The 72089-nt window shown below is 45.4% G+C and overlaps 1 protein-coding gene across 2 annotated transcripts; it reads right to left on the reverse strand.

The window, feature by feature from the left end:
* Positions 1-9918: 9918 nt before the first annotated feature.
* Positions 9919-54663, reverse strand: LOC122934735 (oocyte zinc finger protein XlCOF6-like). Of its 2 annotated transcripts, XM_044290406.1 has the most exons (7): positions 54628-54663; positions 31858-32002; positions 29605-29772; positions 29398-29521; positions 29184-29281; positions 28072-28129; positions 9919-12009 (listed from the first exon to the last, which is right to left on the reverse strand). In XM_044290406.1, exons 2-7 carry the CDS (start codon positions 31963-31965, stop codon positions 9935-9937), a joined length of 2631 nt encoding a protein of 876 aa, XP_044146341.1. In that variant the 5' UTR covers positions 31966-32002; positions 54628-54663; the 3' UTR covers positions 9919-9934. The 2 variants fall into 2 exon arrangements, with proteins under 2 accessions (XP_044146341.1, XP_044146340.1); XM_044290405.1 differs by lacking the exons at positions 31858-32002; positions 54628-54663 and adding an exon at positions 31342-31488.
* Between the last annotated feature and the right edge of the window lie 17426 nt (positions 54664-72089).

A 72089-nucleotide genomic window follows, 5' to 3' on the forward strand; every position in this document is an offset into this window, starting at 1 on the left:
TGTACGGATATAAGCCACTAAAGGCTTTTCAACATAGCACTTGCATCCCAAGAACAAATTGCTGGAATTACAGAGCTGTATAATGGCTATTTGTATCCCCCGTCAGTGCAGCAAGGTGTAATAGGATTGTTGCTATTACTCAGGCTGTAACTTCCCCTACTGAACTCTGTTCTACAAAAATGCTGCGGGATGATTCCTCCCTATCCTTTCACTGCACATCTAAATAGTTTTTTCATATTTTTTTTTTACAATGTTGTTTTTCCTATCACTGTCCCTAGCGCCTGAAGACATCTCTCCCTGCAGTAAGAACTCTGGAAAATGGCAGAATCCAAGATGGCTGAGGCAATTTATAGGGCTATAATATCACAGGGCTGTCTGACTGCTGATTGGCTGCATGCATAGCATTATGGGTCATCCCGCCTTCCCAGAGTTCCTTGCCCCATATCCTCAGACGTGTAGCAGCCATTTTAGGAAGAAATGCGACTCATTACCACTAGGCGCAAGGAAATTTGCATTCGGTACTAAATTCCACTTCGTCAGCTTCGATTACTATTATAAGGCCTCAATATTATCCTGATTCTTAACACAATTGAGACAAATTTCCTTTATCTCATTTCCAGTATAAATGTTTAGATATTTAATTGTTAACACAAATAATGAAATATGTTATTATCCTACAATATATCTGATAAGTCATTCTAAGTAATATGACCTTTTAACTACATATTGTTTATTCATTTCTAACTGAAATATTATATGCTCGGTCGTAGAATAGCATTCGCCTATTCTTAGACAAAAGATCACAATTGTCATCATGTGCTCCTGTCCTCACGCTTTCTCACCATGGCTAAAGACAGTAAGAACCATGCTTCATGCACAATATAAGTAAGTTACCTCTTTATTCTCTTACATTTAGTGTTAATCTGTTAGTCAAGCATTGTTACATGTGACGGTTTGATTACTAGATATTGCAAGCAATTCTGAAAGTTATTTAGTAATGTGGAGAAAATTGTTATGGAAGGAAAATTTAGATTTCGGTTAAATGCTGCTTCTCAAGAAAATTTCTACTGGAGAAAATATAAAAATAGAAAACAGCATTAGATACAACAGAAACATATTTCCAAATAACATTATCTGTATAAAGAATATACAAAAATCATATTCTCCTATAATTATAGCTTCTGTTTTCTAAACCCATCTGGTTTTGAATGTCTTTACCTTTGATCTCTAGACTAGTATCTACCTTAGAAATCTGACCATATTTTCCCCCTGTAGATCCTGCTCTGGAGTCAGTCTATTTGTAGATTGCTGACACTGAGAGTTATGTGGATTTGTGTGTGTGACCGATTTTTGTTGGAGATACAACAACTTACAGCTTAGTTTACGTCTAGATTGACTGCAGTTCATAGTTATGACACTAGATGTCGCTGTTACTAATGCTCACTTTAGTCTCTATGCATTTCTATGATGTGTTGTATTTCCTGTACTTTGGGGTGAACTCACTGATTTCTTCTTCCTGTCTGTGCCATTCACCATGTAAAGGTGACCTTCTGTTATTACATGCATGTTCCAATAAATCCAGTTCCTGTTACTCCACAACGTCTGATCTGAATTGACTCCGCTGCACCCAGCAATCCTACTCTGCAACAGGTTATGGGCCCAGTGACCGGATAAAGCCCAGTGACCAGGCGCGGCCCGAACAGGAGACAGTGTGGCTGATGCAGAGATCGACATAAGGAAGCTTTCCAGAGATATCTCCTCTAGACAAGTAAGACTGTTCATATATAAAGGAGGGAGAATGGCCAGAAACGCAGAGGCTAAACTCTCAGTGGCCAAGCTGAACAATGACCATTATCAGCTATGGAAGTTTAAAGTGGAAATGCTATTATCCAGAGATGATTTGTGGGACGTCACCACCACAGAGAGGCCACAGGACAATGATCAGGACTGGGACAAGAAAGACAGACAGGCACGGGCCACCATAAGCTACCAGTGGAGGATGATCAGCTCATTCACATATGCCATGAGGGCACAGCGAAAGGTAGGTGGGACGTACTGAAAAAACTGCATGAAAGATCCAGTTTAAAAACCAGGTTGTTTCTACTGCGGAAACTTTACAAAATGAGGCTTAGCAGCGAAGAGGACATGCAGGAGCATATAAACGCCATGCTGGAAGTGATTGCACGACTCAGATCAATCGGGGAAAATATAACAGAGTCACCCCGCAGCCATGTTGTTGTGCAGTTTACGGGATACATATACCGCACTGATCACTGCGCTGCAGACATGGCCTGAGACAGATCTTACACTAGCATTTGTAAAAAAAACAGGCTCATCGATGAGTATCAGGGAAGAAAGGAATTAGTGCATAACTCCACAGAAACCAACACCAGAACCGCTCTTAAAGCTACAGACGCAAGGTTACACAGGAAGGAGACCAGGGTGCGTTTTAGATGCCACAAACAGGGACATATAAAGAAAGACTATACTATTTGGAAAGCAGAGCAAATGAGACAGCGTCCCTCTTACACTAAACAAAAGGTCAAAGCCACAATCTCTGATCCATGGGAAGGAAACCAGAATGCCACATTTAAAGTGACAGGCAACCATAAATGTCAAGGCTGGTGCATGGACTCGGGGGCAACAAGTCACATGATTAGTGATAGAAGTTTTTTTCACCGAACTTGATCTGAATAACAAATAAACAATTTACCTTGCAGATGGAAGTAAAATACATGCAGAAGGATATGGGCATAAAACCCTTGTATGCCCTGATGATAGAGGACACAATTTAGCCATACCAGTGAAAGATGTGCTTTATGTTCCTGATCTTATCTGTGAAGCGTCTAACAGCCAGAGGACTCACTGTAAAACTCCAAGGTGACAAGTGTTCTATGCTGGACGGCAAGCAGACAATAGCGAGGGCCAAGCTGGATGATCATCTGTATCCCCTCAACACAGTGAAGGAAAAGGTGAGACTATGTACACACAAGCACAACATGTGGCACAGTCGTCTAAGTCACAGACACCCAGAATGCATACAGGAACTACTGTATCTGACAAAGGATCTAACAGTATCCCCTTGTCCAGTTATTGTTAAGTGTGAATGTTGCATAAAATCCAAAGCTACACGAGCAACACTTCCAAAAGTCAGTCAGAAGAGAGCTTTAAGACCACTTGACCTAGTTCACAGTGATGTATGTGGTCCCCTAAACCCACCTACATCTGGAGGCAACAGGTACATAGTGACTTTCATAGAGGACTATTCAAGATACACAGTCACCTACCTAATGCAACACAAGACCAGTATGTAGTAAAGACCAGTAACAAGTTTCAGAGGAAGCCTCTAATACTTCAGAGTGACAATGGAGGTGAATTCACAGGACATAAGATACAAGAGTAAAAACACAAAATGCAATCGCACACTGCAACCAGCACTCTGCCCTGCCTTTATGCTGGATGTTGAATGAGGCATTGGTGTATATTTTGGCCAAAGCGTAATAAGCCACTCACCACGTCAAGGTCGCCTTAATGAGTGGTCCCTAACACTAGTTCCTACCTTTTATGGGCCATGACAGCCACACAAAGTCCAGGGAGCGCAGGTACAGCATGCACGCCAAGCACACTCTGCCCCCAACCCCGTCCGGTGCCACCACAGCCTTCATCGGATCCAGGGATGCAAGTACCAACATGCATGCTGAGCCCACCATATACTTCTCCTGGAGCCTAATGGCTACTGGTAGGTGCTATGTAAGCAGACTCAGTTTTATACTGACTTTAAAACCAGCCTCCAGGGCAGACTAACAGGTCAGGTGTGCATGACTGCTTGGAGATCGCCAATAAGATACAAGAGTACTTAAATCAGAAAAGAACATCAAAAGACAGTCCCATACACACCAGAGTAAAATGGGGTAGCCGAATGAAAGAACAAAACACTGAAATGATCAGATGTATGCTGGCATACTCTGGACTACCACAAAAATACTGGGGTGAGGTGGCAATGACAGACACATATTTGCAGAACAGACTTCTTTCTAGAACAGTGGCGAAAACTCCATATGAACCATGGCGCAATGAGAAACCAAGTGTAAAACACCTAAGAGTTTTTGTATGCAAAGCGTTCATCTACCTTCCAGAAGAAAAATGAACCAAACTCCAAAACAGAGCATATGAAGGTGTCTTTGTTGGATACAGTGACAATGTTAAGGGTTACAGAATCATAAATCCCAAAACAGACAAGGTCACCATTAGCAACAGCATGACTTTTGTTAAAGATCTGAGAGACAATGTAATGACAACAGAAGAAGCAAGAACAGAAAAGAAAACTGACACTGACCAGCTCACCTCTGTAACTTCTGAACAAACAGTTCAAGTGAGTGCAGACTCTACCAGTACTGAAGAGCAGACACAAGAAGGCTCAGAACCGAGACGCTCAACGAGAGAAAACAAAGGTAAACCAACTGTACGTCTCTCATACAAGGCAAGCACTGCCGGTGCCAATAAACCTGCAACCTGGGAAGACATACCTCAGCTTTCAGAACAGGAAGCCAGTAAATGGATAAAAGCTGCTAAAAAAAAAGACAAAGGAAAAACAGAACTTATCAGCAAAAAAATTGAGTGTTAGTCACAAAGGACCTTCCCTGGAGATCCCCGAAGAAGGTTTGAGGACAAACAAGCAGGGCACCTACAGGGAGGAGAAAATAGTTGAAAGTTTCTACAGAGGGATGTGTTCGAGGGTCGGCTACCTATTACGGCTATGTGAGTAGGTAAAACTACTACAAGATTGAATAGGAGGGCAAAAAAAGTGAAAAAGCCATTGAAAACGGCGCCAAGTCTCTTGTTGATTAATGTGTGCAAGCTATTTAATCCAATAAAGACTGAATAATGGTAATGAAGGTAGGATAAATGAACTCAATGTGAGACACCCAATAGACGCAACCTCCCCTGCCTGGATAGCTCGTAGTGTGACAGATCAGATGTTGTGGTCGAATCGGTTGAAATAGACAGAAATAAATACAATAAAAACAATAAAATCAAATGGAATAAAGTGACTCACTTCACTGAGGAGGAGGTCTATGGGATAAACTCAAGATACCCAATAGATGCCACCTCCCTCGCACCAGGATCGCTCGTAGTGTGACAGGAAAAAACACGGCAGTGTCCAAGATGTACTTTAGGTGGTTTCCTTTAATTTGAATCTCAGGTGGGCTCAACGCGTTTCTGAGGCTCCAAAGTACCCCCTTCTTCAGGAGCAGTCAAGTACAAAATAACAGAACAAAATGCTATAATAAAATCACTTACTAATAGGCATTATATATTGTGTGTCATGTGGTCACCTAAACATGTGGTGGGGATAGAGGGAGGAGGGATGAACATCATTTCCAGTGTGCACCAGAAGGGATGCGTTCCAGTGTGGAACGAATATCTAAACAGTTAATTTATTGGAAAAAACAGTTGGTGGGATAGTTCAGTATCATTGGTGGTGTTAGTGGGTGTCTGAAGTTCACCTACAACCCTGAAGGAGGGTGAGATGAAGATAGATCTAGCCTGTGAGCGGGATGGATGGGCACTTCCGGTCCCGTTTGCAGTGGAACGCATCGGTGGAAAGCAGATCACTTCCAGTGCGGTGGAAGGCATGGAAGAGGCTGTGCCAGAGGCGCTCACATTGTCAAATGGATGGCGTGTGTATTATTCGTTCAATAGATAGGGGAAATATAGGCATATTTGCATACATTTTAAAATACATATCTATACATTTATGTTTGCGGGGCAGGTGCTCTGTATCACTGTTAGGTAGAGACCAATAGCCCCCATCCTAAACAATTTTAGGGTGTACATATACGGGGGAGTTAGAATAATGTCCCCAGAGGATTTTCCACAGTGATACAGGGCTTGCTGCTTCTACTTCTATTTTTACCGTCTTCATAGCAAAGGACTAGTCCTGGGCAAACATAAATGGGTATATGCACTTCAGGATCCGGTAAGATTATTCCATTTATATACCTGCAATTTCCTGTGACTAGGTTCATCTATTATTGCTATGTTTATATAGTCACAATTCACCGCACTATTTGAGCACCAATTTCGTTAATTTCAATTTTATTCATAACAAGTAAAGGTTAAATTTTAGTATACTATGCCGAGCTCTCCTTGGCAAGCTCCCAGAAACGCAGGTCACTCTGGATGTCTAAGGTTATCAGGCCATCCAGAAACATGAAAATGTCTCGACCCGCCAGTTCATCTTTAATTTGTCTAGAAATACCATCCCAGAAGGCCACAACCAACACTTTTCCATTTCAAACCATCTCTGAGGCCAAGGTTCGGAACTGTATAATGTACTGGTTGACTGTGAGAGCCTTGGTGAAGGCCAAATAGTGCAGAGGCCACAGAAGAATAATGTCTTCGTTTTTCAAACAGCTTCCGAAATTAGTTTAAATGAGAGTTTCAAATCTCTTGTGATTGATCCACTTCTCTCCCATATAGGATCTGCCCAGGCTAGGGTGTCTTCAGTCAAATGAGAAATAATAACACTTTAGCTGGATCAGATAACAACTGATGAGACAATAATTCAAAATGGATGATTTAAGAAGCCATGGCATAACTTTGGGTCTCCATCATAATGTGGAGGAGATAGTCTGGGACCAGAACATCTAGTAGATGTAGCTTGTGGAGTAGGAGCAGGAACTAACGCTGTAGCAGGTGACAGTGGTACCGCAGTGACTTTGAAATAACTTCCGGGCGAGTGGAGACATCATATAGAAATGATTGGATCGGTCTTTTTGCTGTGACAGTTGGAAGAGTTCTGGTAGTCCTATCTGGCGTGGCTCAGCAGGATGTATTGCCTCAGATTACTATAATATACACTGAGTGTGGACCCACTGTGCCAACTAACCGATTTGGCTACGGGTTAAACTGAAAGGATGTTGTCCTGGTGGCACCCTGGTATTCACCATTTAACCCCTATACAGAGATCTTGACTTTGCAGGAATATTCCTGTATGCTGTTTGTGGCAGCTGACTGACGGCGATCAGAGACACAAGTGCAAAGCACTTAAGAAACAGGCAATATGCGTAAGCAGGGCAGGGCAGGCAGTATGCTAGTGTATACAAGAAAGCAATCCAAAGTTAGGGCAGGCAACATTGGTACGTATCCAAGAAAGAAATCTGAAGTCAGGGCAGGCAGTGAAGAATCAGAGTGGAGAAAAAGGTGGGATTTGTATACAGGATGACAGACAAAAACAGTACACATTCCAATTTTGCCCAGATCCACACTTTGTCTAAGGCCTCTTGCACACATCCGTTGTGGTTTCTTTCTGTGCATTGGAAACCGCAATTTGCTTCAGTGGGGTTCCGTTCCACGCTGAACCTCCGAATTTGCGGACCCATTTAAGTGAGTTGGTCCGCATCCATGATGCGGAATGTACACGGCCGGTGCCCCGTGTGTTGCGGAACTGCCATATGTGACCCGCAATACGGCCACTGTAGCAAAACGGCCGTGTGCAAGAGGCTTAAAGGGATTCTGTCACCAGGTTTCACCCCTGTCAGATAAAAATATGCTTATGTTCAGGGTGTCTTCACGATTCCTAATGTGGGCTTATAAATGTCATCTGTAGGCTCATTTTGCTAAAAAACGGCTATTACTAACCTGTCAGTCAAAAAAATAAGGTGCCCAAGGGGATGTAAATGGATGCAAGGTGCCGGCCGCACCCGCCGCCGTTCGTGCCCAGCGCCGCCTTTCCAGACCTCAGCGCCGCCTCTTAATCCTCTGCGGCCGGCACCTTGCATCCATTTACATCCCCTTGGGCGCCTTATTTTTTTGACTGACAGGTTAGTAAAAGCCGTTTTTTTAGCAAAATGAGCCTACAGATGACATTTATAAGCCCACATTAGGAATCGTGAAGACACCCTGAACATAAGCATATTTTTATCTGACAGGGGTGAAACCTGGTGACAGAATCCCTTTAAAACTGGCCTTGCCTTATGTATTTTGTCCAGAGAAGTTCAGATCCTTGTATACAGGTTAAGTAATGAATACTAGATATTTCCTTTTATTTGACACCCTGTTTTAACCAGCGCTAATTGGATTGCAGCTCGGAGTGCCCACTGCTAGGATTAGCTAAAGCTTTTCGGACCACCTACTACAGTTTCATAGGACATATGTCCCTCCTGGACTTTACCTAGACCCGCTCTTACAGATGCTAAATTGACAAAAAAAAATCTTTATAATTTTTGGGATTCATCCTGTGTTGTCATGTATGATGACAAACTGCAGGTCCTTAGCATCTCTATGGACTTTTCCTTCTATGGACATATCTGGCTGGTCAGTTTTCTACTATATTTGATGTTTCACACAATTACTACTACAATTTAATCACAGTTATATGGAAATGTATTTTTTATATTTTCTTTAAGAAACCTGACAACAAAATATACATTACATTTAATAACTAGAAATATAATGGAACAATAAGGAATAATCAGTCTTAATATCTTATGACATGATTATCCCATAGGAAGTAAACAGAATGATCATTACAGAGGGGAACTCAAGTCAACATTGTGAGTACCTTCAACCCCAAAGAAGGAACCTTCATCATGGACACCAAAATACTTTTGTTCATATAATCTGTTCTGCGAACTGGAAATTAGGGATTGAGTTATATTAAGAGACAGAATTAAAAAATGTAAATCCTTATAAGAATTGCGAACAATCCACAAAATCAGGCACATTAGCAGGCATACTGGATACTAGAATGTGACGATTCTGTGGTAGAAGGTTGTAAACCAAAAAAGACAAGGTGGCATTAGCAGGAGGTGCTCAAACCCACATGCAGTCGTACATATATATATAGGGGAGCAAATCCTGCACTTGTGGCCCGTTGCTAATGGCGATCCCCAGCAAAATGCATACGGTGGAGGATGCCCGCGGCGAACCACAAGTACCACAATAGACATCTCACACAAGGTAACAAGTGCGGATGTAATAATCAATATAACAATATAACAAAACAACAACAAATACAGGTGCACTCTGCGGTCTCACTAATCCCTCAAACTGATTTTAAAATTGAGAGATTAGTCAACATGTCCTACGGTGTAGAACATGTCTAAGCCCGGGCACCACATCAAGGTTTCTCAAGTAGCCCGGGACCTAACGCTCTCCTACCTGCGCCGTATGGGCGTAGGTAGGAGAGCGTTAGGTCCCGGGCTACTTGAGAAACCTTGACGTGGTGCCCGGGCTTAGACATGTTCTACACCGTAGGACATGTTGACTAATCTCTCAATTTTAAAATCTGTTTGAGGGATTAGTGAGACCGCAGGGTGCACCTGTATTTGTTGTTGTTTTGTTATATTGTTAGAAGGTTGTAACTCAGTAAATGAAATTCCATGTTAAGAAAACTTGAGATATTTAATGACAGATCAGAGATGAAAAATGATCTTTACTACAGCAGTACTTTCCCCCTTTAGTAGAGATTTTCTTATTTTTCTCAGACTAAACACTCTTGAACCATTTGTTTGAAAAATAATATTCTGATAGTAGGGTTCTCCACATCTACAGCTCTATAGATCATATCTGTAATTCAAGTAGCCATTGATAAATCACTTCCAGTATAAGTGGCGGTGATGTGACAGTCACCTGTTATGGCCATGATGACAATACCTTTAGCAGCAATTGACAACACCAGGGAACCCTGACGATCAGCTCAGGTAACCCTTTTGGCTGCTTTCTACGCCAACCGTCTCATTCATCGTTAATATGGCCTAGAAACAGCTCAGTGATATTGAAGTGAATGAGACTAAGTTGCAATACCAAGCACATCCGCTATCCCATGGAAAGCATTGTGCTTTGTAAGCTGCAAGGAGGCCTCCTCCAACAGCTGATCGGTGGGGGTCTCGAGTGTCAAATCTCCCCCTCCTAATCTGATATTGATGACCTATCTTGAAGACAGTTCAGACTTCTCCCCTGTGTGAGATTTCTGATGTCGAATAAGACTTGATTGAAGGATAAAACATATCCCACATTCTGAACATGAAAATTTCTTCTGTCCTAAGTGGATTCTTAGATGTTTCACAAGATATGATTTCTCACTAAAACATTTCCCACATTCTGAGCATGAAAATGGCTTCTCTCCTGTGTGAATTCTTTGATGTACTACAAGCATTGCTTTCATGCGAAAACACTTCCCACATTCAGGACACAGAAAAGGCTTCTCTCCAGTGTGAATTCTCTTATGTTTAACAAGATCAGATTTATGACTAAAACACTTTCCACATTCATTACATAAGAATGGCTTCTCACCAGTGTGAGTTCTCTGATGAAGAATAAAACTTGATTGACGGGTAAAACATTTTCCACATTCTGAACAAGAAAATGGCTTCTCCCCTCTGTGAGTTTTCTGATGTCTCACAAGAACAGATTTCTGACTAAAACATTTCTGACATTCTGAACATGAAAATGGCTTCTCCCCTAAGTGGATTTTTAGATGTTTCAAAAGATTTGATTTCTCATTAAAACATTTCCCACATTCAGGACATGAAAATGGCTTCTCCCCTGTGTGAGTTTTCCGATGCCGAATAAAACTTGATTGACGGGTAAAACATTTTCCACATTCTGAACATGAAAATGGCTTCTCCCCTGTGTGTGTTCTCTCATGTTTCTTTTGAGAGCATTTCCACATAAAACATTTCCCACATTCTGAACATGAATATGGCTTCTCCCCTGTGTGACTTCTCTGATGTCCAACAAGGTGTGATTTCAGACTAAAACATTTACCACATTCAGGACATGAAAATGGCTTCTCCCCTGTATGAAGTCTTAAATGCGTCACAAGACCAGATTTATGACTAAAACATTTTAGACATTCTGAACATGAAAATGGCCTCTCCCCTGTATGAATTCTTAAATGCTTCACAAGATTAGATTTCTGACTAAAACATTTCTGACATTCTGAACATGAAAATGGCTTTGCTTTTGTGTGTGTTCTCTCATGTTTCTTTTGAGAGCATTTCCACATAAAACATTTTCCACATTCTGAACATGAATATGGCTTCTCCCCTGTGTGACTTCTCTGATGTCCAACAAGCTGTGATTTCAGACTAAAACATTTCCCACATTCTGAACATGAAAATGTCTTCTGTCCTAAGTGGATTCTTAGATGTTTCAAAAGACCAGATTTCTCACAAAAACATTTCCCACATTCTGAGCATGTAAATGGCTTCTCTCCTGTGTGAATTCTTTGATGTTTAACAAGATCTGATTTATGTCTAAAACACTTTCCACATTCAGGACACAGAAACGGCTTCTCTCCTGTGTGAATTCTCTGATGTTTAACAAGATCTGATTTATGTCTAAAACACTTTCCACATTCAATACATGAGAATGGCTTCTCACCAGTGTGAGTTCCCTGATGCCGAATAAAACTTGATTGACGGGTAAAACATTTTCCACATTCTGAACATGAAAATGGCTTCTCCCCTGTATGAATTCTTAAATGTGTCACAAGACCAGATTTATGACTATAACATTTCTGACATTCTGAACATGAAAATGGCTTCGCTCTTGTGTGAGTTCTCTGATGTTTCTTTCGAGAGCATTTCCACATAAAACATTTGCCACATTCTGAACATGAATACCTCTTCTCCCCTGTGTGATTTCTTTGATGTCCAACTAGAATAACTTTCCTGGTAAAAGATTTTCCACATTCAGAGCATGAAAATAACTTTTTATCTCTGCAATTTCTCTCATATAAAGAAAGATTAGATTTCTTCTCAAAAAGTTTCCCATGTGAAAATATTTTTCCACTCTTGTGTTTAGTTCTTGTTTTGCCAGTCAGTAATTTATTAGATGAAGGTTTCTTGTGACCAGCAGTATCGGTGGATAGATCTCCACTGTAAAGGACTAAGGGTACATTAGGAGTTATTGAATTAGCTTGTGTGGTATTGTTATCTTCTGCTTTATCATAGGAAGATAAATGAAGATTCTTGTGGTATACTCTCTTCCCGTTTTCACCTAGAAAATTAAATTAATTTTGTATTATTATTAATCAATCTAGATTTTTAGAAACAATAGTAAGGCATAAAAAATTAAATAAATAAGAAATGAGAGATAACAGTATAGTGTACAGTTTCAGCAAAGTAGATTTAAAGGAGCCAGTAGATTTAAAGGAGCCAATAATCGTCTTGATTATCAGGAACGACAGTTCCTGCGAGCGATCTTCCCGGTAATCTCGCCATCTAAATGTGCCGCTGATCACCTGATGAACGAGCAAAACGATTGTTCATCAGGTGATCCTGCTGTTCATGCAGGCACCACCGATCATTGTTTCTGGACAGCAGGTTGTGTGGTCTAAACAGCGATCTGCTGCCCAGAAACAATGATTCTGTATGGGGATAAGAGATCTCTATAGCAATCCCTCATCCTCATACTGTGAAAGAGTTCGCTGATTGAAAATGCAGCGTTCTTCTTCACTGAGCGAGCAGCCAGCTGTCCGAAAGGAACACTTCCTCCCTGACAACCAGCCGATCTATCAGCCTGTCTAATCTCGTCTTGAGTTTTTAGGAGTTTTTTGCTGTCCAAGAATATATTCCCTTGTAGAGATGGTGACAGGTGTTTCTATCCAGACCATACAGTCCAATAAATCCAAATGTCAACAGAAAACAAAGGTTCCAGAAATTCAAAAGATACCACCAAAAATGTATATAATAGATATCATTAGTGGAATGAAATTAAGCATGAACATGTACACACCACCTGTGTATACGCTTAATGTATGGCCCTATTATCTGCTTTACAAAACCATATCTCACCCAAGTGCTTAATGAGCCTCGAGGAAAATTATCATAACTAGAGCAGGTGGCCACCATTCAGATTCCTATACTATAATAGGACAACCTTTGGAAAATTAAATAAGTGATTTGATTGGTTGTCATGGGCAACAACTCCATTTTCCTTTCAACAAGCTCTGATACATCTTCTCCTCCTTTTGTTTTGATCGCTGTTGTGCCCTATTTGTGCTTTACATATTATGGCAACTTTCTTCTTTATTTTTCTTACTCCTTTCCTTTTTCCATTCTCAGCCTTTGTATCCCCCTTAACCCCTTTTTTCCTGTTGTTCCATTGCTGCATTCTATATTTACTTGCAATTTTAGGGCACATACAACTTAATGATTTATTTTCGTTAACTCTTTTTGGGGGGGAATGTGAAAAAGCAACAGCAATTCCACCACTGATTTTTGCATTTTACAATGTTTACCAAGTGGCATAAAAAATATGTTTGCTTCATTCTGCAGATCAGTATGACTGCTCGAATACACTTGAATAGGAAGGAGCCGTCCCATAGAAGTGAATGGGATGGCTTCTTGTAATTACACTGCTGACTGTTGCGATGTCGATGGCAAGCAGGTAAACAATGAAAGGAAGGCAGCACTCGCAGGAAGCGCGGCCTTCTCTTTATTCAACTGATTGGTGGGGTTGCCAGGTGTCTAACCCCTGCCAATATGATATTGATGACCTAACCTGAGGATAGGTCATCAATATTAAAATCCTGGAAACCCCCTTTAAGCTCCCGAACCCTGATCATGACGGTTGGATGGCGAAACATGTAGGGGAACTTTAAGTTTGGTCTTTGTTTTAACGTAAATTCAAAAGACTTGAGAATAAATAAGCTTATGTAGAATAAGTGAATAAATATATTTACTAAATGTGATAAAAAAATATAAGGACTTCCAGGAGCGGGGCATCCAGTATGGGCGCATTTTAACAACGCTCGCCACCATCGGCGTCCAAAAGGGCGACCAACGTGACACTAAAGAGGGGACAAGTCCCCTGTGGTAGCGCAGCTTGAAGGGCGCAAGTCATCACTGCCCCGGAGTCCGCGGCAGTGAGCCACAGAGCATTTGTGTAGGCCGCTAGTCCGCGCAGCCTCGGCTTGCACTCCCTCCCTGATGCCGGGCCTCTTCAATCTTGGCTATCTTGGCCAACAATGGAGCCGGTGCCCGCATTACAATATTAAACAGGTGATTTCCTGAGGAGGGGAGGACGCCCGAGGGCCACAAACACACCATCAAGGCCCTGAAGAACACCCTCACCACCGAGGCCTGCATCCTCCCCACCCCCACTGTACAACACTAGCTGCTGGGATATACCGAACCGGCCAGGGAGACCAGCGATCCTACACAGACCCTCATCCTGGAGTGAAGAAGGTTCCATACCTGCAGTACAAAGGACTTGTGAGTAATTTCAAGATTCCCTCTTCATGCTGAAAATTCCCTCACTTATCTTCACACAGTCACTTTTGAGCCAATAGTGACACCTTGTGGCCTATTACGGAATAACATCATCTATTACTAGCACTGATGCTTCTACAACTCTTTATGGTCAAATTTTGCTTTGTCTTCCTAATAGTATAAATATCTTAAAAGGATTACCCTCCCAAATACCTAACACAATTCAAACATCAGTTACACAGGCTTAAACCTAACAGAGATTATGGACAAATTTGTGGCCAAAACTCTACTAAAACAATACGTACCACCTCTCAGACGCAATCTGCCAAAGCTGCCACTGATACCTAAACTAAAATGTCCAAATCTGCGGGCAAATTGCCCAAAAAAAAAAACACCCAGGAATACTCAAGGCTCCTCTCAATCAGTCTCGGATATGCCCTTCTCATCTGAACTTATTACAGATGGTTACATCACGCCGCCTAACCTCTCCCCTAGATATGACACTTCGAACTCCACGGTGGACGGTTGTAATCATACTTCTACTGTGGCGCAAGAAGTCTCCAGGGTTCTCCTACCTCTCTTTGACAAAAGACTGGAGGTACTCCATTCCTCTATTAACTCTGCCTTGCAATTAATTACCACAAACTCTCAAAAAATCTAATACCTAGACAATAAACACGCAGCTCAGGAGATCCATCTCCAACTTGGAACGCACCGTACAACATTGTAGAGAGGCCGAGTCGGCTTTAAAGGGGTATTCTCATCTTGCTACTTCATTCTCAATTGCTGCCAGCTAGCTGGTAACTTCCTGCTTTTCTGCAGATAAGGCTGGGCGGGCTTAGGCAGCTAGAGTGAAGGCCGGCCACACCTCCTTATGACATCACACTGAGAGCTGAGTCCTGCATGCTAGTTCATGTGAATAGTATGACTCATCAGTCTGGCAGCCTGCAGTGTCTGAGGGGAATGGTCACTCAGAGCCATGTGAAGTGAGCTCAGTGCACAGTTTTACACATAAAATATCTGTCTGATCTTTTACAAACCCATTCTGTGCATCAAAGACTATAATTCCATATTATTGACCGACCCCCCCCCCCCCCACCCACCAGCACTGATGCAGATTGGTTTCCATTACAGCTGTGCTCCAGTTGTGTATAAACCTCACACTATGTATCTTTATAGATGCATATACAGCTCAGCTACATGTGTCTTCTCCAGTGTCTGAAAAGCTTCATATACAGCTCTGCTACATCTGTCTGTTTCTCTCTTCAAACAGCACTGTATCAGAACGGCAGCATATTCAGCTCTACTACATCTGTTTCTCTCTTCAAACAGCACTGTATCAGAACAGCTGCATATTCAGCTCTACTACATCTGTTTCTCTCTTCAAACAGCACTGTATCAGAACAGCCGCATATTCAGCTCTACTACATCTGTTTTTCTTTCACCAGCATTGATGCTGACCTGTCACATATACAGCTCTGCTACATCTGTTTTTCTATTCAACCAGCACTGTGTCAGAACATCCGCATATTCAGCTCTGCTTCATCTGTTTCTCTTTCACCAGCATTGATTCTAAACCGCCACATACACATCTCTGCTAAATCCGTCTATTTCCTTCACCATTAGTACTGTGACTGAACAGCGCTTATTCAGCTCTGCTACATCTGATTCTATCTTTCACCCGCATTGATTCTAAACCGCCACATACACATCTCTGCATATCTGCCCCCATATGTGCCTCCCATCCATTTCATATAGTTGCCCCCAGTGTCCATACATAGCATACAGTTGCCCCCAGTGTCCATAAAATAAATAGTTGCCCCCAGTGTCCATACATAGCATACAGTTGCCCCCAGTGTCCATACATAGCATACAGTTGCCCCCAGTGTCCATAAAATACATAGAGTTGCCCCAGTGTCCATACATAGCATACAGTTGCCCCCAGTGTCCATAGATATCGAGTTGCCCCCAGTGTCTATAAAATACATAGTTGCCCCCAGTGTCCATACATAGCATACAGTTGCCCCCAGTGTCCATAAAATACATAGAGTTGCCCCAGTGTCCATACATAGCATACAGTTGCCCCCAGTGTCCATAGATATCGAGTTGCCCCCAGTGTCTATAAAATACATAGTTGCCCCCAGTGTCCATACATAGCATACAGTTGCCCCCAGTGTCCATAAAATACATAGAGTTGCCCCAGTGTCCATACATAGCATACAGTTGCCCCCAGTGTCCATACATAGCATACAGTTGCCCCCAGTGTCCATAAAATACATAGAGTTGCCCCCAGTGTCCATACATAGCATACAGTTGCCCCCAGTGTCCATAGATATCGAGTTGCCCCCAGTGTCTATAAAATACATAGTTGCCCCCCAGTGTCCATACATAGCATACAGTTGCCCCCAGTGTCCATAGATATCGAGTTGCCCCCTGTGTCCATAAAATACATGGAGTTGCCCCCAGTGTCCATACATAGCATACAGTTGCCCCCAGTGTCCATAGAATTCATAGAGTTGCCCCAAGTGTACATAAAAATGCCCCCATTGAATTCACGATGAACCCCCTTTATTGCCCAATATTCAATAATCGTTGGTGGATTAGTGGGCCAGTAGATATTATACTTACCTTTTAGGAAATAGTATCCCGTTCCTCCGACGTCCGTCCGCTCACTCCGCTGACTCGCCCGAACTGCGAGTGGATATACTGCGCATGCGCGGACGTGCGCGTTCTCGTATTACTGGAGAGGCTGGCCGATGAATGTCTTCGGCTGTGGTGCGCAGGCGCGGCACATGGATGCGGCCGGCGAGATGAGGCCGTATTCATGGGAGACAAGAGTAAACAAAGGGTTCTCATAGAACCTTTTTTAGGACGAATGGTAACTTTTTGTAAATTACATATATAAGAAGATATGTTCAGTGGGGGGAAATGAATTAGTTAAAACCTATTTAATGAAGTGGGACAACCCCTTTAACTAGAGGACCTGGAGAATCGGGATCGCCGCAACAACCTCAGATTTATAGGCATCCCGGAGAGTGTTACTGGGGACGACCTACTCACATATCTTTCCATGAATATGCCTGCGGTGTTGGGCCTGGAGATGTCGACTGATAAATGTCATGTTGAACGTGTATACAGAATTGGACCACCTAAACCGTCTGGAATGGACAACCCAAGACCCCGTCCGGTCATCGCAGAGTACTGGAATTGGACGATTAAAGAACAGATCCTTCCTTTGAGAGGGATTTTCCTTTCCAATGGCATGACTCCCACATTACATATTTAGGCATCAAAGTGACAAGGGACCCCAACCAACTATTTCACCAGAACTACCCCCCATTTCTATCAGATATCAAACAACAATTGGCTGATATCAAAATTCCCTTTTTCTCCTGGATAGGGAGAAAAAATCTGCTTAAAACTTATATCTTGCCTAAACTATTATACACTGCCTATACCTCTCCCCCAATCTTTCTTAGCACGGGTCCGCAGCCTTTTCTCCTCCTTTGTATGGGGTAATTGTAGAGCTAGGTTGGCATACAAAATCTTAGCTAAACCCATATTTAGGGGAGGTTTTGGACTTCCTGACGCGGCCACCTACTATAGGGCAATTTCAGAGATTGCACTCTGAAATTAGCAGCCTTACGACAAATAGGTTAGGCCCCTTTCACACGGGCGTTGCGGGAAAATGTGCGGGTGCTTTGCGGGAACACCCGCGATTTTTCCGCGCGAGTGCAAAATATTGTAATGCGTTTTGCACTCGCGTGAGAAAAATCGCGCGTGTTTGGTACCCAAACCCGAACTTCTTCACAGAAGTTCGGGCTTGGGATCGGTGTTCTGTAGATTGTATTATTTTCCCTTAAAACATGGTTATAAAGGGAAAATAATAGCATTCTGAATACAGAATGCATAGTAAAATAGCGCTGGAGGGGTTAAAAATAAATAAAAAATAATTTAACTCACCTTAGTTCACTTGCTCGCGTAGCCGGCATCTCCTTCTGTCTTCATCTTAGCTTTGTGTAGCAACAAGGACCTGTGGTGACATCACTCCGGTCATCACATGATCCATCACCATGGTAAAAGATCATGTGACGGATCATGTGATGACCGTGACATCACCAAAAGGTCCTTGTTGCTACACAAAGCTAAGAAGAAGACAGAAGGAGATGCCGGCTACGCGAGCAAGTGGACTAAGGTGAGTTAAATTTTTATTTTATTTTTTAACCCCTTTAGCGCTATTTTACTATGCATTCTGTGTTCAGAATGCTATTATTTTTCCTTATAACCATGTTATAAGGGAAAATAATAATGATCGGGTCTCCATCCCGACAGTCTCCTAGCAACCGTGCGAGAAAATCACACTGCATCCGCACTTGCTTGCTTTCACGCAACCCCATTCACTTCTATGGGGCCTGCGTTGCGTGGATTATCGCACCGCAACGCACAAAGAGGAGCATGCTGCGATTTTCACGCAACGCATAAGTAATGCGTGAAAATCACCGCTCATGTGAACAGCCCCATGGAAATAAATGGGTCGGTATTCAGTGCGGGTGCAATGCGTTCAACTCATACATCGCATCCGTGCGGAATACTCGCCCGTGTGAAAAGGGCCTTAGGATGCAAAATAGCCAGGCATTTATTGGGCCCTGGTGGCTTGGCGGGTTTATGGGATCTCAAATTAGCAGTGAGGTGTAGCAATAGCCGGGATAACCTTGACCCTCTCAGGGGAGTCTTGGCCGTATGGTCTAAGAGGTCAGTACTCATTCGCCCCTCTCCTTGCTTGTCACCTTTTACACCCATATGTTATATACCTTACTTAGTAGTGAAAGGTTTTCAGGATGACTTGGGACTATGGACGGCACTAGGCACTGAGGCAATAGGAGACATACTACACCAACTAACGGTCCCTCCCATTCACAGCCTTCAGTCAAGGTTCCCACACATACCATGGTCACCCCTGCATTATTCACAATTTCGAAAAATACACTCACCTAAAGAATTATTAGGAACACCATACTAATACGGTGTTGGACCCCCTTTTGCCTTCAGAACTGCCTTAATTCTACGTGGCATTGATTCAACAAGGTGCTGATAGCATTCTTTAGAAATGTTGGCCCATATTGATAGGATAGCATCTTGCAGTTGATGGAGATTTGAGGGATGCACATCCAGGGCACGAAGCTCCCGTTCCACCACATCCCAAAGATGCTCTATTGGGTTGAGATCTGGTGACTGTGGGGGCCATTTTAGAACAGTGAACTCATTGTCATGTTCAAGAAACCAATTTGAAATGATTCGAGCTTTGTGACATGGTGCATTATCCTGCTGGAAGTAGCCATCAGATGATGGGTACATGGTGGTCATGAAGGGATGGACATGGTCAGAAACAATGCTCAGGTAGCCCGTGGCATTTAAACGATGGCCAATTGGCACTAAGGGGCCTAAAGTGTGCCCAGAAAACATTCCCCACACCATTACACCACCACCACCAGCCTGCACAGTGGTAACAAGGCACGATGGATACATGTTCTCATTCTGTTTACGCCAAATTCGTACTCTACCATTTGAATGTCTCAACAGAAATCGAGACTCATCAGACCAGGCAACATTTTTCCAGTCTTCAACAGTCCAATTTTGGTGAGCTTGTGCAAATTGTAGCCTCTTTTTCCTATTTGTAGTGGAGATGAGTGGTACCCGGTGGGGTCTTCTGCTGTTGTAGCCCATCCGCCTCAAGGTTGTGCGTGTTGTGGCTTCACAAATGCTTTGCTGCAGACCTCGGTTGTAATGAGTGGTTATTTCAGTCAACGTTGCTCTTCTATCAGCTTGAATCAGTCGGCCCATTCTCCTCTGACCTCCAGCATAAACAAGGCATTTTTGCCCACAGGACGGCCGCATACTGGATGTTTTTCCCTTTTCACACCATTCTTTGTAAACCCTAGAAATGTTTGTGCGTGAAAATCCCAGTAACTGAGCAGATTGTGAAATACTCAGACCGGCCCGTCTGGCACCAACAACCATGCCACGCTCAAAATTGCTTAAATCACCTTTCTTTCCCATTCTGACATTCAGTTTGGAGTTCAGGAGATTGTCTTGACCAGGACCACAACCCTACATGCATTGAAACTACCATGTGATTGGTGGACTAGATAATCGCATTAATGAGAAATAGAACAGGTTTTCCTAATAATTCTTTAGGTGAGTGTATATAACCAGTACATAGCCTGCACACCTGATCGTCTTGATCCCTCTTGGTATGACACGATCTTGTTTCAGCAGACGAACAAAAAAGGGATCATTTCTAAGATATACAATAAGATACTAGATAGTGAACATCTCTCTAGACCCCTATTTATCTCCCAATGGGAAAAGGATTTGAATGTCACTTTTGATTCTAGCACGGTAGATAGGATCCTGTGTCATTCTCACGGGTACTCTAGATGTATCCGGATTCAGGAGAATGCCTACAAACTGGTTACCAGGTGGTACAATACACCGGTCAAACTTCATGCCATGGACTCCTCCCATTCGGATAGGTGTTGGAGGTGTAAAGAAGCAAAAGGAACTTTACTACACATCTGGTGGGACTGCCCCTTGATCTCCCTGTTCTGGGATATGATCTCTAGACACATACAAGAGATTAGCCCTTCCTCCTCCCTTCTTACCCCTACGGGGGTCTTACTCAACTTGCCTGATGCCAAATTCATATTAACAAAACACTCCCTGCTGGCCTCATTAGTCGCAGCGGCGAAACTTTTAATCCCTATGTATTGGCTCACCAACAAACTTCAGATTGGATTGACAAAGTGCAAGAGATACGCCAACTAGAGGAGTTGTCTAGTTGGGGTTCTTTGGCTCATGACAAATATTTGAAGGTGTGGACTCCAAGGCTGAAGTGGCAGGCCAGTCATTGCACCACCATTAGTGCTGCGGGTTCCGCTCCTACGCAACAAGGGGGCTTAATACAAACCACATAGCATCTACGTTGCTCCTTCTCTGACTTGTAGGTATGGGATTTGGTTCCTTTTTTTTTTTTTTCTTACCCGCATATTAACACATGAAGCTAGGAGATCTTGTAAGCTGATGTCTGAGTTTGTTTGATTGTCCATGCCTAGTTAGGTGGAAGCGCAACTGGCGCGAATGACTAAATTCTTGGACGAATTAGTAACCATGATATATAAGTTGTATCACTCATTTAAAATCTCTATCAATGCTTTCTGTGAATTCATACATGTATTTATGCAGTCTCTGTATCAGACCAAGGGTGTACATCTATGTTGTCAATTTTTTTTATGTTTTTGACGTACATTTGTACAACTTCTCTTTCGCAAATGTCACATTACATAGTTCATAGGGCCGAAAAAAGACATTTGTCCATCCAGTTCGGCCTGTTATCCCGCAAGTTGATCCAGAGGAAGGCAAAAAAAAAAAAGCCTGTGAGGTAGAAGCCAATTTTCTCCACTTTAGGGGACTATAAACTTCCTTCCCGACTCCAATCAGGCCATCAGAATAACTCCCTGGATCAACGACCCCTCTCTAGTAGCTATAGCCTGTAATATTATTAAGCTCCAGAAATACGTCCAGGGCCCTCTTGAATTCCTTTATTGTACTCACCATCACCACCTCCTCAGGCAGAGAGCTCCATAGTCTCACTGCTCTTACCGTAAAGAATCCTTTTCTATGTTTGTGTACAAACCTTCTTTCCTCCAGACGCAGAGGATGTCCCCTCGTCACAGTCACAGTCCTGGGGATAAATAGCTGATGGGAGAGATCTCTGTACTGACCCCTGATATATTTATACATATTAATTAGATCTCCCCTCAGTCGTCTTTTTTCTAAAGTGAATAACCCTAATTTTGATAATCTTTCAGGGTACTGTAGTTGCCCCATTCCAGTTATTACTTTAGTTGCCCTCCTCTGGACCTTCTCCAGCTCTGCTATGTCTGCCTTGTTTACAGGAGCCCAGAACTGTACACAGTACTCCATGTGTGGTCTGACCAGCGATTTGTAAAGTGGTAGGACTATGTTCTTATCACGGGAATCTATGCCCCTTCTGAAGCAACCCATTATCTTACCGGCCTTGGCAGAAGCTGCCTGACACTGGTTTTTGCAGCTTAGTTTGCTGTTTATTAAAATTCCTAGATCCTTTTCCATGTCAGTGTTACCGAGTGTTTTACCATTTAGTATGTACGGGTGACTTGCATTTTTCCTTCCCATGTGCATAACTTTACATTTATCAGTGTTAAACCCCATCTGCCACTTATCTGCCCAAGCCTCCAGTCTATCCAGATCCCTCTGTAGTAGTATACTGTCCTCATCAGTGTAAATTACTTTACACAGTTTAGTGTCATCTGCGAAAATTGATACTTTACTATGCAAGCCTTCTACAAGATCATTAATAAATATATTGAAGAGAATAGGGCCCAATACTGACCCCTGAGGTACCCCACTAGTGACAGTGACCCAATCTGAGTGTGTACCGTTAATAACCACCCTCTGTTTTCTATCACTCAGCCAGTTACTTACCCACATACAGACGTTTTCTCCCAGTCTGATTATTCTCATTTTATATACTAACCTTTTATGTGGTACAGTGTCAAATGCTTTGGAGAAGTCCAGATACACGACATCCATTGATTCGCCACTGTCAAGTCTAGAACATACCTCCTCATAGAAACTGATTAAATTAGTCTGACATGACCGATCCCTCACGAAGCCATGCTGATATGGCGTTATTTGCTTATTTCTGTTGAGATGCTCTAATATAGCATCTCTCAGAAAACCTTCAAACTGTTTACCCACAACAGATGTTAAACTTACCGGCCTATAGTTTCCAGGCTCTGTTTTTGGCCCCTTTTTGAATATTGGCACCACATATGCCATGCGCCAATCCTGTGGGACATTCCCTGTCAGTATAGAGTCTGCAAATATCAGAAATAAGGGTCTGGCTATGACATTACTTAATTCCCTTAGGATACGGGGGTGTATGCCATCCGGTCCTGGCGATTTGGCTATTTTAATCTTTTTAAGTCGCTGTTGTACTTCTTCCTGGGTCAGACAGGGCACTTTTAATGGGGAATTTATTTTTGCATTCTGCATGTCATCTGACAATTTATTTTCCTCAGTGAATACATTGGAGAAAAAAATATTTAACAGCTTTGCTTTCTCCTCATCGCTCTCTGCGACTTCCCCCTCATTACTCTTTAAAGGGCCGACACCTTCAGATTTATACTTTTTAACATTTATATAATTGAAGAACATTTTAGGGTTAGTTTTACTCTCTTTGGCAATTAATCTCTCGGTCTCTAGTTTGGCCGCTTTTATTTGTTTTTTACATGTTCTATTTTTTTCCTTATAGTTTTTCAGTGCTTCCGTGCTCCCCTCCTGTTTCAGTGAATGATATGCTTTCTTTTTGTCATTTATTGCTTTCGTTACAGTTCTATTTATCCACATTGGTTTCTTTTTGTTCCTTAACCTTTTATTACCATACGGTATGTACCTCTCACAATGAGATTTTAGGATGTTTTTAAAGATATCCCATTTTGTGGCTGTATTTTTATTTTTGAGGACTTTGTCCCAGTTAGTTTGGCCTATGGCCTCTCTTAGTTGGCTAAATTTAGCTTTTTTGAAGTTTGGTATTTTTGTTCCTCCCTGTAGAAACGCTCTTTTGAATGATAATTGGAAGGTTATTACTTTGTGGTCACTATTTCCCAGGTGTCCCCCAACCTGCACGTCTGTTGTTCTGTCCGGCCTATTGGTTAATACTAAGTCCAGTATGGCCGTCCCTCTAGTCGGGTCCTGAACCAGTTGGGAGAGGTAATTGTCTTTGGTTATTGCCAAGAACTTGTTTCCTTTATGAGATATACAAGTTTCAGTTTCCCAGTCTATATCTGGATAGTTGAAGTCCCCCATAATAACCACCTCATTATGATTTGCCGCCTCGTCTATCTCGTTTAGTAATAGATTTTCTGTGGACTCTGGTATATTAGGTGGTTTATAGTAAACTCCTATTAGTAATTTATTGTTGTTTTTAGCTCCATGTATCTCTACCCACACTGACTCCATATTGATGAAAGAAAAATTTAAAATAAAGATTTGTAAAAAAAAAAGAACAGATCCTACGTGCGTACCGACGCCAACGCACCCTGTAAACGAGGACACAACGTCTTGCTCTTTCAGGACTTTTCTGCGTCAGTCTCCAAGAAACATAGAGCATTTATCCCAATATGCCAAGGTCTCTACGACAGTGCGATCCGATTCCAGCTGCTTTATCCGGCAAAATTACGAGTGCTGGAGAACGGCAGGCAGCTAATTTTTGAAGATCCGTGTGACGCCCGACGCCACTTCTGCCTTGATCCAGAGAACTGAAGCCTGTACCACCATAATGGTAGAGTACCATGTACTTTTCTATGCCCGTGATCTCACCATCGTGGGCAACATATGGGTCTCACTGCCCCCACAGTACTAGTCTGCAGGACGCTGTATCGTTCACAATGAGACCCGCCTTTGTTCGCACCAATGTGCAATTGTTTACATGGTTTTTTGTATGTTCTGTTACTATTATTGCCCTCTCATCGCCTCTAATTTTCCTCCTCCAGAAACTTGGCCATGGCACGCGGGCCCCTGAGTACTCCACCTCGGTCTCGCCACTCTGCTCTCTGTGACTGCTGGGATGACATGGAATGGTTAGTCCTGATGCAATTCTTGAATCTCTACACCATAGCCTCGAGATCAAATGACATCACACACATCTCATGACACAGGGGACTATTACACCCCTCCCTCTTAACTGATATCTTGGAATGTTTCGGGCCTCAATAACCCAGTCAAACGGAAAAAGGTCCTCACTCATTTAAAACGCATGAAGCCGGATGTAATATTCTTACAAGAAACACACTAGAAGCGAGGGTCCAATAGGGACCTACGGGCGACTTGGCTTGATGGAGGTCACTCACCGAACTATACGTCTAAAGTCAGAGGAGTAGCCATACTATTGAGAAGGGGCTTAGGGGTGTCAATAGACTAGGAACTTAAAGACAAAGGGCGCAGATATATACTGCTCCGAATACAAATAGCGGGGAAGTCATACACTCTTTTAAATATATATACCCCTAATCAGAAGAACACAGATTTTTTTGCCAGACTCCAGGCCCTTCTGTTACCTAGAGAAGACCTTAATCTAATTATTGGAGGCGATTTTAATACCATCTATCCCACTCTAGACAATTCCGCTCCACAAACATCAATTAGACCGTCACCCAGAGACCTCGCCAATTTAATGGAAGCGGTCTCACTATGTGACCCGTGGAAAATTCATCACACCACCTCCCGAGAATATACTTTTTACTCAGCAGCACATGCTAGCTTTTCAAGACTTGACTATTTAATAATATCATCTTCCCTTTTCCACACTATTCACGACACCTCGATTATAGCGATTGCAATTTCAGATCATTTGCCCATCACCACAAATTAGAACTAGGCTATGGAAATTTCCCACATATCTATACAAGTCGGACGAATTTCAGGACTACCTTAAAATACAGTGGGCTAATTTTGCGGATGATAACATTGAACACCTAGATAACCTTCTACTCCTATGGGCAACCTCCAAGGCAGTCCTTAGGACGGCCCAAAAATTCTCTTCCCTACATAAAAATCTGCTTACATCCCAACAGTCATATATTCATTCCCCTTCCTCTAACACCAAACAAGTATATGAAGAAACTAAACAGATATTAGAATCATTTGTTCAGAGTCAGGCAATTTGGCTGACCCGATTGGATCAGAACAAATACTATAGAGAGGTAAATAAACCAGGACGTCTCTTGGCGCGTCTGACCAGTGGCGTACACACAATCCATGGGGCGAAACTGGTGCGAAACTGATCTATGGGGCCCCCTCCCCGTCGCCCCGATGCATTAACCCTTGATGTGCCGAGGTCAGCGCTGACCGCGACTTGTCTGATGTGTGGAGGGAGGGAGAGAGCTTCCATTGGGTCCCCGCACTGCTGTGCTGCCGATGCCTTCCGTGACAGCCTGCGAGATCCAGACCCCTGTATTATACTGTGTAATACACTTAAGCCAATGCATCCCAATACAGAAGTATTGTAATGCACTGTAAAGGGGATCAGACACCCAAAAGTTGAAGTCCCAGTGTGGGACAAAAAATAAAGTGAAAAAAAAGTTTTACAAAAAACAACAACGTCCTTTTCCCAAAATAAAGTTAGACATATTAGGTATCGCCGTGTCCGTATTGACTGGCTCTATAAGAATATCACATGAACTTACCCCTCAAATGAACACCGTCAAAAAAAACCAAAAAAAACTGTGTTAAAAAAAAATTTTTGGTCACCTTACATCACTAAAATTGCAACACCAAGCGATAAAATAGGCGTATACCCCCCAAAATTGTACCAATCTAACTGTCACCTCATCCCGCAAAAAATGAGCTCCTACCTAAGACAATTGCCCAAAAAATATAAAAAACATGGCTCTCAGACTATAGAGACACTAAAACATCATTTTTTTGGTTTTACGAATGCTGTTATTGTGTAGAACTTAAGTAAATAAAAAAAATATATACATATCAGGTATCTCCGCGTCCATAACAACCTGCTATATAAAAATAACACACATGACCTAACTCCTCAGGTAAACACCGTAAAAAAAATAAAAAGCTATGGCTCTCAGAATATGGAGACACTAAAACATGATTTTTTTGTTTAAAAAATGACATTATTGTGTAAAACTTAAATAAATAAAAAGAAGTATACATATTAGGTATTGCCACGTCCGTAACGACCTGCTATATAAAAATACCACATGAACTAACCCCTCAAGTGAACACCGTCCAAAAATTTAAATAAAAACTGTTTTAAAAAAACATTTTTCTTGTCACTTTACATCACATAAAGTGTAATACCAAGCGATCAAAAAGTCATACGCACACCACAATAATAGCAATCAAACCGTCATCTCGTCCCACAAAAAATGAGCCCCTACCTAAGAAAATCGCCCAAAATATAAAAGAACTACAGCTTTCAGAATGTGGAGACACTAAAAAAATATTTTTTTTTTAAAATGCTTTATTATGTAAAACTGAAACAAACAACTAAAATAAGTAGTCATATTTGGTATTGTCGTGTCCGTAACAACCTGCTATATAAAAATAACACATGATCTAACCTGTCAGATGAACTTTATGAAAAACAAAAAATAAAGACGGTGCCAAAACAGCTATTTTTTTTACCTTGCCTCACAAAAAGTGTAATATAGAGCAACCAAAAATCATATGTACCCTAAAATAGTACCAACAAAACTGCCACCTTATCCTGTAGTTTCCAAAATGGGGTCACTCCTTTAGAGTTTCTACTCTAGGGGTGCATCAGGGGTGCATCAAATGGGACATGGCAACTTAAAATTATCCCAGTGAAATCTGCCTTCCAAAAACCAAATGGCGTTCCTTTCCTTCTGCGCCCTGCTGTGTGCCCGTACAGCAGTTTACAACCACATTTGGGGTGTTTCTGTAAACTACAGAATCAGGGTAATAAAAATTAAGTTTTGTTTGGCTGTTAACCCTTGCTTTGTTACTGGAAAAAAATTGATTAAAATAGAAAATCTGGCAAAAAAGTTAAATTCTGAAATTTCATCCCCATTTTCCATTAATTATTGTGGAACACCGAAAGGGTTAACACAATTTTTTTAATCAGTTTTAAATACCTTGAGGGGTGTAGTTTCTAAAAGGACATTTTTTTTACTCAATTTTATCACTGTCATGAAGTACAATATGTTATCACCACATAAAGTGACACATTTACAGTCGAATGAGATTTATGAAAGGTTCTTACCATTCGCGGACACTGATCCGGGTTTTTTGAGCTCACTCGTCGTTCCACCAGAACTTTCCTGCAGTAAAGATCCCACATTAAAGACATAAGAACACAGAAAACTATACTGCACTGCTAGCTTATCTTATATCCAGGCGACGATCAAACACCCCTAGAAGACATGAACCTTTCTGCCCTGAAGAAGAAGGATCTCCTCACGTGGTGATCAGACAGGATCAACATACAGACAAGTATCTTACACATATGAAAAGTGACATTTTTCAGCATGAAATGACCTGATCCTATCCTGGAGAGGACGCTGAGCTCATCACCTCCAGTTCTTACATTATTGTATGGTAAAAAGCCTGTCATTGCTTCTGGAGACTGAACCTTATATCCACTTGCTCTTGTCCTTTGTGGTGACCTGATTCTAGATGAGAAGGTAATAATGTTTTGCAAAAGCAGGAAGATTCTGTCCCTGATGAGTCAGTCACTGACTGTTAATACAGGACAGTATCTGCTGTAGATGCAGCTGACTGGCATTGTGCTGTCATTTAGTCTATGACTTACATCTACTCTGCAGGACTTTACTTTTACCCACATTGAATCTCAGTTGCCAAGTGGATGTCCAAACAGGAGAACATTTAATACAATCTTCATGACACCAGAAACCATTTGTAGCCAACAACAAGATGCAATGGAGCCTACAGTATACTCCACTGCTGCTGGGGTTCCGGCATATGAGGAAGCAAAGAAAATCATCTGCGGAAGCAGCAAAGAGCGATGGACCCAAAGTAACCCAGAATGTCTGTAAGTGACAGTGTCTGTGTACTGTATATACTGTATAAATCCCATGCACCTTAAGGATCCTCTGATGTCACGGGGTCACATGACATTCTCAAGTGACGTGACTCTGAAGCAGGTGCAGGCTTATGTGGCAGGAAGACCCTTTCATACACTTAGGAGGAGTTTGAGCCGGGGCTGTTTTGAAGCACAAATTTGTGTGTGGAGAGATGGCAACAGACGGCGACCTGTGTACTGGTGGGGGTTGGGGGAGATGCCAACCTGCCATTTCTAGTTATGCCCCTGACATCAGTATGTAGAGGATAGGTAGAAACCTCAGCTGCACTTACTTGATCATCCAGTGGGACATTCTGCTTTTCCTGTGGACAGTCCTTGGAATACAGAGGACTGGGACATCTCTCTGGTGGATTTCTCTGACTGGATCCATCTATAGGAAATACACACAGCAACTGAATACATTGTCTATATGTGATGATCAGATGATGGGGAATCTGACTCTCAGAACTGGTCTCATCTCTACAGCCATGGAAGGTCTCCTCTTACCCGGTGATGTGAGGGACTGGTGATTCTCCATCATGACGTCCTTGTACAGATCCTTGTGTTCTTCTAAATACTCCCACTCCTCCATGGAGAAATAGACAGCGACATCCTGACACCTTATAGGAACCTGACAACACAAGGACACAGTCATTACCAGACCCCTCCCTTGGCGTTATTGTATAATGTCCCAGCATTCCCAGCAGCGCTCACCTCTCCGCTCAGCAGCTCAGTGATCCTGGTGGTAAGTTCTAGGATCTTCTGCTCATGTATCAGGGAATGAGGTGGAGGCTCGGTGATGGGGCTCTGGGTCCTGTTCCGTCCTCCTGACACACGGGGTGTCACACACTCACCAGACGACTTCTTCACTACTGTGTAATCCTGTGTATGGGGAGACGCCGATTACTACAGAGATTCTAAGAATCCTTCACCTTTCCAGTCATTTCCCTGTTTTATTACTAGAGAATGTGTACAGTTCTGGTCTCCTGTGAACAAGGCAGACATAGCAGAGCTGGAGAGGGCACAGAGGAGGGCAACTAAAGTAATAACTGGAATGGGGCAACTACAGTACTCCGAAAGATTATCAAAATTAGGGTTATTCACTTTAGAAAAAAGACGACTGAGGGGAGATCTAATTACTATGTACAAATATATCAGGGGTCAGTACAGGGATCTATCCCATCATCTATTTATCCCCAGGACTGTGACTGTGATGAGGGGACATCCTCTGCGTCTGGAGGAAAGAAGGTTTGTACACAAACATAGAAAAGGATTCTTTACGGTAATGTCACGGCCTATGGTGTGTGCTGTGACACTGTTGCTACACTTGCTGTTGCCTGCGGTAACATGTTGCTTAGTTTGCTTGTGTGTGCACTTCCCCTTTAAGTGGCTTCCTTCCCTTGTCTGGTGTTGGAAGGGTTAACTCCCTTCCTAGTGTTTTATTAACACTGGGTTTATGTGTGTGTGGCTGTGGCTGCTTGGGCTATTTAGCCTCTGCTGGATGCCTGTAGCTGAGTGGTACTCCAGCCATGGTGTGTGTGGAGCTATCCTCCTGGTCTTCATATTCCATCTGTCCAGTAAGGGCCACCCTTGTGGTCATAGATGTTAGATGTTTTTATGGTGTCTTATGTTTATTGCAGCTATGGGTGTCCTAGGTCCCTGTGTGGTTTGTAGTGTGTGCTGTGTCCTTAATGTTGGTGTGGACAGCAGCACTAGTGCACGGGTTCCAGTCAGTGTGTCTGTGGCAGGTAGGTGTGTTATAGGTTTTGCTTACCTGCCATCTCCTTATGCTGTATGTGTTCCCCTCTCCTTGCAGCCTGGCCTCAGATAGAGACTCCTGTTCCTCCATGACTGGGATGAACAGGTCGTCTCTCCCCTGCTCCTAAGTGAGGGATTACCAGGGCGACTTTGGGTCTCTAGGTATCCTGAGTATGAGTCGTCCTACCATCGGGGTCCGCTCAAACAGTGAGGAGTCGGGGAGAGGATTAGGGACGCGGTAGGAGGTGACCTGCTCCCTTATTACTCCTTTTGGCCAGGCTGATCCCCTTTACCCTTTGACGCCACACGGTGGGGGGTTTCCCCCACTCCCCGTCGTGACAGGTAAGAGCAGTGAGACTATGGAACTCTCTGCCTGAGGAGGTGGTGATGGTGAGTACAATAAAGGAAATCAAGAGGGGCCTGGATGTTTTTCTGGAGCATAATATTATTACAGGTTATAGCTACTAGAGAGAGGTCATTGATCCAGGGAGTTATTCTGATGCCTGATTGGAGTCGGGAAGGAATTTTTTATTCCCGTAAAGTGTGAAAAATTGGCTTCTACCTCACAGTTTTTTATTTTTTCCTTCCTCTGGATCAATTTGCAGAATGACAGGCCGAACTGGATGGACAGATGTCTTTTTCCGGCCTTATGTACTATGTTACTATAAGAGTGACGTCATGTGAGATTCTCACCTCTCCGGTTATCAAGGAGATCATCTCCAGGGTGAGGTCTAATATCCTTGCAGCCATGTGGCTTCTGTCCTTGTACAGATCCTTGTGTTCTTCTAAATACTCCCACTCCTCCATGGAGAAATAGACAGCGACATCCTGACACCTTATAGGAACCTGACAACACAAGGATATAGTCATTACCAGACCCCTCCCTTGGCGTTATTGTATAATGTCCCAGCATTCCCAGCAGCGCTCACCTCTCCGCTCAGCAGCTCAGTGATCCTGGTGGTAAGTTCTAGGATCTTCTGCTCATGTATCAGGGAATGAGGTGGAGGCTCGGTGATGGGGCTCTGGGTCCTGCTCCATCCTCCTGACACACGGGGTGTCACACACTCACCAGACGACTTCTTCACTACTGTGTAATCCTGTGTATGGGGAGACGCCGATCACTACAGAGATTCTAAGAATCCTTCACCTTTCCAGACATTTCCCTGTTTTATTACTAGAGATAAGAGTGATGTCATGTGAGACTCTCACCTCTCCAGTTATCAAGGAGATGATCTCCAGGGTGAGGTCTAATATCCTCGCAGCCATGTGGTCTCCGTCCTTCTCCATCCTTGGTGGGTCATTGATGGAAAGGACCATTGTCTTTCAATAGAAGAGAGTCCTGAACCTAAGGAACCTGAGGGAAACAAGTGAGTGCAGGTTAAGGCTTAGTTCACACGAACGTGTGTGATATGTGGCCGTATTGCGGGCCGCAATACACAGCCACAGTTCCGTGTGCATTCTGCATCACCGATGCGGACTCATTCACTTCAATAGGTCCGCAAATCTAGAATCGTGGAACGGCCGCACGGGACTACGGAGTGCTTCCGTGGGGTTACGTCCCGTACCTCCGTTCCGCAAAAAGATAGAACAGGTCCTATCTTTTAGCGGAACGGGCGGATCGCGGACCCATTAAAGTGAATGGGTCCGCGATCCGATGCGGCTGACCTACGGCCGGTGATCGTGCATTGCGGCCCGCTATTTGGGGGCCACAGCACGAGCACAGGTCACACACGTTCGTGTGAACTCGGCCTAAGGCCCCATGCACACGGCCGTTGTTCACGGCCGTGTGCGGGCCGTGGAACCGCGGCCTGGATCCCTCCTGAGAGCAGGAGCGCACGGCGTCACTGGTTGCTATGACGCCGTGCGCTCCCTGCTGCCGGCACAGTACAGTAATACACTGGTATAGATCATACCAGTGTATTACTGTACTGTGCCGGCAGCAGGGAGCGCACGGCGTCATAGCAACCAGTGACGCCGTGCGCTCCTGCTCTCAGGAGGGATCCAGGCCGCGGTTCCACGGCCCGCACACGGCCGTGAACAACGGCCGTGTGCATGGGGCCTAAGAGTGCACAGTCAGTGAGTTGTAGGTCAGGGACACATTGTAGATTAATCTGGCACACCGGCTATGGGCATTTCTCTGTTTGATTAATTTAAAGGCAGTCTGTATTACTATGTTATTTTATGTTTTCTTATTTGTAGATTATAACCTGGACCTACGGAGAATATAACTGATATAATCTGCTGATCTTCTGATTTGTTATCCTTTTAACCTCACTACACTAAAAAGGAAGCATATGTGGATTTATCTTTCTACAATAATATGGAGATCTGCTGGTCAGTTCTGGCTTGGACATTTCTGGTGTTGGAATTGAGCTTTATAATGTAATCTACTTATTTACATGTAATTTTATGTATTTCTATTTAGATTTTTGTCCCTCATTGTCCCCTGATGAACCAATCGTATTGAGGAAAAGTGTTGGGACCCAGAGGAGACCCCGTGGCTCAGTTAGTCATGCACATATCCGCACCAGAATCCGGAATCTCTAATTGCGGATTTTGATGCGGATTAGATGCCGTTCTGCCACAGATCTCACACTTCATTGGAAAAGGGTGAAATCCGCAGTTATAACTGCAAACATTATTGACATTCTGCGGATTTGGAAACCTGCGCGGCAGATCAATTCCCGCATGGAAACAATCCGCAAACTGTACATGAGATTTGGGTCACCTCATCCGTGTTTGGCTGATCTGCAATTTGCGGAGCGCAAAACACCCAGCGGTCGTGTGCATGAGCCCTTACTGTGAGAGGGTATGACTGCTGAGTGGTGCACTAAGGGGAGTAACTACTGTGCGTGTTACACTGGTGTTCTGTGTCCGCCGCTGCCCCGCACTTCTTTTTCTTCAGCATTGCAAGGGTTAATCGCTCCTTGAGTTCTGTGTGAGCCATCAGGCTGCTGCTTATCAGTTAGGGGGCACGCACACGGCCGTAGTTTTGGTTCGCAACCGATCTATTCATCTCAATCCGTAAGTGTGTTCTGCGGCCCCGGACGCCCAAAAAGATAGTACATAGAAAAAACACATATTCAACATGCGCTCGGCCGCTATCCGTGTTTTCGGATCAGCAATTTTTTTTGGGGGGGCGGGGTTTTGGGCATTTATTTGTCGGTCTGTAAAAGTGGCGTACAACATGGTTCCCAGCAGCGACATTGGAGTCCAAGATGCATCCAGACATGGTCCCCCTGCTGTTCCTGATCGATTTCAGAGGTGTTTCCATCACTTTCAGACCTTTTCCTATGAATCAGGCACCCTCCCCTCATCCGAGCAGGGGGTGCCTGGTTGTCTCCCATTGACCTCCATTATACTCGGGTGCTCGGCCGAGCGCACGAATATCGCTATGTGTTCGGACCGAACACCCGAACACTTTGGTGCTCGCTCATCACTAAAGATGAACTAAAAACAGCAATCCTGGCATTATGTCATGCATATGTTACAAGCAGAGCACCTTCCGTTTCCATCCACCCTTCCTGACCAGCGCTGTAATAGTTCCCCGACCAGTGCCGTAGTACTACGGCGAGCTAATCGGGCGGGTGCAGTAGATGCGCCCGCCCGATCAGGTGCAGGGGACCGGCTGTCCACGTTAGCCGGACCCCTGCTGTATGCGTCAGGATCGGTGAAAACGCCTATGCCAGCGCATTAACCTTCACTATGCCTGTGCATGTGCAGGGTGTGTGGAGGGAGGGAGCTCCTCTCCTTCCCCATCGGGTCCCCGCGCTGCTGTGATGGGGATCCAAAGGCATGGAAGGCAGCCCGATGCCTTCCATGTAATACTGTGAGATCCAGACCCCTGGACCTCACAGGCAGGAAGGCTGTAAGTGTATTACAGTGTGTAATACACTTACAGCCAATGCATGATAATACAGAAGTATTGTAATGCATTGTACAGGGGATCAGACCCCAAAAAGTTGGGGGGGAGTAAAAATAAAAAAAGTTAAAATAAAGTTTTGCATAATAAAAAAATAATAATAAAGTTTAAGTAAATATATATACACTCACCTAAAGAATTATTAGGAACACCTGTTCTATTTCTCATTAATGCAATTATCTAGTCAACCAATCACATGGCAGTTGCTTCAATGCATGTAGGGTTGTGGTCCTGGTCCAGACAATCTCCTGAACTCCAAACTAAATGTCAGAATGGAAAAGAAAGGTGATTTAAGCAGTTTTGAGCGTGGCATGGTTGTTGGTGCCAGACGGGCCGGTCTGAGTATTTCACAATCTGCTCAGTTACTGGGATTTTCATGCACAACCATTTCTAGGGTTTACAAAGAATGGTGTGAAAAGGGAAAAACCTCCAGTATGGGGCAGTCCTGTGGGCGAAAATGCCTTGTTGATGCTAGAGGTCAGAGGAGAATGGGCCGACTGATTCAAGCTGATAGAAGAGCAACGTTGACTGAAATAACCACTCATTACAACCGAGGTATGCAGCAAAGCATTTGTGAAGCCACAACACGCACAACCTTGAGGCGGATGGGCTACAACAGCAGAAGACCCCACCGGGTACCACTCATCTCCACTACAAATAGGAAAAAGAGGCTACAATTTGCACGAGCTCACCAAAATTGGACTGTTGAAGACTGGAAAAATGTTGCCTGGTCTGATGAGTCTCGATTTCTGTTGAGACATTCAAATGGTAGAGTCCGAATTTGGCGTAAACAGAATGAGAACATGTATCCATCATGCCTTGTTACCACTGTGCAGGCTGGTGGTGGTGGTGTAATGGTGTGGGGGATGTTTTCCGGGCACACTTTAGGCCCCTTAGTGCCAATTGGCCATGGTTTAAATGCCACAGGCTACCTGAGCATTGTTTCTGACCATGTCCATCCCTTCATGACCACCATGTACCCATCCTCTGATGGCTACTTCCAGCAGGATAATGCACCATGTCACAAAGCTCGAATATTTTCTAATTGGTTTCTTGAACATGACAATGAGTTCACTGTACTAAAATGGCCCCACAGTCACCAGATCTCAACCCAATAGAGCGTCTTTGGGATGTGGTGGAACGGGAGCTTCGTGCCCTGGATGTGCATCCCTCAAATCTCCATCAACTGCAAGATGCTATCCTATCAATATGGGCCAACATTTCTAAAGAATGCTATCAGCACCTTGTGGAATCAATGCCACGTAGAATTAAGGCAGTTCTGAAGGCAAAAGGGGGTCCAACACCGTATTAGTATGGTGTTCCTAATAATTCTTTAGTTGAGTGTATATATATATATCTATACTAATAAAAGCCCTGTGTAGGTGGTGTCCGTGCGTGTGTGCCGATTTGTTAAGTGACCGCCCAAAGCACCGCGCCGCCGGCCAATAAAAACACGGCGCATCACATGCAGCCCAGACAGCCCACAGCAGCTTGGCCGTCCAATCAAAGTCACCGCCCGGACCGCCCACAATTGCGCCAGCCCATAAACACACGGCGCACCACACGCTGTACGGACCGCCCACAGCATGGAGCCGTCTAATCACACCATCCCCACAATGTACGTGTGCGTCCATGCGTGTGTGCCGATTTGTTAAGTGCGCATACGCGGCGCGCTGGCCAATCGGCACGCAAGTACGGACACCGCCTGCAGCGCCCATACATGTGCGTCCGGCAGCAGTCTCTGTGAGTGGAGGTGAGAGGCCACATCCATCCCTATGTGCCGTCCTCTGTCATCCCGAGCTGCAGGCAGCTGACGCGGGGAAGCTTCCCTGCCCCCTTCCTTCCCCTATTACTCTGACTACATCTGTACACTCCGGCCATGACATTAGGGAGGGGGCTACAGGGAATATATTATAGAGATGGAGGGGGATACAGGAGGAAATACATTGTACTGTATACACATATTATACTCCAAACCCCATCATTGTACACATATTACACTCCAACCCCCATCATTATACTACAGCCCTCATTGGAGTGTAATATGTGTGTAATGATGGGGGTTGGAGTGTATAATGATGGGGGTATAATGATGCTGATGGGTCCCTGCATTGCACATGTCCACCATAACAAACGGCACACAGACGCAGGGCACACACACAGGGATTTTATGTGATGGGGCTGGAGTGTAATCCTACATAATAAAATCCCTGTGTGAGTGCCCTGTGTCCGTGTGTGTGCGCGCCATTTGTTATACTGGGCATGCGTGGCGCAGGGACCTATCAGCACACAGCGCTCCACACGCCGCCCGCACCTGCGCCCAGCTCCGCCGTGACTCCTCCTCCCCCTCCAGCTTCATCTGCAGACGCCTTACACCCCAGGATCCCCATCATTATACACATAGTACACTCCAACCCCCATCATTACACACATATTACACTCCAATCCCCATCATTACACACATATTACACTCCAATGAGGGTTGTAGTGTAATGATGGGGGTTGGAGTGTAATGATGGGGGTTGGAGTGTAATACATGTGTAATGCTCTCTGCCTGTGATAGCTTCCCTCACATGCTACTGTGCGGCCATTTCCTGACTTTGGTGGACGGGGTTAGGGTGAGATAGGAGCGAGTAGGAGGCGGCCGCTGCGGAGACTAACATGTGCCCCCTGTGCTGACAGATACCCGGGGTCCAGAATAGGAGGTCCCCATCCCCAGTGCTCCCAGCTTTGTCCTCCCAGGCTCTTTGGGAGTTCTATGAACTCCAGTATGCAATGCTGCAACAGGTACGGGCCACTCTCTGCCCGGTGTGCAGGTGTGGGCTATGCATAAGGGTGTCGGTGAAGGATACGTTGTGGCAGGCGGTGGTTGCCGGGCCCAGATCCCGGGGTGTCAGTCGGCTGCAGAGGAAGCCGGAGGAGGAGGAGGCACGGTAGAGCTGGGCACAGCAGCGGCCCAATGCGCAGGGGTGGGCGGTGCGTTTGGAGCGCCGTGTGTTGATTGGCCGCCGCGCATGCGCACTTAACTAATCGTCACACACTTACGGTCGCACACGCACACAGGGACTTTATTATAGAGGATATATATCTATACTAATAAAAGCCCCCCATAACAGTGTCATCCACAGGTACCCCCCCATAACAGTGTCATCCACAGGTACCCCCCCCATAACAGTGTCATCCACAGGTACCCCCCCCCATAACAGTGTCATCCACAGGTACCCCCCCTCTTAACAGTGTCTTCCACAGGTACCCCCCCCCCCCATAACAGTGCCAGCACTACTGTTCTAGCGCCTGTTATTGTAACAGGCTTAATGTCTAGTATATATATATATTTTCCCATAATTAAGTAATAAAATTGTAAAAAAATAGGAAATAAAAAAGTATACATATTGCCGCGTCCGTATTGACCGGCTCTAAAACAATATTACAAGATCCACCCTGTCATGCAAAAAAACTAAACAAAAAACTGTTCCAAAACAGGCATTTTTGGTCACCTTCCCTCACAAAACATGTAATACCAAGCATTCAAAAAGGTGTATTTAGCCCAAAATGGTACCAATCAAACCGTCCTCTCATTTTCAAAAATGAGACTCTACCTAAGACAATCGCCAGAAAAATTTTAAAAAATATGGCTCTCAGAAAATGGCAACGCAAAAACAAGATTTAATTCTGTTCAAAAATGCATTTACTGTGTAAAACTTAACAAAAAAATTTTTGGGACATATTGGGTATCGCCACATCCGTAACAACCTGCTCTATAAAAATATCACATTATATGCCCTCTCAGGTGAATACTTTAAAACTTTTTTTTTTTACAAACTACGCCTTTTTTCACCTTGCCTTTACAAAAAGTGTAATACCAAGTGATCAAAAAGTCTTACGTATAGAGTTGAGCGAACACCTGGATGTTCGGGTTCGAGAAGTTCGGCCGAACATCCCGGAAATGTTCGGGTTCGGGATCCGAACCCGATCCGAACTTCGTCCCGAACCCGAACCCCATTGAAGTCAATGGGGACCCGAACTTTTCGGCACTAAAAAGGCTGTAAAACAGCCCAGGAAAGAGCTAGAGGGCTGCAAAAGGCAGCAACATGTAGGTAAATCCCCTGCAAACAAATGTGGATAGGGAAATGAATTAAAATAAAAATTAAATAAATAAAAATTAACCAAAATCAATTGGAGAGAGGTTCCATAGCAGAGAATCTGGCTTCCCGTCACCCACCACTGGAACAGTCCATTCTCAGATATTTAGGCCCCGGCACCCAGGCAGAGGAGAGAGGTCCCGTAACAGAGAATCTGTCTTCATGTCAGCAGAGAATTAGTCTGCATGTCATAGCAGAGAATGAGGCTTCACGTCAGCCACCACTGCAACAGTCCATTGGCATATATTTAGGCCCAGCACCCAGGCAGAGGAGGGAGGTCCCGTAACAGAGAATCTGTCTTCATGTCAGCAGAGAATTAGTCTGCATGTCATAGCAGAGAATGAGGCTTCACGTCAGCCACCACTGCAACAGTCCATTGGCATATATTTAGGCCCAGCACACACACAGGCAGAGGAGAGAGGTCCCGTAACAGAGAATCTGGCTTCATGTCAGCAGAGAATCAGTCTGCATGTCATAGCAGAGAATGAGGCTTCACGTCAGCCACCACTGCAACAGTCCATTGGCATATATTTAGGCCCAGCACACACACAGGCAGAGGAGAGAGGTCCCGTAACAGAGGATCTGGCTTCATGTCAGCAGAGAATCAGTCTGCATGTCATAGCAGAGAATGAGGCTTCACGTCAGCCACCACTGCAACAGTCCATTGGCATATATTTAGGCCCAGCACCCAGGCAGAGGAGGGAGGTCCCGTAACAGACAATCTGGCTTCATGTCAGCAGAGAATCAGTCTGCATGTCATAGCAGAGAATCAGGCTTCACGTCACCCACCACTGCAACAGTCCATTGGCATATATTTAGGCCCAGCACCCAGGCAGAGGAGGGAGGTCCCGTAACAGAGAATCTGTCTTCATGTCAGCAGAGAATTAGTCTGCATGTCATAGCAGAGAATGAGGCTTCACGTCAGCCACCACTGCAACAGTCCATTGGCATATATTTAGGCCCAGCACCCAGGCAGAGGAGGGAGGTCCCGTAACAGAGAATCTGTCTTCATGTCAGCAGAGAATTAGTCTGCATGTCATAGCAGAGAATGAGGCTTCACGTCAGCCACCACTGCAACAGTCCATTGGCATATATTTAGGCCCAGCACACACACAGGCAGAGGAGAGAGGTCCCGTAACAGACAATCTGGCTTCATGTCAGCAGAGAATTAGTCTGCATGTCATAGCAGAGAATGAGGCTTCACGTCAGCCACCACTGCAACAGTCCATTGGCATATATTTAGGCCCAGCACACACACAGGCAGAGGAGAGAGGTCCCGTAACAGAGAATCTGTCTTCATGTCAGCAGAGAATTAGTCTGCATGTCATAGCAGAGAATGAGGCTTCACGTCAGCCACCACTGCAACAGTCCATTGGCATATATTTAAGCCCAGCACACACACAGGCAGAGGAGAGAGGTCCCGTAACAGAGAATCTGTCTTCATGTCAGCAGAGAATTAGTCTGCATGTCATAGCAGAGAATGAGGCTTCACGTCAGCCACCACTGCAACAGTCCATTGGCATATATTTAGGCCCAGCACCCAGGCAGAGGAGGGAGGTCCCGTAACAGACAATCTGGCTTCATGTCAGCAGAGAATTAGTCTGCATGTCATAGCAGAGAATGAGGCTTCACGTCAGCCACCACTGCAACAGTCCATTGGCATATATTTAGGCCCAGCACCCAGGCAGAGGAGGGAGGTCCCGTAACAGAGAATCTGTCTTCATGTCAGCAGAGAATTAGTCTGCATGTCATAGCAGAGAATGAGGCTTCACGTCAGCCACCACTGCAACAGTCCATTGGCATATATTTAGGCCCAGCACACACACAGGCAGAGGAGAGAGGTCCCGTAACAGAGAATCTGTCTTCATGTCAGCAGAGAATTAGTCTGCATGTCATAGCAGAGAATGAGGCTTCACGTCACCCACCACTGCAACAGTCCATTGGCATATATTTAGGCCTAGCACACAGGCAGAGGAGAGGTTCATTCAACTTTGGGTAGCCTCGCAATATAATGGTAAAATGAAAATAAAAATAGGATTGAATGAGGAAGTGCCCTGGAGTCCAATAATATATGGTTATGGGGAGGTAGTTAATGTCTAATCTGGACAAGGGACGGACAGGTCCTGTGGGATCCATGCCTGGTTCATTTTTATGAACGTCAGCTTGTCCACATTGGCTGTAGACAGGCGGCTGCGTTTGTCTGTAATGACGCCCCCTGCCGTGCTGAATACACGTTCAGACAAAACGCTGGCTGCCGGGCAGGCCAGCACCTCCAAGGCATAAAAGGCTAGCTCTGGCCACGTGGACAATTTAGAGACCCAGAAGTTGAATGGGGCCGAACCATCAGTCAGTACGTGGAGGGGTGTGCACACGTACTGTTCCACCATGTTAGTGAAATGTTGCCTCCTGCTAACACGTTGCGTATCAGGTGGTGGTGCAGTTAGCTGTGGCGTGTTGACAAAAGTTTTCCACATCTCTGCCATGCTAACCCTGCCCTCAGAGGAGCTGGCCGTGACACAGCTGCCTTGGCGACCTCTTGCTCCTCCTCTGCCTTGGCCTTGGGCTTCCACTTGTTCCCCTGTGACATTTGGGAATGCTCTCAGTAGCGCGTCTACCAACGTGCGCTTGTACTCGCGCATCTTCCTATCACGCTCCAGTGCAGGAAGTAAGGTGGGCACATTGTCTTTGTAGCGTGGATCCAGCAGGGTGGCAACCCAGTAGTCCGCACAGGTTAAAATGTGGGCAACTCTGCTGTCGTTGCGCAGGCACTGCAGCATGTAGTCGCTCATGTGTGCCAGGCTGCCCAGGGGTAAGGACAAGCTGTCCTCTGTGGGAGGCGTATCGTCATCGTCCTGCCTTTCCCCCCAGCCACGCACCAGTGATGGACCCGAGCTGCGTTGGGTGCCACCCCGCTGTGACCATGCTTCATCCTCATCCTCCTCCACCTCCTCCTCATCCTCGTCCTCCTCGTCCTCCAGTAGTGGGCCCTGGCTGGCCACATTTGTACCTGGCCTCTGCTGTTGCCAAAAACCTCCCTCTGAGTCACTTCGAAGAGACTGGCCTGAAAGTGCTAAAAATGACCCCTCTTCCTCCTCCTCCTCCTCCTCCTGGGCCACCTCCTCTTCCATCATCGCCCTAAGTGTTTTCTCAAGGAGACATAGAAGTGGTATTGTAACGCTGATAACGGTGTCATCGCCACTGGCCATGTTGGTGGAGTACTCGAAACAGCGCAACAGGGCACACAGGTCTCGCATGGAGGCCCAGTCATTGGTGGTGAAGTGGTGCTGTTCTGTAGTGCGACTGACCCGTGCGTGCTGCAGCTGAAACTCCACTATGGCCTGCTGCTGCTCGCACAGTCTGTCCAGCATGTGCAAGGTGGAGTTCCACCTGGTGGGCACGTCGCATATGAGGCGGTGAGCGGGAAGGCCGAAGTTACGCTGTAGCGCAGACAGGCGAGCAGCAGCAGGATGTGAACGCCGGAAGTGCGAACAGACGGCCCGCACTTTATGCAGCAGCTCTGACATGTCGGGGTAGTTGTGAATGAACTTCTGCACCACCAAATTCAGCACATGCGCCAAGCAAGGGATGTGCGTCAAATTGGCTAGTCCCAGAGCTGCAACGAGATTTCGCCCATTATCACACACCACCAGGCCGGGCTTGAGGCTCACCGGCAGCAACCACTCGTCGGTCTGTTGTTCTATACCCCGCCACAACTCCTGTGCGGTGTGGGGCCTGTCCCCCAAACATATGAGTTTCAGAATGGCCTGCTGACGTTTACCCCGGGCTGTGCTGAAGTTGGTGGTGAAGGTGTGTGGCTGACTGGATGAGCAGGTGGAAGAAGAGGAGGAGGAAGCCGAGAAGGAGGAGGTGGCAACAGGAGGCAAAGAATGTTGCCCTGCGATCCTTGGCGGCGGAAGGACGTGCGCCAAACAGCTCTCCGCCTGGGGCCCAGCTGCCACTACATTTACCCAGTGTGCAGTTAGGGAGATATAGCGTCCCTGGCCGTGCTTACTGGTCCACGTATCTGTGGTTAGGTGGACCTTGCCACAGATGGCGTTGCGCAGTGCACACTTGATTTTATCGGATACTTGGTTGTGCAGGGAAGGCACGGCTCTCTTGGAGAAGTAGTGCCGGCTGGGAACAACATACTGTGGGACAGCAAGCGACATGAGCTGTTTGAAGCTGTCTGTGTCCACCAGCCTAAATGACAGCATTTCATAGGCCAGTAGTTTAGAAATGCTGGCATTCAGGGCCAGGGATCGAGGGTGGCTAGGTGGGAATTTACGCTTTCTATCAAATGTTTGTGAGATGGAGAGCTGAACGCTGGCGTGTGACATGGTTGAGACGCTTGGTGACGGAGGTGGTGGTGGTGGTGTTGGTGGTACATCCCCTGTTTGCTGGGCGGCAGGTGCCAACGTTCCTCCAGAGGCGGAGGAAGAGGCCGAGGCGGCAGCAGCAGAATAGGCCGAGGCGGCAGCAGCAGAAGAGGTAGCAGGGGGAGCCTGAGTGACTTCCTTGGTTTTAAGGTGTTTACTCCACTGCAGTTCATGCTTTGCATGCAGGTGCCTGGTCATGCAGGTTGTGCTCAGGTTCAGAACGTTAATGCCTCGCTTCAGGCTCTGATGGCACAGCGTGCAAACCACTCGGGTCTTGTCGTCAGCACATTGTTTGAAGAAGTGCCATGCCAGGGAACTCCTTGAAGCTGCCTTTGGGGTGCTCGGTCCCAGATGGCGGCGGTCAGTAGCAGGCGGAGTCTCTTGGCGGCGGGTGTTCTGCTTTTGCCCACTGCTCCCTCTTTTGCTACGCTGTTGGCTCGGTCTCACCACTGCCTCTTCCTCCGAACTGTGAAAGTCAGTGGCACGACCTTCATTCCATGTGGGGTCTAGGACCCCATCGTCCCCTGCATCGTCTTCCACCCAGTCTTGATCCCTGACCTCCTGTTCAGTCTGCACACTGCAGAAAGACGCAGCAGTTGGCACCTGTGTTTCGTCATCATCAGAGACATGCTGAGGTGGTATTCCCATGTCCTCATCATCAGGAAACATAAGTGGTTGTGCGTCAGTGCATTCTATGTCTTTCACCGCTGGGGAAGGGCTAGGTGGATGCCCTTGGGAAACCCTGCCAGCGGAGTCTTCAAACAGCATAAGAGACTGCTGCATAACTTGAGGCTGAGACAGTTTCCCTGGTATGCATGGGGGTGATGTGACAGACTGATGGGGTTGGTTTTCAGGCGCCATCTGTGCGCTTTCTGCAGAAGACTGGGTGGGAGATAATGTGAACGTGCTGGATCCACTGTCGGCCACCCAATTGACTAATGCCTGTACCTGCTCAGGCCTTACCATCCTTAGAACGGCATTGGGCCCCACCATATATCGCTGAAAATTCTGGCGGCTACTGGGACCTGAGGTAGTTGGTACACTAGGACGTGTGGATGTGGCAGAACGGCCACGTCCTCTCCCAGCACCAGAGGGTCCACTAACACCACCACGACCATGTCCACGTCCGCGTCCCTTACTAGATGTTTTTCTCATTGTTATGGTTCACCACAACAACAAATATATTATTTGGCCCAATGTATTGTATTCAAATTCAGCGGGATATAAATTTGAGGCCTAGTATTTAGGCGCTGGGTGACCGGTATGGATTTAGTGACAGAATTAGACTTGGAAATACACAGTAGCGGGTGTGTGTGAAGTTATTCTGAATGACCCTATGTGCACCTTCAATATGATCTACCCTTTTAGGGATAGATTTCAAATAGCTCTGATATAGCAGAAACGACTAAATTATGAAATTGCTAAATTGGGAATTGTATTTCAACCCAGAACAAAAATGTGCTTTGACGGACACTAAATAACTTTCCCAGCCACAACAGGACAGCGGTAACGAGAGATTTAGCGGGATATAAATTTGAGGCCTAGTATTTAGGCGCTGGGTGACAGGTATGGGTTTAGTGACAGAATTAGATTTGGAAATGCACAGTAGCGGGTGTGTGAAGTTATTCTGAATGACCCTATGTGCACCTTGAATATTATATACCCTTTTAGGGATAGATTTCAAATAGCTCTGATATAGCAGAAACCACTAAATTATGAAATTGCTAAATTGGGAATTGTATTTCAACCCAGAACAAGAAATGTGCTTGAACGGACACTAAATAACTCGCCCAGCTACAGCACTAGGGACAGATTTAGCGGGATATAAATTTGAGGCCTAGTATTTAGGCGCTGGGTGACAGGTATGGGTTTAGTGCCAGAATTAGACTTGGAAATACACAGTAGCGGGTGTGTGTGAAGTTATTCTGAATGACCCAATGTGCACCTTGAATATTATATACCCTTTTAGGGATAGATTTCAAATAGCTCTGATATAGCAGAAACCACTAAATTATGAAATTGCTAAATTGGGAATTGTATTTCAACCCAGAACAAGAAATGTGCTTGAACGGACACTAAATAACTCGCCCAGCTACAGCACTAAGGACAGATTTAGCGGGATATAAATTTGAGGCCTAGTATTTAGGCGCTGGGTGACAGGTATGGGTTTAGTGCCAGAATTAGACTTGGAAATACACAGTAGCGGGTGTGTGTGAAGTTATTCTGAATGACCCAATGTGCACCTTGAATATTATATACCCTTTTAGGGATAGATTTCAAATAGCTCTGATATAGCAGAAACCACTAAATTATGAAATTGCTAAATTGGGAATTGTATTTCAACCCAGAACAAGAAATGTGCTTGAACGGACACTAAATAACTCGCCCAGCTACAGCACTAAGGACAGATTTAGCGGGATATAAATTTGAGGCCTAGTATTTAGGCGCTGGGTGACAGGTATGGGTTTAGTGCCAGAATTAGACTTGGAAATACACAGTAGCGGGTGTGTGTGAAGTTATTCTGAATGACCCAATGTGCACCTTGAATATTATATACCCTTTTAGGGATAGATTTCAAATAGCTCTGATATAGCAGAAACCACTAAATTATGAAATTGCTAAATTGGGAATTGTATTTCAACCCAGAACAAGAAATGTGCTTGAACGGACACTAAATAACTCGCCCAGCTACAGCACTAAGGACAGATTTAGCGGGATATAAATTTGAGGCCTAGTATTTAGGCGCTGGGTGACAGGTATGGGTTTAGTGCCAGAATTAGACTTGGAAATACACAGTAGCGGGTGTGTGTGAAGTTATTCTGAATGACCCAATGTGCACCTTGAATATTATATACCCTTTTAGGGATAGATTTCAAATAGCTCTGATATAGCAGAAACCACTAAATTATGAAATTGCTAAATTGGGAATTGTATTTCAACCCAGAACAAGAAATGTGCTTGAACGGACACTAAATAACTCGCCCAGCTACAGCACTAAGGACAGATTTAGCGGGATATAAATTTGAGGCCTAGTATTTAGGCGCTGGGTGACCGGTATGGATTTAGTGACAGAATTAGACTGGGATATGGCCAAAAAATAAACAGACTATTGCTGGTTAAATGCACTTGGTGTGACAGCTTCACCCTGATGTAGGCTTTAGCCAAAAAACAACCACACCATTGAGGGTTAAATGCACTTGGTGACAGGCGCAGCTTGCCCCTGATTTAGTATATGGCCAAAAAATGAACAGACTATTGCTGGTTAAATGCACTTGGTGTGACAGCTTCACCTTGATGTAGGCTTTAGCCAAAAAACAACCACACCATTGAGGGTTAAATGCACTTGGTGACAGGCGCAGCTTGCCCCTGATTTTGTATATGGCCAAAAAATGAACAGACTATTGCTGGTTAAATGCACTTGGTGTGACAGCTTCACCCTGATGTAGGCTTTAGCCAAAAAACAACCACACCATTGAGGGTTAAATGCACTTGGTCGCAGCTTGTGCTGGCGCACCACAAGACACAAAATGGCCGCCGATCACCCCAGAAAAATGTGACTGACAAACGGTCTGGGCAGCCTAAAAACAGTGAGCAATTGAGGATCAGCAGCTCAATGATCCACAGCTGCAGATCGATCAGTTAATCAAGTCCTTTGGAGGAGTTAATCTGCCTAATCTCGCCCTACTGTCGCAGCCGCAACCTCTCCCTACGCTAATCAGAGCAGAGTGACGGGCGGCGCTATGTGACTCCAGCTTAAATAGAGGCTGGGTCACATGGTGCTCTGGCCAATCACAGCCATGCCAATAGTAGGCATGGCTGTGATGGCCTCTTGGGGCAAGTAGTATGACGCTTGTTGATTGGCTGCTTTGCAGCCTTTCAAAAAGCGCCAAGAAAGCGTCACAAAAGCGCGAAGAAAGCGACGAACACCGAACCCGAACCCGGACTTTTACGAAAATGTCCGGGTTCGGGTCCGTGTCACGGACACCCCAAAATTCGGTACGAACCCGAACTATACAGTTCGAGTTCGCTCATCCCTACTTACGTACCCTACAATGGTACCAATGAAAAGGTCACCTCATTTCCCCAAAAATGAGCGTCCACATAAGACAATCCCTCAAAAAGTTAAAACCAATGGCGCCCATAAACCAATCCATCCAAATCTGCGCTCCTTTCCTTCTGACCACTGCCATGTGCCCTGACAGCAGTTTACCACCACATATGGGGTATTTCTGTAAACTGCAGAATCAGCGTAATGCATATTCGGGTTTAGTTTGCTGTTGACCCTTGCTGTGTTGCAAGAAAAAAATTGATTAACATGAAAAATCTGCATAAAAATGAAATTTTTCTTTAATTCTTGTGGAGCACCTAAAGGGATAACAAAGTTTGTAACATCAGTTTTGAATGGTTTGAGGGGTGTAGTTACTAAAATTGGGTCATTAAAGGGAGTCTGTCACCTCCATATGGCCATATACATGGCTCTGTAGCGCATCTATACAGGATTGTAATGGTACCTTTGTGTCACGGCTGTTTGTGAGCAACAAGAGTATACACAGAACAAAGAGCTACTGACCGGACCCAAACTAGGGAAGATAAAGGGTGACCCCTGTCAGACCCTCAAAGCTCTCCCTATGCTGCTAAAGCACATGCCCGGATCCAAATGGTGGAACGAGGCATGCCCGCGTACCTAAGACTGATGCCCACTGTAACCCCTACAATAGTGGAAGGGGCACGGCCACCGGTGCCCTGCTCAGTATATGGAGGGAACCGTGGCCACCTCAGATCCAGTCAGAAAATAACCAGGTACACAACAATGTCTGCACACTTAGCTGAAGGAGCTGCAGTCGCAGAGAAGACGGATCCAAGGACAGCTGGCAATATCCGGAGTGCTTGCTGCAGCAGAACACAGGTCCAGTGAACTGATAGCTTACAAGTGAAGATACTCAGGCAAGAGCTACAACTGAAATGAGAAATATAATCCACGCCCTACAATAGGAGGAGGGGTGATTTAAAGGCAGGGAAATCAAATGCAGGAGGAACAGCTGGGAGTAAAGACCTCATCACAGGGGTGGAGAAACAGCGCAGTGAGAACTCCTCCAAACTCTAAGTGACATCATCACAGGGGTGGAGAAACAGAGCTGTGAGAACGTCTCAAAGCTCTGGTAGTGACAGTACCCCCCCCCCTCTACGGGTGGACTCCGGACACCCAGGGCCCACCTTCTCAGGATGAGCCCTATGAAATGCCCTGATGAGGCGAGTGGCTTTAATGTCCGACACCGGAACCCACATCCTCTCCTCAGGACCATAACCCTTCCAATGAACGAGGTACTGAAGAGAACCGCGGACAATGCGAGAGTCCACAATTCTGGAAACCTCAAACTCCAGATTGCCATCAACCAAAATCGGAGGAGGAGGCAAAGAGGAGGGTACCGTGGGCTGGACATATGGTTTTAAGAGAGATCTGTGAAATACATTATGTATCTTCCAAACCCGTGGAAGATCAAGACGGAAGGCAACAGGATTGATGACTGACAAAATTTTATAAGGCCCAATAAACTTGGGACCCAATTTCCAGGAGGGAACCTTCAGTTTAATATTTCTTGTAGACAACCACACCAGATCACCCACATTCAGGTCCGGACCAGGCACACGTCTCTTATCAGCCACACGCTTATACTTCTCACTCATCTTTCTAAGATTACTCTGAATCTTTTGCCAAATGGTAGACAAAGACGAGGAAAATCTCTCCTCCTCAGGTAAACCAGAAAGAGCCCCTCCCGAGAATGTCCCAAACTGCGGATGGAACCCATATGCACCAAAGAATGGTGACTTATCAGAAGATTCCTGACGACGGTTGTTCAAAGCAAACTCAGCAAGAGGGAGAAATGAACACCAATCCTCCTGGTTCTCTGCCACAAAACAGCGCAAATATGTCTCCAGATTATGAATGAGGCGCTCAGTCTGACCATTCGACTGCGGGTGAAAAGCAGAAGAGAAGGACAGCCGAACCCCCAGGCAGGAACAGAAAGCCTTCCAGAACCTGGACACAAACTGCGTGCCTCTATCGGAAACAATATCAGAGGGAATGCCGTGCAATTTAACAATATGGTCGACAAAAGCTTGCGCCAACGTTTTAGCATTGGGTAAACCAGGGAAAGGAACGAAATGAGCCATCTTGCTAAAACGGTCCACGACCACCAGGATCACCGACTTCCCCGAGGAAGATCCGTGATAAAGTCGATAGACAGGTGTGTCCAAGGACGGGAAGGTATGGGTAACGGGAGAAGGGAACCTGAAGGTCGTGAACGAGGGACCTTAGCGCGAGCGCACGTCTCACAAGCAGCCACAAAACCCTCCACCGACTTACGAAGAGCTGGCCACCAAAATCTCCGAGCAATGAGATCTACCGTGGCTCTACTCCCGGGGTGACCAGCAAGAACCGTATCATGATGCTCCTTGAAGAGTTTGTGACGTAGCTCAGGAGGCACGAACAACTTCCCAGAAGGACAACGGGCAGGTGCCTCAGTCTGGGCAGCCTGGACCTCGGCCTCCAAATTGGAATATAGAGCAGAAACAACTACCCCCTCCGCCAAAATGGGACCCGGGTCCTCGGAGTTTCCTCCTCCCGGAAAACAGCGAGAGAGAGCATCAGCCTTCACATTTTTGATCCCAGGGCGGAATGTAACGACAAAATTGAATCTGGAGAAGAACAGAGACCATCTGGCCGGTCTCAGATTCATACGCCTGGCCGACTCCAAGTATGCCAGATTCTTATGGTCGGTAAAAACGGTGATAGGGTGCCTGGCCCCCTCCAACCAATGGCGCCATTCCTCGAAAGCCAACTTGATGGCCAACAACTCCCTATCTCCCACATCATAGTTTCTCTCTGCCGGGGAGAGTTTTTTAGAGAAAAAGGCACAGGGTCGCCATTTGGCAGGAGAAGGGCCCTGGGACAAAACTGCACCCACACCCACCTCGGAAGCATCCACCTCAACAATAAAAGGTAAGGAAACATCGGGATGCACCAAGACGGAAGCAGACGCAAAACTCTCTTTAATCTTAGAAAAGGCTGCAAGCGCCTCCTCTGACCAAGAGGAAAAATCCGCCCCCTTTTTTGTCATGTCAGTAAGGGGTTTGACAACAGAGGAATAATTCAAAATGAACTTTCTGTAGTAGTTCGCAAAACCCAGAAAGCGCATTAATGCCTTCTGATTCTCAGGAAGCTCCCACTCAAGTACAGCACGGACCTTCTCCGGATCCATGCAAAAACCAGAAGCAGAGAGGAGAAAACCCAGAAATTGAATCTCCGGTACCATGAAAAGACATTTCTCCAGCTTGGCGTACAATTTATTTTCCCGCAGAATCTGCAGAACCTGAAAAAGATCATCCTGATGGGTCTGAACATCAGGGGAAAAAAATCAAAATATCATCAAGATACACCAATACAAATTTCCCCATTAAATGGTAGAAAATACTATTAACAAAATGCTGAAAGACGGCCGGAGCATTCATCAGGCCGAAAGGCATAACGAGATTCTCGAAATGCCCGTTAGGGGTATTAAAGGCCGTTTTCCATTCATCCCCCTCTCTGACCCTGACCAGGTTCGCGCCTCTCAAATCCAATTTGGAAAAGACCTTGGCCCCAACAATTTGGTTGAAGAGGTCCGGGATCAGAGGAAGGGGATAGGGATCGCGAATCGTGATACGGTTCAGCTCCCTAAAATCTAGGCAAGGTCTCAGAGAGCCATCTTTTTTTTTAACAAAAAAAAAAACCCGCGGCAACAGGTGACTTTGAGGGACGAATATGCCCCTTATCGAGACTCTCGGAGATATAGGTTCGCATTGCGATTCTTTCCGGTTGTGAGAGATTGTAGAGGCGTGCTTTTGGCAGCTTGGCGCCGGGAATGAGGTTAATGGGACAGTCAAACTCCCGGTGAGGAGGTAGCTCCTGAACACCGCTCTCGGAAAACACGTCCGAGAAATCAGAGAGAAATGATGGCACAGTTTTAGTAGACACCTCTACAAAAGTCGCTGTGAGACAATTCTCTCTACAAAAGTCACTCCACTCATTTATTTGCCTTCCTTGCCAATCAATAGTGGGGTTATGTCTAGTGAGCCAGGGTAACCCCAAAACTAGAGGAGAAGGCAATCCGTTAAGGACAAAACAAGATATATCCTCCACATGAGTGTCACCTACAGCTAGCCGGATATTGTGAACAATGCCCTTCAGAGATCTCTGCGAGAGTGGAGCAGAGTCAATAGCAAAAACAGGTATATCCTTTTCTAATGTGCAAACCTGAAAACCATGCATGGCTACAAATTGAGTGTCAATAAGATTGACGGCCGCTCCACTATCGACAAAAATCTCACAAGAAATGACTTTGCTCTCTAGCGCCACCCTGACAGACAGGAGAAAACGGGAACTGCAGGTCAGAGGAAAAGCATCAATTCTTACATCAACTTTGCCCAAAGTAGCAGATGAAGCAGAATTTGACGATTTACCTCTTGAGGTTTTTCTCTTATTATCGCTCTTAGTACAGTTCAGGAATCTCCTAGACGGACAAACATTTGCCAAATGACCTATGCCCCCAGAACAAAAACACACCATATTCTGAGGACTAAATCCTCTTTTATCAGGGGCAAGTCGACCTAGCTGCATGGGCTCCTCCTCAGAGGGGAGCGAGACAGGATGAGGCCCCTGCACACTGAATGAGTCCGCACCATTGCCCCTAGACTGACAATGGCTGGACAGAGAGGTCTCGTTTCTTTCTCTTAGACGCCTGTCAAGGCGTACCGCCAATGACATGGCAGACTCTAAGGACGTTGGTCTCTCATGGAAAGCAAACGCATCTTTCAATCTCTCTGAGAGACCATGACAGAACTGACTCCGGAGTGCAGCATCATTCCAGCCTGAATCAGCTGCCCATCTCCGAAATTCAGAACAATAAAGCTCCGCAGACAGTTTGTTCTGGCATAAAACACGTAAGTTCGATTCGGCCAGAGCAACACGATCCGGGTCATCATATATCTGCCCCAGGGCCACAAAAAATCTTTCCACGGATCGAAGGGAGGGATCCCCTGATGGCAGCGAAAAAGCCCAAGTCTGAGCATTACCCCTGAGCAGGGAGATGACAATCCTCACCCTCTGCTCCTCCTTACCAGAGGAGTGGGGACACAAGCAAAAATGGAGTTTGCATGCCTCTCTGAAGCGAACAAAATTCTCACTGCCCCCGGAGAACGTTTCCGGAAGTGAGACCTTTGGTTCGCAACAGACTCCATGAGCCGGAGCAGAGCCCAATGCTTGAAGCTGAGTCATAGATTGACGGAGATCCGCTACTTCCAAAGAAAGACCCTGCATGCGGTCAACCAGGCCAGAAAGCGGATCCATGTCAAAAAGGACAGTTTTGGTGGATTATAATGTCACGGCTGTTTGTGAGCAACAAGAGTATACACAGAACAAAGAGCTACTGACCGGACCCAAACTAGGGAAGATAAAGGGTGACCCCTGTCAGACCCTCAAAGCTCTCCCTATGCTGCTAAAGCACATGCCCGGATCCAAATGGTGGAACGAGGCATGCCCGCGTACCTAAGACTGATGCCCACTGTAACCCCTACAATAGTGGAAGGGGCACGGCCACCGGTGCCCTGCTCAGAATATGGAGGGAACCGTGGCCACTTTAGATCCAGTCAGGAAATCACCAGGTACACAACAAAGTCTGCACACTTAGCTGATGGAGCTGCAGCCGCAGAGAAGACGGATCCAAGGGCCGCTGGCAATATCCGGAGTGCTTGCTGCAGCAGAACACAGGTCCAGTGAACTGATTACTTCACTTACAAGTGAAGATACTCAGGCAAGAGCTACAACTGAAATGAGAAATATAATCCACGCCCTACAATAGGAGGAGGGGTGATTTAAAGGCAGGGAAATCAAATGCAGGAGGAACAGCTGGGAGTAAAGACCTCATCACAGGGGTGGAGAAACATCGCAGTGAGAACTCCTCCTAGCTCTACGTGACATCATCACAGGGGTGGAGAAACAGAGCTGTGAGAACGTCTCAAAGCTCTGGTAGTGACACTTTGTCTTTGTCTTTAGACTTGCACCAGCAGGAAAAACGGAGTTTAATTCATATGCAAATGAGCACTCGCAAGTGCCCAGGGGCGGCGTTTGGTGTGCAGGAGCCCAGGCTGCTCTGCCTTCTTTTCACTTTACTCCTCCCCAGCCTCTGCCTTTGCCCGCCCTCCTGAATTTTTCTAAATTTTTGGTAAATTTGGGATTTTTTTATGACTAAAGGAAAAATATATTGATTAAAATTTCGCACTGTCGTGAAGTACAATGTATCAGGAGAAGACAGTCTCAGAATGGCTGGATAAGTAAAAGTGTTCCAGAGTTATCACCACATAATGTGACACATGTCGGATTAGCAAAAAATGGCCCGGGGTAGAAAGGGTTAATAGACCTCGCTGTTGTCAGCCATGTTTCCATTACATTTCCTGGGAAATAAATAACTGAAACCTGATGAAACCGACACAAACCGAGCGCAACTGACGATCCGAACAACTCATCCAGACAGAGCAGAACTGAGGAGACGAGCCCTTATGTGTTACACGTTGGTCGCTGCGGTCACGGTGATACAACCACAGACAACACTGATTGACCTTGTGTGTAAAACCATCCGTTTTCTCAGCTCCTGACACAATCCGTATCGCTGGTGTGAAATAAGCAGAATACAGACGGACTCCTGCTGATCTCACAAGAGCATCGACAGCAGCCACCAGATCCACCAATATGTCCATCATCAGCGCAGGTCAGGAAGGAGATGAAGAGAAGTCCTGTCCCCGTCCTGTCAGTCGCCTCTTTCCTCTAATCGCTGGTGTTGTGCTCCGGGGTCAGTGATGGATCCGGGGTTTGTCCTGCTGCTCGCACAGCTGCAGGTTTGTTACTATCACATGTGTGTGCAATTATTTACCCCCAACTGTGCAAACCCCAATCCCTGCGGCCATCACTGAACCCCCAATATCACCAGCATTAAAGGGCTATTCCCGTCACATAACATGAGGTTCTATCGCTAGGACTGGTCATCAGTGTGCGGTAGGTGGGGGCTCGCCTCTATCAGGACCCCACTAATCCTGGGAATGAAGAGGCTGCAGAGCTGCTTTACTGCTGAGTCTCCTCCACAGTCCCTACTCATTAGAGCTCCGGCCTCCGCTGTGCAGGGACAGTGAGGAGAGGACACAGCGCTGCAGCCCCTTCATCTAGAAGAGGTTGTCCCCACCGATCACACACTGACTCCATATCCTAGTGATATCACAGAACATTGTGTGATGGAAGACCCCTCTAATCCAGGAGAACAGCCCCTCTTACAGGGGTCTGGGGGTCTCCTAATATTCCAGGGGGAGAGCAGACATGTCTGAGGAGAACTCTCATCATGTGAGCAGAGACTCTCTATGGCCGGTGCTGCCCCCTGCTGGCTGGACCTGCTATATATATTACCTATAGAACCGCTCCATTCTAATAAACCCAGAACCAAGTCCAATAACTGACCTGCAGATCTCACCTCCTGGGGCTGCAGGACCTGCGATGACGTCACACTGGTCACATGACAGAAAGTGCTGAACAGTGAAAAACCTCCAGTGCTTTACTCCTCCCCTCATGTGACTGATCACATGACCATGACATCATCAAAGGTCCTGAAGTCACTAGGATAAATTAGTGTAGCCTCCTCCAATATACAGCAGAGACTAGAAGGAAATGCTCCCCATGGTTCCCCCTCTCTCACACAGACCGCTCCCCCTGGTTCCCCCCTTTCTCACACAGACCGCTCCCCATGGTTCCCCCTCTCTCACACAGACCTCTCCCCATGGTTCCCCCTCTCTCACACAGACCGCTCCCCATGGTTCCCCTCTCTCACACAGACCGCTCCCCATGGTTCCCCCTCTCTCACACAGACCGCTCCCCATGGTTCCCCCTCTCTCACACAGACCGCTCCCCATGGTTCCCCCTCTGTCACACAGACCGCTCCCTATGGTTCCTCCTCTGTCACACAGACCGCTCCCCATGGTTCCCCCTCTCTCACACAGACCGCTCCCTATGGTTCCTCCTCTGTCACACAGACCGCTCCCCATGGTTCCCCCTCTCACACAGACCGCTCCCCATGGTTCCCCCTCTCTCACACAGACCGCTCCCCATGGTTCCTCCTCTCTCACACACAGACCGCTCCCCATGGTTCCCCCTCTCTCACACAGACCGCTCCCTATGGTTCCTCCTCTGTCACACAGACCGCTCCCCATGGTTCCGCCTCTCTCACACAGAACGCTCCCCATGGTTCCCCCTCTCTCCCACAGAACGCTCCCCATGGTTCCGCCTCTCTCACACAGAACGCTCCCCATGGTTCCCCTACTTTAACACAGACCGCGCCCCATGGTTCCCCTCTCTCACACAGACCATTCCCCATGGTTTCCAAGCTTTGTAGCGCTTGGATTAGAGAGGTGCCATAACAGGTATATACGTGCTAGCTGCACGGGGCATGTGTAATTAGCACGTATATAGCCACTTGTACTCGTGCATCTTACGATCACGCTCCAGTGACTGATTTAAGGATGGTACGTTGTCCTTGTAACGGGGATCTATCAGCGTCGCCACCCAGTAATCAGCACAAGTTAGAATGTGGGCAACTCGGCGGTCGTTGCGGAGACACTGCAGCATGTAATCGCTCATGTGTGCCAGGCTGCCCAGAGGCAACGAAAAGCTGTCCTCTGTGGGAGGTGTATCATTTGTGTCTTTTGTATCCCCCCCATCCATGCACCAGTGATGGCCATGAGCTGGTTTGGGTGCCACCCTGCTGTGAACATGGTTCCTCCTCCTCCTCCTCCTCATCCTCCAGAACTGTGCCCTGGCTGAACAATTGTGTACCTGGCGTTTGTGGGTGCAGGAACCCACCCTCGGAGCCACTTGTGAATTACTGGCCGGAAACCCTATGAAATAATCCCACTTCCTCCTCCTCCTGTGCCACATCCTCTTCCATCATCGCCAGAAGCGTTTTTTCAAGGAGGCATAGAAGTGGGATAGTAACGCTGAGAACGGTGTTATCGGCACTGGCCATGTTGGTGGAGTATTCGAAACAGCGCAACAAGGCACACAGTTCTCGCATGGAGGCCCAGTCATTGGTGGTGAAGTGGTGCTGTTCTGTAGTGCGACTGACCCGTGCGTGCTGCCGCTGAAACTCCACTATGGCCTGCTGCTGCTCGCACAGTCTGGCCAGCATATGCAAGGTGGAGTTCCACCTTGTGGGCACGTCGCATATGAGGCGGTGAGCTGGAAGGCCGAAGTTACGCTGCAGCGCTGACAAGCGAGCAGAAGCAGAGTGAGAGCGCCGAAAGAGTGCACAGATGGCCTGCACTTTCTGCAGCAGCTCTGACATATCGGGGTCATTTTTAAGAAACCTCTGCACCACCAAATTCAGCACATGCGCCAAGCAAGGGATGTGTGTCAAACCGGCTAGTCCCAGAGCTATTATTTCGCCCCTTATAGCACACCACCAGGCCGGGCTTGAGGCTCACTGGCACAAACCACTCCTAGGTCTGTTGTTCCATGCTCATCCACAGCTCCTGCGCGGTGTGGGGTTTGTCCCCCAAACAGATACGTTTTTGAACTGCCTGCTGTCGTTTACCTCTGGCTGTGCTGAAGTTGGTGATGAAGGTATTACGCTGACCAGATGAGGAGCTGGTAGAGGATGAGGAAGCAGAGTAGGAGGAGGAAGCAACAGGAGGCAAACTGAAGCGCCCTGCAATCCTCGGTGGTGGAAGGACATGCGCCAAACTGCTATCCGCCTCAGGTCCAGCCGCCACTGCATTTACCCAGTGTGCTGTTAGGGAGATATAACGTCCATGACTGTGCTTCCTGGTCCACGTATCCGTAGTTAGGTGGACCTTGCCACAGATGGTGTTGCGCAGTGCACACCTGATTTTGTCCCCCACTTAGTTATGCAGGGAAGGGATGGCTCGCCTGGAAAAGTTGTGGTGGCTAGGCACGACGTACTGTGGGACAGCCATAAGGCTTTTAAAAATCTCAGTCTCCACGAAATGACAGCATTTCAAAGGCCAGGGATCACGGGTGGGTAGGGGGGTACTTCCTCTTCCGCTCTAGTGTTTGGGAGATGGAGAGCTGAACACTTCTGTGGGACATTGTGGAGATGCTTGGGGACCCAGGTGGTGGTGTTGCTGGCAGATCCTCTGTTTGCGGGGTGGCAGGTGCCACTGTCACTCCAGAGGTGGCTGAAAAGGCCGAGACTGCAGCAGAAGAGAAAGCAGGAGGAGCCAGAGACCTTTCTTGGTTTTTGAGGTCGCTGAGTTAACAAGCACTTCAGATGAAAGATTCTTTCCTATTCTCTCCCTCACAGCAGCAGCATCCTATCCCCACACTAATCAGAGCAGAGTGACGTGCGGCGCTACGTGACTCCAGCTTATATAGAGGCTGGGTCACATGCTGCACTGGCCAATAGTAGGCATGGCTGTGATGGCTTCAAAGGACACAAGAGTAAAACGCTTGTTGATTGGCTGCTCTGCAGCCTTTCAAAAAGCGCCATTAACTCGCTGAACACTGAACTCAAACTTTTACTGAAAAGTTCGGGTTCGGGTCAGAGGTCCAAAAATCCTAAAGTTCGGTACGAACCCGAATTTTTCAGTTTGAGTTCGCTCAACCCTAGTCATGGGTCAAAGTTTGGCAATATGTAAAAAAAATATGGCGCGTGAGAATATCTTTAACTGCCTGAATACACGCTTAAAAGAAATTTTATTAATAATATATGAATTCGTCAGGCTAAACCTGGACAATTGTATGGGTATAGCCACTCAATCCACGCTTTCAAAACGTGCAAGACTGGAATTACCAGTATTGTCTGCTTTATATATGTCTCCTGATAAATACCCAGATGCACTGACAATTACTCACTAAATGTGCTGGATATGCTTATGAATAGAGATGAGCGAACTTCTGTTTTAAGTTCGGCGTCTAAAGTTCAAGTTCAGGTTATCAAAGTATCCCGTTATGGATTCTAAGGCTGGGTTCACACCTGAGCGTTTTACAGCGCGTACGATCGCGCTGTAAAACGCCCGACACCCCAAGAAGTACATGAGCTTCTTTGGGGCGTCTTGTCGCGCGTTCCCGCTGAAGTCTATGTACGGGAACGCGCGACAAGACGTTCCGTTATGGTCCATAGTAGCGAAATCCATAACGGGATACTTCGATAACCCGAACCCGAACTTTAGACGCCGAGCTTAAAACACAAGTTCGCTCATCACTACTTATGAATTATTAAGGGCACCAGCTATAGCATTAGTAGCAGCTTACTCAATAAGCCGCAACAATGTGTTACAAGTAGTGAGTATAGAACGATAGTGGATGGGATAGATAAGTTGCAGGTGAGAGCTTTATGTTTGAGCTCTACTTACAACCCTGCTAATCTTTGTCTCTATTATCCCATCACTAACTTGCAAAAGGACCGTCTCTGCCTATTCATGCGTCTGCTCGACGCGTTCCTATGTCACTGTATAACTAGTAACATGTCCTCAGGAGCAGAGTAACAGTGGCAATCAGTGCAGTTTATTTAATCTCTGACAACTTGCACTATGCACACTGGTAGAGAGAACGCTGCAAGCTTCTGTTTGCGCGCGTGCAGCTCAAGGAGATACAGCCTCCGGCACTATGTTTGCAGCCGTCTCGCGGGCGCTCAGCCGCCGATCTCATATCAAAGTCGCCACTCCCACTGGGCGGAGCTTCATCGGCAGGCGGTGACGTCACCCTGAAGAGGTGAAACGTTCTGCTGATCCGCTCCGTCTGATCTCCTATGCTAGGCGCTGTTGTGGGTATGTGTTATCGTGGGCACAAATTGCCTACCATCGTAGGAGAACACTGGAGATTGGTACCATTTTATAGGTGATGGTTGGACAATAAAAAACAGCACATGGGTGAACTTATATATATTTACACTTATGAGTCCCATATATCAAATCTTTAGGAAAATTGAATACATGGGATAGATTTTGAAAGCTATACCATACAATTTTCCAGGTTTAGCCTGACGAATTCATTATGTGGCAGGTTCGCCACGATTTTTTATATATTATTAATAAAATTTCTTTTAAGCGTGTATTCAGGCAGTTAAACATATTCTTTGTATATATATGCAAAATCTAGTTCATAGTTACACCTTATACGCATGAGAATATCGCCATATGTTCGGCCAATTACGAACGAGCAAAGTTCGCCGTGAAACTACTGCCGGGCAAACCGCAAGGCCATCTCTATCCTCCTTCACTAGTTCAGAATTTGGTCAGTAATCAATCAGTATTTCTAAACAGGATTGGATCCAAAACACATGAATTGAATATTTGCATGTCTTCTGTGTTTTTTACCCACTCCTGATTTTGGCTACCAGCAGCATCATCAGGAGGAGGCGACAGAGTCGCACAATGACAGAGTCAGGAGGTGGTGACAGCATGAGGAGGCCACAGAGTGGCAGCAATGACAGAGTCTGGAGGTGTTGGAAGCAGCATTATCAGGAGGAAGCCACAGAGTGGTACAATGACAGAGTCTGGAGGTAGTGACAGCATGAGGAGGCTACAAAGTAGCAGAATAACAGAGTCTGGAGGTGTCGGAAGCAGCATGAGGAGGCCACAGAGTGGCACAATGACAGTGTGGAGGTGGCATTAGCAACATCAGGAGACCACAGAGTGGCAAGGTGACACAGTGTGGACATGGCAGCATCAGGAGGAGGAGACCAAAGAGTGGCAAGGTGACATAGTGTGGAGATGGCAGCATCAGGAGGAGGCCACGGAGTGGAAAGGTGAAATAGTGTGGAGATAACAGCAGCAGCATAAGGCCACAGAGTGACAAGGTGACATAGTGTGTCTAGATGGCAGCATCAGGAGGAGGCCACAGAGTGGTAAGGTGACATAGTGTTTAGATGGCAGCAGCATGAGGAGACCACAAAGTGGCAAGGTGACATAGTGTGGAGATGGCAGCAGCATGAGGAGACTACAGAGTTACCCGGAGAAAGAGTGGGGAGGTGGGTGGAACTACTAGTACCCTGATGACAAAGGTGGGTGAAAGAAGGACCACTTGGCATCATGCAGGTGGCAGCATCAGAATAGTAGCTGAGGCAGGTAGGCAGAAGAAACCGGTCTCTTTTGTCAAGGTTTGGGTGAGCCTGGCATGGATGATCTAATCTGATGCATCAGGCATTGGTGGGTGGAAATCCTGGATGATTCACACCTGATTCATCTTGACAAAGGTCAGTCTCCATATTTTTGGTGGACAGACGAGTTCTTCTTGGGGTAACTATGGCCCTTGCCACACTAAATACCCGCTCTGATGCCACACTACTGGCTGGGCAGGACAGCTTTTCCAGGGCAAACTCTGCAAGTTGCGGCCACAAATCCAGTTTGGCTGCCCAGTAGTCCAGCGGATCTTCATTAACGGCTGGCATGGTGCACTCCAAGTATGCCACCACCTGCTGGTTTAGGCCCTGCTCCAGGTCTACCTGCTGCTGCTGGTGAGTAGTTTCTTCACTATGCGGGTGAAGAAAGCTGCTCATCAGTGACTCTAGACTCAAGTTGCTGCTGATGGAGATGGAACTGCTCCTTCCCCCCCCCCACCCTGCCACAGCAGCCATGGCAGAGGAACGTAAGCGCAGAGGGCTCCCCCCCCCCTCCCGGTCAGACCTGCGAGAGGATGGACGATAGCGCAGATAGGCAGCGGTCGACTACATAGGATGTCTCTGGAGTAGTTACGTTTGTCCTCCCTCTCAGCGGGTGTAAAAAAAGGCCCCCATTTTGGACCGGTAGCAAGGATCCAACAAGGTGGAGAGCCAGAAGTCATCAGTAGTAAGAGTAGAGATGTTTCGTCAAAGTGACAGGTACCACGCCCCTTTTTACACGCCCCCTTTTTATATAGTTTGATATCAATTTTATATCAAGCTATAGACTTTTTATATCTAGTTTGATATCAAGTTTATATCTCTTGAAATTGCTGAGCACAAATGTGCGATATCAAGTTTATATCTCTTGAAATTGCTGAGCACAAATGTTTGCAACCACATTGCTCAACATTGCTCAATTCAAGATCACAAATGTTTGCAAAACACATTGTTCAATTCAAGAGTGCCCCAGACACTGTCATCGACACGCCCGCTTGCAAAGCACATTTTCAATCGATACGGGCCTAAATGGCTTATCTACAAACACATTGCACAATTCAAGATTGCCCCAGCCCCTGTCATCGTGTTGCTCTACAAGGCCATAGCCCCCTGTCAGGGACATCAAAAACACATTATATCATTTTATACATTTTATAAGTTTCATTTTAAATAAAAATGCAAAAAATTTATCTACCTATCTATACTTATATCTAACAATTATCTATCTAACTTTCTATCTAACTAGCTATAATCTATCTTTCTAGCTATTTCTATCTATCCATTTTATCTATCAATCCCTATCTATAGTCTATCTATCCATCTAGCTGTTTTATATCTATCTACTTATCTATAGTCTATCTATCATCTATCTGTTTTCTATCTATCTACTTATCTATAGTCTATTTTTTCCATCTATCTATCTATTATCTATCCTTCTATCTATCAATTATCTATATTTCTGTCTATCAATTATCTATATTTCTATCTACCTATCTATAGGCTATCTTTACATCTATCTGCTATCTATCTTTCCATGTATCTATCTACATAGCTATGTATCTATACATCCATATACCCCATCTATCTAAAGTCTATCTATCAATTTATCTACCTATCTATCCTTATATCTAACAATTATCTATCTAACTTTCTATCTACCTAGCTATAGTCTATCTTTCTAGCTATTTCTATCTATCCATTTTATCTATCAATCCCTATCTATAGTCTATCTATCCATCTATCTGTTTTATATCTATCTACTTATCTATAGTCTATTTTCCATCTATCTATCTATCTATCTATCTATCTATCTATTATCTATCCTTCTATCTATCTATCTATCTATCAACTATCTATATTTCTATCTACCTAACTATAGTCTATCTTTCTAGCTATTTCTATCTATCCATTTTATCTATCAATCCCTATCTATCATCTATCTGTTGTCTATCTATCTACTTATCTATAGTCTATTTTTCCATCTATCTATCTATTATCTATCCTTCTATCTATCTATCTATCTATCTATTAATTATCTATATTTCTGTCTATCAATTATCTATATTTCTATCTACTTATCTATAGGCTATCTTTACATCTATCTGCTATCTATCTTTCCATGTAGCTATCTACATAGCTATCTATCTATGCAGCCATATACCACATCTATCTAAAGTCTATCTATCAATTTATCTACCTATCTATCCTTCTATCTAACAATTATCTATCTATCTTTATATCTACCTAGCTATAGTCTATCTTTATAGCTATTTCTATCTATCCATTTTATCTATCAATCCCTATCTATAGTCTATCTATCATCTATCTGTTTTCTATCTAGCTACTTATCTATAGTCTATTTTTCCATCTATCTATCTATTATCTATCCTTCTATCTATCTATCAATTATCTATATTTCTGCTATCTATACAGCCATATACCGCATCTATCTAAAGTCTATCTATCAATTTATCTACCTATCTATCCTTCTATCTAACAATTATCTATCTATCTTTCTAGCTACCTATCTATAGTCTATCTATCATCTATCTGTTTTCTATCTATCTACTTATCTATAGTCTATTTTTCCATCTATCTATTATCTATCCTTCTATCTATCTATCTATCAATTATCTATATTTCTGTCTATCTATTATCTATCCTTCTATCTATCTATCAATTATCTATATTTCTGTCTATCAATTATCTATATTTCTATCTACTTATCTATAGTCTATCTTTACATCTATCTGCTATCTATCTTTCCATGTAGCTATCTACATAGCTATCTATCTATACAGCCATATACCACATCTATCTAAAGTCTATCTATCAATTTATCTACCTATCTATCCTTCTATCTAACAATTATCTATCTATCTATCTTTCTAGCTACCTATCTATAGTCTATCTATCCATCTATCTGTTTTCTATCTATCTACTTATCTTTAGTCTATTTTTCCATCGATTTGTTATCTATCCTTATATCTAGCTATCAATTATCTATATTACTATCGACCTATCTATAGTCTATCCTTACATCTATCTGTTATCTATCTATCTTTCCATTTATCTAGCTATATATCTATCTATCTATCTATGGATCGATACAGCCATATACCCCATCTATCTAAAGTCTATCTATCAATTTATCTACCTATCTATCCTTCTATCTAACAATTATCTATCTATCTTTATATCTACCTAGCTATAGTCTATCTTTCTAGCTATGTCTATCTATCCATTTTATCTATCAATCCATTTTTATCCAGACAACGGTCTATCTATCTATCTATCTATCTATCTATCTATCTATCTATCCAGCTAGCTGTTATCTATACATTTATCTATACAACTATCTATTATCTATTTATATATACATCCATATTCACCAAATGAAGAGGCAGCACTTCCAGTCATGGGTGATAGGGTGACGACCCCAAACTTTATTCCCAGCAACGTTTCGGCCTTCTCTCTGAGGCCTTTGTCAAGCTACAACAATGCTAAAATGTGGGCTCTATATACCCACAATTCATTACAAAATCAGTGCAATTAATGAAAACCAGTGTAGACAATTAAGTCACATGACCATCCAACACTATATTGTCACATGACTATACAAGTGCAAATCTTATTTATATCACATAATAAAACCATCATACAGCGTATTTCACATAATAATCAAAGTGGGTCATACATCATATGTGTCGCATATCATAAATGCGATGTACAGACATCAATATACAAAATATTACATCCAGTGTTCACTATCTCCTAGGTGGTCAGAAGTGTACTAACCATAAAGAGTTAAAATCATTATACAGCTGTATCTTATTATTAAAATCGGTGAGACCAACCGTCATGGCGTAGCCCAGTGTGCCTGCTTCAGCGTCTCCCCGTCTGTCAGGCGCATGCGCCGCGACGAGCGTCATGCGTCACCCTCCCCATATGGCCGCGTCATCACGCACGCTCCCTGGAACGCAACATCGCCCAGTGGAACGCATCGCTGACGGAGCGGCCACAGGGGGCAGGGCAAAGACAGACACCCATCCGGATCGCATTACCAGGCGTCTGGGGGGCGTGTTAGTAACCTAGGTGACGGCATAGACAGCTATCCCAGAAGGGGACCAGACATAGTCACTCAGCACAATCAAGGGACCGACATAAGATGGAAAAGCAACGATGGGTACAATAGGGGTCATCACCATATTAACGGCAAATATAGCCGAAATGGTGCCTTCCCCCTTGTCACCATCATTGCTGCCATTTTTAGCTAGTATGCAGATATAGAGGGAGGAATCCTTCCCATCTCCCTGCCTAATACTATAGTATAGATAAAGAGGCCGTCTGGCTTACAGATTCCCGGCCAGAAATTGCCTCTCAGTTCCTCTGGAAAAATTGCCGGTCGGATAATCTTGACGTGCAGTTTGTGACTTGTCATGGTAGCCCCTCCCGAACAGCAATCTATGGTCACCATCAAGCTTGCACACTGGGGTAGTCCATATACGGTCCGGTCCAACTGTAAGACAAAGGTTCTTCTATTTTCCTCAAATCTCTATCTATAAATATATAGAGAAAAAAAGGTGTAAGTAGATTCCTACAACATTCTATAAAAATAGCATTGTTGTATATCATCCCCATCAAGCAGGACTAATAGTGTCACCCCCACGCCTGGTGCTCAAGTAGCACATTACCCATCCACATAATTCCCATCTGCACTCAGCATTAAGACCTGCGGGCCTAAGAGTACCTAACTTGTGTATCCACATAATCTCGCGCTGTTTCAACTTTTTCTCCCTGTCACCTCCCCTTTTAAGTGGGGGGATATGGTCAATCACCCTGAACTTAAGGTCCTTTTCCCTGTGTCCAGCCTCAACAAAATGTTTAGGTACTGGGAGGTCCCTTCGTTTTTGGCGGATAGAATACCTGTGATAGTTCATTCTCGTCTTAACATCACATGTAGTCTCCCCAACGTATAGGAGACTACATGGACATAACAACAAGTATACGACGAATGAACTATCACAGGTCAAATAGTGTCGAATCCCAAATACCTTGTGCGTAACTGGATGCGTAAATGTATCTCCCTTTAGCATATAGCTGCAATTTACACAATTCAGACATGGATAGCTTCCGCATTTCTTACGGCCTATATATGTCTGGACTGTGGTTTTCTCACCCGCTACCTCTGCTTTAACCAATTTATCTCGTAAATTCTCAGTTCTCCTATAGGACATTAGAGGGGGCACTGCAAATTCATTAACATGACCAAGATTACTATGTAATATAGGCCAATGCTTCCTGATGGCCTTGGCCACCTGATCACTGCCCTCTGTATAGGTGGAAATGAATGGTATTCTGGCTTGATTGATCACTTTCTCAGGTCTCCTCTGATCTAAATCGTCCAAATGTTTTTGGACTAATTTTCTTGGGTATCCCCTATGCAGAAACTTGTCGGCCATCTCAGCTAATCTTTTATTTTTCAATGGTGAATCCTTCACTATGCGTTGAATACGAAGAAATTGACTCCGTGGCAAAGACCTTACCATCGGCCGTGGGTGGCAGCTTTCAAACTTTAAAAGTTTGTTACAATCAGTCGGCTTAATGTAAAGGTCTGTTACCAACCTATTGTCCTGTTTTATCACCATGGTGTCCAAAAATTGAACCTGCTCGGTGGAGTACGTCAGAGTAAACTGGATTTCTGGATCCATATTATTCAGGAATAGGTGGAATTGAGCCAATTCATCTTCATTGCCACCCCAGATGACGAACACGTCATCAATGTATCTCCACCACCCCAGCACATGGCTGAAGTGGTGGGACACATAGACGTGCTCAGTCTCCAGGCCGGCCATGAAGATATTGGCGTACGTGGGCGCCATGTTAGACCCCATAGCGGTTCCACGCTGTTGGAGATAGTAGCCATTTTGGAAAGCAAAGTAGTTGTATCTGAGCACCACACCGAGCAGGTCAATTATGAACTCCTTACATACATCAGTATATTGTGTTGCAACCAGACACTTTCTGACAGCCTCTACACCCCTATCATGATTGATAGAGGTGTAGAGGCTGACCACATCAAATGACGCCAGTAAAGTCATTGGTGAAATGACCACCTCAGCAATCTTGTCAAGAAAGTGACCAGTGTCCCGAATGTAGGACTCGGCTGAAATTGCAAATTGTCGAAGGATTTTATCCAAAAAAATCGCCAAATTGGAAAATACAGATTCCCTCCCGGAGACTATCGGTCTCCCCGGTGGGTTACACATGCTCTTATGAATTTTTGGTAACACGTATATCAATGGTGTCTTAGGGTGTGTGATCAATAGAAAATTGTATAGAGACTCAGCAATCAGGCCCCCTGTTTTAGCATCATCCAGTAATCTGGTGATAATTTTGATCACTTCAAATTTTGGGTCGTGATTGAGACGTCTATACACAAGGGTATCCCCTAATTGTCTCTGTATCTCTGAGATATACCAGGTGGTGTCCATTACAACAACGGCTCCCCCCTTGTCTGCGGGTTTCACAGTGAGGGAACCGTTGCTGCATAGTTCATCCAACGCCTGTATCTCAGCAGATGTCATGTTGGGGTGCTTAAGAAAACCACTTTGTGAGGTCTTCTCCAGCTCCTCAATCTCAACTCTTACAGCATTGATATACGTGTCAATAGCTGGACATTTAATCTGTGGCGTGAAATTGCCCTTCACGTGCAAACCAACACCATGAAGTGAAAGTTCACAACCCCTTACATCATTCACATCGGCCATATGTCTATCAGCAAACCAAACTTTCAACTTAATATTCCTAAAAAATTTTTGTAGATCGACTTCAAGCTGAAACCAGTCTATACCCACTGAGGGGCAATATGATAGACCTTTAGATAAAAGATCAGTCTCTGCAACTGTCAAGACATGGGAGGATATATTTACCACCACTGATTTTTCTTCCTCGTGGGCCTGTTCTTTACTACACGTTGTTCTTTTTCTCCATCGGTATTGCCTTTGTCCCCCACGTCTGGTCCTTTTGGATCTGGAGCGGGGCCTAAAAAACGATCATCATGTCGTTGTTCCATCTGCATGGGTCCCATTTCTGTGGTAGATGTTATCCTCTGGTTGGAATAGTTGCTGTTTCTTTTATTATTAGGAGCATTACCATGAGATAGTGGTCGTCTCTGATTTCTCTGTTCTTGCCATGTATACACATTACCCCGTTTGTAATCTTCCTCATCTCGCAACCATTTGCGTCTTTTGATCATTTCTTGCTCTCTCTTATATTTCTCTAAGTAGGCAGAGCAATTAGTGAGGTAGGTATCATAGTCCTGCATGGGGAGAACACTTTTCAATTTGACATCAGCTTTCTCAAGCTGTTCACGTGTCGCTCCTAATTCGAATTGTAGGAACTCAAGATTTAACAATATCACATCCAAGGCATACTTGTTGGAAATTTGTGTGAATTTATGAGCATATGTGCTATCAGCTGGGAACAAACTCGGCTTGAGTTGGGAGCGCATACCCCTTGGGATTCTGTGGGACCTGTAGTATTCAGCTAGGGTCGCCAAATGCAGCTCCATTGATGCCAATCGTTTCCCATCAGTTTCATAGCCCTTCTTAAGCTCAGTGACAGACGGTGTGGATAGGAATGTGCAGTCACTCACCAGGTCATGGAGGATCCTCTCCTCATCCTGCTTAGTGTAGGAAAATATATCGGGGGGGTCCCGTTCAGTTGTATCAGGCATGTTCATTCAATACAGTGCTGAGCTGCTAAGTCCTTTATATAGTACAACAGATAATGCAGCAGCACAGTCAGACGTTGTGCGCTGGGTGCAATATTCCTCAAAGAGGCTGGCTTGTCCTCCAACATATATATTCACCAAATGAAGAGGCAGCACTTCCAGTCATGGGTGATAGGGTGATAATTGGGTGATAATTGACCTGCTCGGTGTGGTGCTCAGATACAACTACTTTGCTTTCCAAAATGGCTACTATCTCCAACAGCGTGGAACCGCTATGGGGTCTAACATGGCGCCCACGTACGCCAATATCTTCATGGCCGGCCTGGAGACTGAGCACGTCTATGTGTCGCCCCCCATTTCAGCCATGTGCTGGGGTGGTGGAGATACATTGATGACGTGTTCGTCATCTGGGGGGGCAATGAAGATGAATTGGCTCAATTCCACCTATTCCTGAATAATATGGATCCAGAAATCCAGTTTACTCTGACGTACTCCACCGAGCAGGTTCAATTTTTGGACACCATGGTGATAAAACAGGACAATAGGTTGGTAACAGACCTTTACATTAAGCCGACTGATTGTAACAAACTTTTAAAGTTTGAAAGCTGCCACCCACGGCCGATGGTAAGGTCTTTGCCACGGAGTCAATTTCTTCGTATTCAACGCATAGTGAAGGATTCACCATTGAAAAATAAAAGATTAGCTGAGATGGCCGACAAGTTTCTGCATAGGGGATACCCAAGAAAATTAGTCCAAAAACATTTGGACGATTTAGATCAGAGGAGACCTGAGAAAGTGATCAATCAAGCCAGAATACCATTCATTTCCACCTATACAGAGGGCAGTGATCAGGTGGCCAAGGCCATCAGGAAGCATTGGCCTATATTACATAGTAATCTTGGTCATGTTAATGAATTTGCAGTGCCCCCTCTAATGTCCTATAGGAGAACTGAGAATTTACGAGATAAATTGGTTAAAGCAGAGGTAGCGGGTGAGAAAACCACAGTCCAGACATATATAGGCCGCAAGAAATGCGGAAGCTATCCATGTCTGAATTGTGTAAATTGCAGCTATATGCTAAAGGGAGATACGTTTACGCATCCAGTTACGCACAAGGTATTTGGGATTCGACACTATTTGACCTGTGATAGTTCATTCGTCGTATACTTGTTGTTATGTCCATGTAGTCTCCTATACGTTGGGGAGACTACATGTGATGTTAAGACGAGAATGAACTATCACAGGTATTCTATCCGCCAAAAACGAAGGGACCTCCCAGTACCTAAACATTTTGTTGAGGCTGGACACAGGGAAAAGGACCTTAAGTTCAGGGTGATTGACCATATCCCCCCACTTAAAAGGGGAGGTGACAGGGAGAAAAAGTTGAAACAGCGCGAGATTATGTGGATACACAAGTTAGGTACTCTTAGGCCCGCAGGTCTTAATGCTGAGTGCAGATGGGAATTATGTGGATGGGTAATGTGCTACTTGAGCACCAGGCGTGGGGGTGACACTATTAGTCCTGCTTGATGGGGATGATATACAACAATGCTATTTTTATAGAATGTTGTAGGAATCTACTTACACCTTTTTTTCTCTCTATATTTATAGATAGAGATTTGAGGAAAATAGAAGAACCTTTGTCTTACAGTTGGACCGGACCGTATATGGACTACCCCAGTGTGCAAGCTTGATGGTGACCATAGATTGCTGTTCGGGAGGGGCTACCATGACAAGTCACAAACTGCACGTCAAGATTATCCGACCGGCAATTTTTCCAGAGGAACTGAGAGGCAATTTCTGGCCGGGAATCTGTAAGCCAGACGGCCTCTTTATCTATACTATAGTATTAGGCAGGGAGATGGGAAGGATTCCTCCCTCTATATCTGCATACTAGCTAAAAATGGCAGCAATGATGGTGACAAGGGGGAAGGCACCATTTCGGCTATATTTGCCGTTAATATGGTGATGACCCCTATTGTACCCATCGTTGCTTTTCCACCTTATGTCGGTCCCTTGATTGTGCTGAGTGACTATGTCTGGTCCCCTTCTGGGATAGCTGTCTATGCCGTCACCTAGGTTACTAACACGCCCCCCAGACGCCTGGTAATGCGATCCGGATGGGTGTCTGTCTTTGCCCTGCCCCCTGTGGCCGCTCCGTCAGCGATGCGTTCCACTGGGCGATGTTGCGTTCCAGGGAGCGTGCGTGATGACGCGGCCATATGGGGAGGGTGACGCATGACGCTCGTCGCGGCGCATGCGCCTGACAGACGGGGAGACGCTGAAGCAGGCACACTGGGCTACGCCATGACGGTTGGTCTCACCGATTTTAATAATAAGATACAGCTGTATAATGATTTTAACTCTTTATGGTTAGTACACTTCTGACCACCTAGGAGATAGTGAACACTGGATGTAATATTTTGTATATTGATGTCTGTACATCGCATTTATGATATGCGACACATATGATCAGTGGCGGATTACAATAGGGACGTTCGGGTCGGCAGCCCCGGGCCCAGCACCGCTGGGGGGCCCAACGCTGACCCGAACGCCCACATACTGCGGCGGGGCACGGGAGCGCATAGCTCCCTGTCCCGTCGCCGATCACCGGCATTCAGCGCATAGGCCTCAGGCCTTGTAGGCCTGAGGCCTATGCGGTAGTGAAATCCCGGCGCAGGCGTGGGTGATGACGTCATCGCGCGCCTGTGCCGGGACGCAGCACTGTGACGCGCCTGACCCATCCCGCCCGCCTTCCTCTGCGAGCAAGCGCCTGGCCCTGGACATAGGTGAGTATTTATTTTTTCATTTTTTGTTCATTTTTTTTATTTTTATTTCATTTGCCTACTTGGGGGGGACACAGGAGGACCTATTAGGGAAGATAAATCGATTACATGGGGGGGAATGTGGGGGCTGTATGGGGCAAAATTATTATGGGAGGGAATACTATGTGGGGGCAAATTACTAGATGGGGCAGTGTGGGGGCAAATTATTATGAGGGAATACTATGTGGGGGCAAATTACTATGTGGGGGCAAATTATTATGAGAGGGACTACTATGTGGGGGCAAATTACTAGATGGGGCAGTGTGGGGGAAACTATTGTGTGGGGGCAAATTGCTGTGTGGGGGCAAATTATTATGGGAGGGACTACTATGTGGGGGCAAATTTCTATCTGGGGGCAGTGTGGGGGAAACTATTGTGTGGGGGTAATTGCTATGTGGGGACTATGTGGGGGCAATTTACTATGTGGGGGAAACTATTGTGTGGGGGCAGTGTGGGGGAAATTGCCATGTGGGGACAGTGTGGGGTAATTTCTATGTGGGGACAGTGTTGGGTAATTGCTATGTGGGGACAGTGTGGGCAAATTGCTATGTGGGGGCAAATTACTACGTGGGGGCAAATTACTATGTGGGGGCAGTGTGGGGAAAACTATTGTGTGAGGGCAAATTACTATGTGGGGCAGTGTGGGGAAAACTATTGTGTGGGAGCAAATTATTATGAGAGGGACTATGTGGGGGCAAATTACTAGATGGGGCAGTGTGGGGGCAAATTACTAGATGGGGCAGTGTGGGGGCAAATTGCTATGTGGGGGCAGTGTGGGGAAATTGCTATGTGGGGACAAATTACTATATGGGGCAGTGTGGGGGCAAATTACTGTGTGGGGGAAATTGCAATGTGGGGACAGTGTGGGGTAATTTCTGTTTGGGGTAATTTCTATGTGGGTGCAAAATACTATGTGGGGGCAGTGTGGTGGAAATTACTATGTGGGGGCAGTGTGGGGCAAATTACTATGTGGGGGCAGTGTGGGGCAAATTACTGTGTGGGGGCAAACTACTATATGGGGGCAGTGTGGGGCAAATTACTGTGTGGGGGCAAACTACTATATGGGGGCAGTGTGGGGCAAATTACTGTGTGGGGGCAAACTACTATATGGGGGCAGTTTGGGGGAAATTACTGTGTGGGGGCAAATTACTATGGGGGGATTACTATGTGGGGGCAGTGTGGTGGAAATTACTATATGGGGGTGTTGCTATTGGGGAGGCACTGTAGGGGCAATTCTATTATTTCTGGGGAC

The sequence above is a fragment of the Bufo gargarizans genome, chromosome 4, assembly GCF_014858855.1.
Source record: "Bufo gargarizans isolate SCDJY-AF-19 chromosome 4, ASM1485885v1, whole genome shotgun sequence".
Lineage (NCBI taxonomy): Eukaryota > Metazoa > Chordata > Amphibia > Anura > Bufonidae > Bufo > Bufo gargarizans.

What these genes read in the sequence shown, in the direction of transcription:
- LOC122934735 (XM_044290405.1), bottom strand. Translation starts at nt 31,455, where the DNA reads ATGGAGGAGTGGGAGTATTTAGAAGAACACAAGGATCTGTACAAGGAC. An exon ending in CCAGTCCCTCACATCACCGG is followed by an intron (nt 29,282 to 29,397) that starts GTAAGAGGAGAC and finishes TATTTCCTATAG; the next exon opens with ATGGATCCAGTCAGAGAAAT. An exon ending in CGGATCAGTGTCCGCGAATG is followed by an intron (nt 12,010 to 28,071) that starts GTAAGAACCTTT and finishes TTAATTTTCTAG; the next exon opens with GTGAAAACGGGAAGAGAGTA.